General features: G+C 41.3%; 2 protein-coding genes across 4 annotated transcripts; one reads left to right on the forward strand and one right to left on the reverse strand.

The window, feature by feature from the left end:
- Positions 1 to 474: 474 nt before the first annotated feature.
- LOC311228478 (rac GTPase-activating protein 1) lies at positions 475 to 32,217 on the forward strand (the record flags this gene model as incomplete). The annotated part of the gene is made up of 13 exons (XM_084314382.1): positions 475 to 568; positions 1,975 to 2,177; positions 6,110 to 6,249; positions 8,625 to 8,697; positions 8,792 to 8,845; positions 12,586 to 12,750; positions 14,164 to 14,259; positions 14,628 to 14,826; positions 20,277 to 20,382; positions 21,747 to 21,879; positions 22,210 to 22,336; positions 31,931 to 32,033; positions 32,142 to 32,217. The coding sequence occupies 13 exons, from the start codon at positions 475 to 477 to the stop codon at positions 32,215 to 32,217; spliced, it is 1,569 nt and encodes a 522-aa protein (XP_084170508.1).
- On the reverse strand, positions 29,785 to 58,563 carry gmppaa (GDP-mannose pyrophosphorylase Aa). Of its 3 annotated transcripts, XM_084314486.1 has the most exons (13): positions 58,445 to 58,563; positions 57,727 to 57,824; positions 57,497 to 57,600; positions 55,506 to 55,698; positions 50,598 to 50,657; positions 50,367 to 50,497; positions 50,182 to 50,196; positions 49,158 to 49,292; positions 48,906 to 49,003; positions 48,766 to 48,812; positions 46,667 to 46,759; positions 35,340 to 35,508; positions 29,785 to 33,980 (listed from the first exon to the last, which is right to left on the reverse strand). In XM_084314486.1, exons 1-13 carry the CDS (start codon positions 58,482 to 58,484, stop codon positions 33,880 to 33,882), a joined length of 1,284 nt encoding a protein of 427 aa, XP_084170612.1. In that variant the 5' UTR covers positions 58,485 to 58,563; the 3' UTR covers positions 29,785 to 33,879. The 3 variants fall into 3 exon arrangements, with proteins under 3 accessions (XP_084170612.1, XP_084170613.1, XP_084170611.1); XM_084314487.1 differs by lacking the exon at positions 50,182 to 50,196; XM_084314485.1 differs by lacking the exon at positions 50,182 to 50,196 and having other exon boundaries at positions 49,158 to 49,355.
- Positions 58,564 to 72,089: the final 13,526 nt, after the last annotated feature.

The following is a 72,089-nucleotide window of genomic DNA, read 5'->3' on the forward strand; positions in this document are numbered from 1 at the left end:
ATCTTATTATTATCTAGCACACTCTCAGGAGCGAAACAGAAAGAATCATTTCATGCAAAGTATTCTGTATTTCTGTATGACAAATAATAAAGAAACTTGAACTTGAACTTGAGGTTCGTCACGTGGCTGCCACAGGCTTGTCCCTTGAGAGGATTCTCCAGCGCTGCAGCTAGACCCTACTCGCAACAACAGCAAGCCTTCTTCTTCTTCTTCTTCTTCTTCTTCTTCTTCTTCTTCTTCTTCTTCTTCTTCTTCTTCTTCTTCTCATTTTTGTTGGCGGTTGGCACAAACTTGTTGGTGCGTTAGTTACCGACCACAGGAGGCCATTTCACGTGTTCAAATACAATTAGCTTAATTGGAAAAGCAGGGGTTGCATTACGTAGTGTCTATATGGGTCCCGTGCCCTTAAACTGCAAAATAGGTTTTTTCTGAATTTCAGCGACATATAATCGACTGATTCGACTTGTAATAATAATGGGAGATGATGAAAGAGAGCTTCTGACCTTGTTGCACCAGCGTCTCACCATCATGGTCACCATGGAGGAGTACACAGAGAACACACATCGTGGTAAGTAGCACTGCAGACCCTCCCGTGTGTCATTATGGTCTGTCTGTCTCTATCCAGTCGGGAATAACTCAGACAAACATTTAGGGCCAGAGAATGAAATCGCCATTCAATGTAGATGTCATCTAACATCTCATCTCACATGTGTATTATTGACGGGTAGCTCTACAGCTTTACCAAATAGGACGGAGAATATCAAATGATTAAACAAAGTCACGCAGGGTCTATTCTAACATGAAAGCAATACTGAATTCCACATGATTTGTGGAGCAGCAGGTAAATAGTAGTTTAGGCTATCAAGTCAATAAAGGTTATTTAGCAAATTGGTTTGATTGATTGATTGAAAATGTTTAGATTGCAGAATGGGTACAGTACAGCTCAATACACACAATTGTTAAGGGGATGCAGACCAGAGAAAGACTTTCGTCTTCTCAGGGTCCCCCATTTTCAATTCATCATAACATATGACATACAGATGGACAGTACTGCTACATCTATACATTTATGACATACCAGATTTACAAATGCAGTACTGTTTGATACAAAAAGAGTCTAAAGAGTTTGACGAAGAAACTGTACATTGGAGGAGGTTGGGTAGGTGGGGTGGAGGGGGGGGTGATAGGGGGGGGTAATGCTTCTATGTATTTTCACTGCCTGTTGGAATGACTTCTGATTTATTTAAATGTATAAATCTGACTTTTGGCAACCTAGGATGGCTTAGAGTAGACAACTTGCAATGGGCCTGGTCTACAAGATACACTACACCACTAAGATACCCATGTATGTCGAAATACTTCCCAAAGGTCAGTGAATTCCACAACACCAGAGGGAGTTACACAAATCATGTTCAACCCAAATTCGGCTCAAACAAGGGACTAAACACTTTTCACAATTATGCCACAACAATGTGGAACGTCCAATAGGTTGGGTGTAATGGCTACAAAATGTAAGAGAAAGGGGGATCAAATCGCATACAAATGTATGAAAAAAGGAAATGTGGGAACATATGGCTGTGGAAACATAGGGCTGTGGGAACATGGGCACGGTCCCGAATGAACAATGGTCTATTATAGACAACCAGAAGGGGGGATAAATCGTATCCCCACCGGCAAAAAAAATATAATAATAAAGTATGACCAGCAATAGAGTTATGACCCCCCCTTGACCTGTGGTGTGGATAATACAAAAAAGTGTCTTTTGACCTGGTTTGCTTTCTGGTTAGCTCGGAACGCAGCTAAAAGTCCAACCATGGGACTCTGTAAGAACTGTAATAGCTTTGCATCCACTACACTATTGGCAAGTGTTTCATACAACTACAACTAAACTATTCCTTTTAAGGAGGTATGTCTATATATTCAGGTGGAGGGAATTTTAAATACGATTGCTACTTTTTTTTGCATTCATTCCAGAATTCACTAAAGCTATTAAAAGCTTTGAAGCCACAAGAAAGAAATGGCTGCATGCTGAACTTGACCTAAAGAAGTACAAGGAACTTCTGGTGAAATCAGATGTGGAGAAGAGCTCTCTGGAGGTGAAATTAAAACATGCCCGAAACCAAGTGGATGTCGAGATGAGGAGGCGTTTGAAGGCGGAGGGAGAGTACCAGTACTTGGTAAATTAATCTATTCCTGTGTTATTTCACTCACCATAACTTGTGCCGCGTTCACATGGCGTTAAGTTCATTGGATAAACCAGTTTCTGACTGAGAAATGTCACTTGAATGGCTCACTATCTTGGATGAACTCTCTTGACTAGTTCAGCCACACAGGCAAAACCAAAAGTGGACAGATACAATGCAGTAGAAAATAATAAATGATATGCTAAAACCTTTGGCGCATACTCCAGGAGGTATAGTTGAATAACAAGGACATGGTGTCCTCGACGTGAAACATTCTCTCATAGATATATTCTCGGATTGAACTGTTTTTTACAAAAAGTGCCATGTCTGTGAGGTGCCACTAGGGGAAGAGTGGCTAAGTAGTGCCATGTCTGTGAGGTGCCACTAGGGGAAGAGTGGCTAAGTGCGAGTGATGCCTGACTGAATGAATGAGTCTGCTAGTTAGCCAATTAGTCATGTTTTCAAAGCGCTTTACAATTTGTTCATCACATTTTACCCTCACTCGCACATTCACACACCAACGGCGGAGGCGACCATGCACAGGCCTGTACACTGCGATGATATGATCGCGAATTGCCCCTTTAATTGGCCGTTGCAATTGGTAAATATTATCTGGGGGCGGGCTTGCGAGTAGTGCTTTCAAGCCTTGCATTCGCATTTCACTCCTAAATTATCCAAGGCGTGTGATGACGCCACTCACGCGAGCTGTCAGTGCGACACAATGTCGTGGTGCTATGAAAGAATCTGTCGGCAATGAATGAACTTAGGCGATCACCGATAGCCTGAGTGAAAAAAAAGATTTGCGCGGAGTGAATCTGGGTCACGCTATATACTTGGAACTTGTAGTCTATCGTGCGATTAAAGACCATGTCCCTATCTGCGTAGTCTATACATCCAACACCAAATCCCATAATTCCTAGCGAAACGAAACTGAATATGGCCGCTTCCTTTAAATAATAATATGGCTCTTGCTCCGCAAGAACAACAGAGTGGATAATGGATTTCAGTCAATTTTATGACAACCACGTCCGATGTGGAGAGATGATAAGATGATGATGATTGACGTGATGATTGTGATGATTGATTGACGGGGACACGGAAACTTCTAACGTTCAGGATCAGCCATGCATTACGTGAGTACCCCACTATTAGGACGTGAAATACTGTCTACTTAAATTGACACCGCGGATCAATAAAGTATCAATATCAACCTATCTATCTAATAATGAGACGATATGCAAATAATATAATACTAATAATTGTCGGTTCCCCGTATATGAAATGAAATGACTGCTGGTAAAATCACTGTTTATTTCTCGTTTTGCATAGTATTACATTCCACTTCTATAAACAATCAAAGTCCTACCGTAAGAGCCTCATACGGGTCAATTAAACCTTTTTTATTAGTCTTTCCTTCGAGCTAAGTTGGACTGAACATTTCACTGTCAAAAGCGCAAATGTAAATAAGGTTGCGTTGCAACAGTTTTCAAAATAAAGGTCATATATACAAATACCTCTCAATTCTTATAAAAAAAAAGTCCCGGATATACATAAACATTAATTGGCATAGATCTCTATAAACGGCCCAACACATTGATCACTTTAGGCACACACTGAAACCAGTAACATCACAAATATGAAGCAGGTAATTACCCATACAAATAATAAACCTTTCATGAGGTTATTTACAATAATAATAATTCATTTGATTTCTAAAGCACTTTTCATTGTGAAACAAATGTATGCAGAGTTTCTTCTCCTCCTGATTAATGGTGTGTGTGTGTTGTGATGATCTCATTCAAGGAGCACTACACAAGCGCGCGCGCGCACACACACACACAGTTTGTTGTTTTTGTTCTATTAGTGATTTACACACTCTCAGTTGGTTCATTATAAAAGATACAAACCTGAAAACAAACGCACTTAAATGTTAAATAAAAGGACCACAGTAATGAGGCAGGAGGAACATATTTTTTTTAATAATGGTAAAATTGTTATTAAAAAATTTGCCCCTAAAAAATATTTTTTGCCCCTAAATTTCTCATTTAGGGGCAAGTGTGCCCCTAGTGAAAAAGCTTAGCGTACAGCCCTGATGCAAGGTGCCAACCTGCTCATCGGGATCAGCAGCAGCAGGGGTCATCAGCAGCAGGGGTGTATACCTTCCCAAAAATCACTATGAAAGTTAGTCCCCCAAGATGGTAGCCGTGGCCCAAATTTGGGGCCCTGGCTCACGGCCTATAAGTTCTGAGCTCACTCTGGGTTTTAGCCACAGGGACCTTTCAGAGAGAGATGACCTATAGTTCGGAAATACCGGATCTGTCACCTGTCATCTCTCTCTGAAAGAGAGCATCAGCGGCATTAGCCCCTTACGTGACTGCGGTTTGCAAGCCTGGGGCTTTTGTGACTGCAGTCACTTGCTCATGGGACGCGACCACTTAAGAAAATACCAACCAAGCGTGAACGCGGGCGTGGGGGTCTGTCAAAAATATATCGGATATGAATTTCAAAGATACCCAGCGTACAATATGGGTTTAACACAGCTTTACAGTGTGGTCTGGAAGCTCTGAGTTGCTAATAAACAGTTTAAATCATTGTTACTCCACGAGTGGTAATTACAGAGCGAGCCGTGTATTTCCGCCATTGGTGTCACAGCGCATGCGCACCAGGCAGCCGCGCATGCGGTGGAGCTTGTTGCGTGGTGGCGATGTCTCGCAGATAATACAAGTACAAGTCTAATTATATAATATATATATTTTATAAAAAAAAAAAAATTATATAAAAAAAAAAAAAAAAAATTATCAAAAACGATGATACCGTGATATATACCGTTACCGTCTATGCTTCAAATTATACCGTGATATACATTTTAGACCATACCGTCCACCCCTACACATAGCCATAATTTAAGATGGAGAATATGCGTTCACAACGCTATCATTGAAGTAGGTGCTGGCATTCAACGGGGTTTCCAATGTTAAATGGCTGGCACTCAAACTGTTAAAACACACACGTATGCGATGAGCGACCCACAGGAACACGCACACATGCACTGAGTCGTGAGACGCGTGTGTGTAATTTTGAGATCAGTCGCAAATCACTTCCTGTTGAAGGGATCAGATGCCGAACCACGGCTGTTTTACACATGCCTCACGGCCTCATTCACCTTATAAGGAGATGGCGGGCGTGTCTGTATGCAAATGCATTGAGCGCGAACGCGCATTTCAGTTTAAGAATTAGTGGGATTCATCATGCAAGACACCTGGGTAAGCACAGATTTGGACGTTAAGAACGGCTTGGTGGCTTTTCTTATTGTTCTCTTAACAGACAGGTAAGCAAGAATATAAGAGAAATAATAAGAGTATTGTTGAATGAGGCCCACTATTCTTTCCATAATTTTTCTTAAAACGGGTAATGGACTTATAGGACGACTATTCGATCCAGAGAATGATAATTTCCCATTTTTAGGTTGTGGTATTATTTTAGCAGTTTTCCATTCTTGTGGACATACATTTTCACTGAGACTTAAGTGTCTTAACAAATTCACTCAGGAAATGGACTGCTACTAATTTTTGTGTGTGTATATGATGTACTGATGTTGATTTAGTATAACCCTGTTATGTTGTTTTAGCACTTGCATTGCATGTATAATGTATCTGACTCCTATATATATAAAGCCCAAACTTCTAAATTCTTTTACATTGTTATTTATCTAGCACTCTGGAACTTTCCAAAGACCCAATAGATGGGACAGTAATATATATATTTGTAGTAAAGGCTCCATCTTGTCTAGTATATTACACTCTTATACAAAACATGGTACCAATTGATCTAGCATGGATCGGTACTCGGTAGTACCGATGTATTTTGGTCTGTACCCTTAAAAGTACAGAGGTCGGTGCCCAACCCTACTTGTTGTGTTTTTCTAGCAGAGGCAGATGCAGCTGATGTGCGACATACTGGTCCATGACAGCAAGTCCAGCGCATGTCTGAATGATGAGCAGAAATCTTTAATAGCCACTTTCAACCACAAGGGTGCGAGTATCTCCCAGTACAAAAGCAGCAAACGGTAATGCATCGTAGAACCTTCTAGTCCCTCCTTTTTGTTCCTGAAATGATAAAAAACCTTTTACTTGTGAGACTCTGGAGGACTGGCACGACCCATCAGGCATACACTGCAAAAATAACTTTCAAAATCATAGAAAACTTGACTTAAGAAAATTGATAATTGAATCTGGGGCAATGGTGCATAAATTGTGACTATTACACTAATTTCTCCCACCCTCAGTGAAACTATTACTGACCAAGCTGGTAGACCCAACCTCTACTATGCTCAACCACATAGTATGAGGTTGGGTGAAAATAAATGCTCGCTAATTGGGCGGGACGTAATGTAAAGACTTTGGCTTTGTTATTACACTACTGCAAAGTTGCAATATTCCGTTTGATCTTTTGTAAAGTGCAATGTTACTATGTTAATATAATCCCAGCACTGTTTGCCTATGGCTTTTCCCTCAAACGGGGGCTATGCAATCTGACACGTGATTGCATTTGCAGGTGACTGGCCAATGCAACAATTAAGTGACCAGCAGGTAACTTCAATTGTGGAAACCCGTAGGAAGGAACCCTAATTTTGGCATGGCAGGTCACTTGGAAATGCAATCACCTGTCTAAATGCGTAGCTCAGTTTGAGGAAAAGATTATAAACATTGCACTTTGGGGCGGCACGGTGGTGTAGTGGGTTAACACTGGTGGTCGCCTCACAGCAAGAAGGTCCTGGGTTCGATTCCCACTTGGGGACCCCCATGTCTGCTCCCAGCTGCCTTTGAGGGGGTGGGGGGGTCAAGCGTGAGAAGATTTCATTGGCGACCCACCAAAACAATTCATGCGTGTGTGTGTGTGTGTTCGCTGCATGACTATGTTGCAATGTGTGCTACGAATAAAAACTTCAATCCAGTTTTTTTATCTTTAAAAATGATCAACTGAATATTGCAAATTCACACCATCGACGCAACCAAGGTAGTGTAATAACAAAGCCAAGTAATTTTCAGGGTTCGTACGGGTGCTGGAAATCCTTGAAAATGCTTGCATTTCAATGTGGTGTTCAAGATTTGAAAAGTGCTTGAATTGTGTATAAAGTGCTGGAAAGTTATTGAAATTGTAATTGCACTGTATATACTTTCATAATAAATCGCTATCTGACTGAATAGTTAGGTTTTTAGAAATAAAATCTATAAAAAGAAAAATTTCGGCGATCGCCTTTCACAAAAAAAAATAAAAAAAGGGGGGGGGGGGGGGTCCTCTCTCGAGGCCCGCCCCGCCAATGGCACCCCCCGCCCCTCCTGAAAGCGTACTTTAATCCCAGTAACATTAGCGAGCTAACGTTAGCAAGCTTCTTATTTAATTTTTTAAGACGTTAGTGAGCTAGCGTTGCCACAGACGGCTATGTTTATTGTTCATGTTGACAACGACAAGCAACACAGTATATTAAATGGCTGCTTTTTTATATTATATTAAGGTGAGTTAATAAATTCACTGCTCCGCTCTGATAAACTGACTCTTCGGTCAGAGCGTCCAGTCTGCACAACTCGAGTGCGCTCACTCTGACACACTGAAAGCCAATTTACCTTCAAACAAGTTTCGTTAAGCTAACGCCATTATGCATCGGAGCTGTGGTTTTGCTGTGATCAACATGGCTAACAAGCAAATCAATTCTTTATTTTAAGGAATGTTCTGTAGGATATGTCGGCAACATAAGAAGCCAGGCAGCTACTAGGGGTAGCTGTTTGTGTGAAATAACAAGAGAGGAGGAGACTAGAACGTGTGTCAACTAACTGTGCGTCTGTATTGCAACCAATAACATGGGCATCATATAGCTTGATAGCTTGCTGGGACGTACCAACTGAACACACCACTGTGGAGGGTTGTATAAAAATCCTAGGTTGATTTGATTTTGTATACATTTTAAGGCTCAATGAGCTGATTGACTGTCTACCTCAAAGACTGTTCTCTTATTTTGCACATTTTCAGTAAATATTTGATTTGAAATTGAAGTTTTATCTGGTGATTATTTGAGTGATTGTTTCATATTGGCTCAGCCAGGTTATATAGGATGCCATGTCTACATAATTTTGGTTGTTTATAGCACAATAACATCTGATTTAATGTGATGGAAGAAGTAAAATTATAATTTTGAGTAATATTTAATTTACCACAGCCACATAAGATGCTGGAAAAGCTTGAAAAGGCTTAAAGTGCTTGAATTTTGCTTTGGAAAAGGTGTAAGAACCCTGAATTTTACATTACGTATTTACATCATGTCACGCTCAATTTGTGAGCATTTGTTCTCTGGTCTAATGGTATTTTCACCCAACCATGGGCATACCAGCTATTACTGGCTACAACGCATTTAATGTGAACTTTTAGTCTTTCTTTTTCTTTTAGGTTGATGGTCATTGACGAGTCATCTTTCCTGTCCCACTCTGACATCAGCTACGATAGAACTGATGATGACCTGGTATGATGATAATCTCATTTAAGATGGATGTTTTGAGACTTTGTTTGAGGACCTGGACACAACCTTACTGATGTTTGACTTTGTTTTGTTTTAGGACCTGGACACAACCATACTTAAACCCCGGAAGCCCAGAGTCAGGGAAAAAAGGGTGAGCGTCACTGTGCCTCAGGAATCAATAGTTGAGGACCTCTCTTTAATGAAAAAGTGAAATGAAAAGTCTCCCTTGCTCTTTCAAAAGAAAAATAGTTTTGCACAAAATGGGACATTTGAACATTGACCCCAAATCGATTAATAAAGTACAAGGGTAGCAACATACAAGTTTATTGACCCAGGATCTGAACAGAGTTCCAATGTTTATGCTTGCACATCATGGTACCAAAGCACCTCAAAGGCACTAAAAACAAGATTACAAACATCACAAAACAAACTGGTCAGACTACTCTTAAAACCCACCTCACCCCTGCCCACTTTGACAACCTAGGATGGCTTAAATTAGAGTAGATGACAGTACAGAGTACAGCAACTTGCAATGGGCCTGGTCTACAAGATACACTACACCACTAAGGTACCCATGTACATGTCGAAATACTTCCCAAAGGTCAGTGAATGATTTGTGCCCTTCCTGATGACTTGTCGTACAGAACTTGTAAGTCGCTTTGGATAAAAGCGTCGGCTAAATGTAAATGTACAACGACCACAACACCAGAGGGAGTTCCACAAATTATGTTCAACCCAGATTCGGCTCAAACAAGGGACTAAACACGTTTCGCAATTATGCCACAACAATGTGGAACGCCCTACAGCCGTAAAATAATGTGAATCACTACCCACCTTCAAAACCGCTCTAAAAGAGCACCTACGGGAGGCTGCCATTCGAAACTGGCCCCGGAAAATGTCCGAACATTCATTCAGTTTGACAGTTATTAAAAGTTAATGAGTTGGAATATATTATCCATTTATGTCATCAGAAGATGACAAGTAATGTGGTTCATTACACTGAAGGAAAAAATTTATCTACATAATTGTATTGAGCTGTAACTAACAAGAATTTAGTGTCCTCCGATGACATTGCTACAGGACATAATTTCAGACTCATTAAAGGTGTACTATAGTGTCGGGAGAGGAATTGACACACACACACACACGCACAACTTTTGTTTCCATTTGACATGGAAATTGACCAACACACTTCTCTCTCACTTTCTCTCTTTCTAACACACAAATGAGACATGGCCTTCACTCGTATCTCTACGTTATTATCCATATCTCTGTACTTCATATCTATAATTCATGTTATGTACATCAATGCTCCACTTACCGGTAGTTGTGTCTACTCTCCTGTATAAATACGATGTTGGCAGAGATCTGGGCCTCTTGCTGTAACCTAGGTCTCTCCATGTTGCAACATGTCATTCAGTAAACTCTACCCTATTCTGTTGTCTGCCTCCGTGAATAATCTGGTCAAATTATTCCACATTTGTTTAAGTCGGTTGAAATATCAGTAATGCTTAAATTTAACCAATATTATGTTGACCCACTCTTAGAGATCGTCGATGGGACCAGGTGCTGTCGGTGGGAGGCGAGGGAGAATGGCAAACGGCTCTGCAGAGCCCCTAGAAAGAAAAGCTGTGGATAAGGTGAACCGTTTCCCCTACCCTGCCTGAAGCCATGACTAGTTCAATACTTGTAGACTTCTAATTTCCAGTTGAATATTTGTACTTGGGTTGGAAGAGAAGAGAAAGATTTATCAGGTGAGAATATGATACAGGAGGCTTTCCCATGCACCACAAGCTTCTCATAGAATGTATAGAATAGAAATACTTTTATTATCCCATGGGAAATTTGACACTGCAAATCACTCAACATTTAAACATTTAGACAGAACAGGTCACGAATTAGAATAATAAAACGAATCAAATCAGTTGCCTAGGATAAGAGTAGAGTAAAATGGAATAAAATATACAGTAAAAATATACTGAGGTCTACAGTAGGTGTAATATTGCACAGTGCTGTTTCAAACTAAGTCCAGGAAGATGGTAACTGCCACTCTGTGCTCAGTGATGCAGTGAGGCACAGTGATGCATTGTATAGTCTGTTGGAATGAAGGACTTCCTGTGCCGTTCAGTGCTGCATTTGGGTAGTGTGAGCCTAGCACTGAACAGGCTCCTCCTGTCAGCCAAGTCTGTGTATAGTGGGTGGGAGGGGTTTTCCCTGATGGCCTGGAGCTTAGCAAGGCTCCTCCTCTCCGCCACCCTCGCTAGGGAGTCCAGCTCCACCCCAACCACGCTACTGGCCTTCCTGACCATCTTATCCAGCCTGTTTGTGTCCCCTGCTCTCAGTCCGCTGCCCCAGCAGGTCACAGCGTACAAGAAGGCGCCCGCCACCACCGACTCATAGAACATCCTCAACATCCTTGTACAGACATTGAAGGATCTCAGCCTTGTAGAAATGTATGTAGAAACTGTTGTAATTCAGTTTAATTTCAATTCCATTGTGGTGGTGTACAGAGCCAAAATTGTGTCAATGTCTCCTTTTGTCTGGAATGATGTTTTACTTTTCAGTTTACCCAGTTCATTCAGGAAGTCGAGACGACAATCATGAAGGCATCTGTCGCAGCGCCAGAGAGTAGAGGTCAACTTCACATGGTGATCGGCTTTACCCAGGAGACCCAAGCGAACGCACCAAGGACACAGACACACGATAATTTAGGTTTTGATGGGGGTGAGAGTGAGAGGTGTTTTAAACCCTGTTTACTTCCTTCCCCAAGGAAATATCAAGACATGAATTTGACCAGTACAATGATTATAGCATACAGTAGCAACCTTGCCTCAACACTTTGTGACACCAGAGTCTCTTTTGATACAGACCAAACATCATTGTGGATGCCTAATGAAGACGTAATGGAGCTTGATGAGCCAACAGCGATGGAGATGACCCCAGAGGTCATACTCACCCCGCATTTCACTTCTATCGCTGAGAAACCTCGCAGGCATGATTTCCAATCCAAGACGGTAATAATCGCCTCAAAAAGGAGGACCGGAAACTTGTGAATCTTGAGTTGATTATTTTATGACTTCTAAAAATAATTGAGATGCACTGAAAATATTTGGATTACCGGTAGATTCAAATTGTCAATATACAGCACAATATATAATAAAATAAAAATAAGTTTGGCATCCAACCAGATTGCAACTGTAACTGTAAAGTTCAATAGTAATGTACAGGTGATTTAAACTGGATATAGAGACTATGGTAGTAAGTCATACTGGCCAGCACTGTAACTAGTAAGAATAGGTAAGGGATATGTACAGATATAGAATCTACAGACTTGTAAAAAGGATTATATACAGGTATGTACAGACGGATGTGGATAGATATCTAAGAATAAATATATGTATGCGGTATATGCAGCCTTAGGGATGTCCGATATTATCGGCCTACCGATATTGGCATTAAAATATGATATCGGAAATCTGTTTTCAAAATAAAAAATTATTTAACCTTTATTTACCCAGGCAAGCAAGAACAAATTCTGATTTTATTTATTGTCAAAAGTATGCATAATGTTGTGTTAATTCCACGACAAGAGATATGTAATGTTAATTACCTGACATTTTTCTGTTTTTTGGGGGGGGAAACCCTGCATATATCGGAAATTAAGAGTTATATCGGTGTATCGGTAAAAAAAAGCCAATATCGAACATCCCGCCTTATTGTACATTGTTATCATACAGAGTTATATGGGTAGACTATAGTACGAGGTATGTAGTTAATTAGGGTCCCAATAATGGTAAAGTCTTGAATACAGATGTTCCCCGTTTTTCTGTACATCTCATCAAATGTGTAATTCCAATCTCTGAATAAAACACAGTGAATCTTTTTTCTTAGGTGATCCGACCAGAGAAATGTGTGCCATGTGGTAAGAGGATCCGTTTTGGGAAGATGGTTCTGAAGTGTAGAGACTGCCGTGTGACTGCTCATCCAGAATGCAAACAGAAATGCCTTGAAGGATGCGGTCTGTCCTCCGCCTCGGGCGCTGCTCAGCGACACGTGGTACCTCACTCTGCTATCACATTACAGACTGGGTTCCCACAAAACATTCCCATTACGGACGGGGTTCCCACAAAACATTCCCATGACTTTTCCATAACGTCATACCAAATTTCTGTTTCTGTGTAATTAATGAACAACCATTAATTTGACCGCTGTGACATTGTAGACTTGTCTAGCTTTATGGCTAAGAGGTTGAAATCATGCCCAAACTACTGGAAACCACTACCGTCTCTGATGACCTATTTTCACCTTGTACTGTAACTCCTGTAATTTAGATTTCCAAAATGTATTGATTGATTGATTGAAAAGTTTATTAACAGATTGCAGAATGGGTACAGTACAGCTCAATACATACAATTGTTAAGGGGATGCAGACCAGAGAGACTTTCGTCTTGTTTACATCAGGGTCCCCCATTTTCAATTCATCATACTGGGTATGGGTATAAAGGCGTGAAAACATAGACGGGTGACAAATGGAGGGGGAAATGTATGGAGAAACATAACTAATAAGGATTCTTCCATACAGGTGTACTGCATACAATGAAGTAATTAACATGCTATCATGCTCTGTGTGGCATGTCTAAAAATGCTAAGGGGGCCCAGTTGGATCAAGATGGCAAGAGGAAAATCTAAGTGTCTTTGATTCTTCGTTATTGGGGCATGGACCGTAGGAGCTTCAGTCACAAAAGAACATTTCTATCCTGATCCTCTTCCGGGATGACAACACTACCATCCACGGGCGTGAGGAGTCACTGAATGGTTTTGATGAGTATGAAGATGATGTGAATCATATGCTGTGGCCTTCGCGGTCACCAGATAAAAACACCAAATAAGTGAATATATTTTGGGAAAATAAGTATTCCATCTAGGGAGGCACGGATCAGATCTTTTCAGGACCAATATCGATACCTGGGCTTAGGGTATCGGCCTATACATTGTTCCCATCCATTTCAGTATAGACTTGGACCATTATTTTGGAGTCATTGACAAAGATATAATTATTTAGATAATAATACATTTTAATGTGTCAAAGGTGCAGCAAATCAAGTGAATTTGTCTTTTTTAAATGTTGTTCTTGGTATCAGATTTTATCAGAAATTCTCATATCATTATCCCATACCAGTATTTGTATCTGTGCATCCCTAGGTCCATCCTTCCAGTAGCATTCCAGAGACTTGTAGAATCTATGCCAAGGCACATTGACGCTGTTCTGGCAACTTGTGGGAACGCCTTACTAAGACACTTTACTTTATTTTCTTTAGTAACTTTTCCAGGATTGTATTTATGGTGGGAACCCTGTATAGAATCATGAATAGTGCCCTGGCCACTGATAACCAAAATGGAATCTGTTGCCAAATTAATGTATTGCCAAATTAGCATCTAGGGTGAAAAGTCCATCTTTAAAATTTTCAGGACACTTTGGAGAACTTTGCTCCAATGACCCATCCAAGAGTCCCTCCTTTGATAGTGCAGTGTGTCAGTGAAATCGAGAGGAGGGGACTGAAAGAGGTAAGCTCAAGTTCAATTATTTGTCACGTATAAAGTACATGTACATTACAGTGAAATTCTTGGTTCTGTATAAGCCCCTGAGGATGTGCTTCATACAGTAAAAAAATTAAGTAAAAGAGGAATAAAGTCCCAACACTATACAATGTACAAACTAAAGTACAATGAAGTAAAAATGCAGACACTGGGGTACAAAAATGCACACACAAAAAAAGGCTAAATGCTAAAATTAGATATGGATGTAGTGCAAATCTTTTTTGTAATAAATGGATAAAATATGGTGGTGTTTAAAGTGAGTGTGTACATTCTTAAGTGTTTTTCACAAGGCAGTCTCCTCCTCCTGCTCCTCAAACCTCTCTCTAATGTTCCAGAGAGGAATCTACCGTGTTCCAGGCGGTGAGCGGTTGGTGAAGGAGCTGAGGGAGAAGTACGTCCAAAGGAAAGAGCCTTTAATGCTCCATAAGGTGGATGAAATCCATGTGGTCTGCGGGCTGCTCAAGGATTTTCTGAGAAAGCTCAAGGAGCCTCTTGTCACCTTCAAGCTCCACAAAACCTTTTTGGAGGCCACAGGTATATATTCCCAGTTCCCACCAAACAAGATTATATTATTATCCACCAATTGGGTATTGAAGAGATCCCCCCCACACACGCACACACACACACACACACTATACAGTTTCTATAGGTAGTATTGCAATTCCCCCAACTTTAACAATCAGTAATAATCTTTGATTGCAAGGTTATTGTACATGTATCTATGATCTGAGCCACGAGCCATTACTAGATTTAGTGGAGCAAACATACCCACAGCATCAACTGAAGTTGTGAAGATGAGGGCTGTAAACATGAAGCAATGTAAGACACAATATTTAAAGATGCTAACTTGGAGCCACTCTAAACAAACCCTTAATTTCTCACAAAACAAAAGCCTTGTCTTGTTTAGCCAAAGTGATCATTCTAAATACACAATCTTGGAACTAAGAGATAATCGTTTTTGTGCATGGATTACTAGATTTCAACTACAATAAATACAAGGTAGGTAAAGACTTGGTCTACAAACTATACTTTTCTGATGGCACAATATTGATGTAATTTAAGTAATGATGTACTGTAATTAAAAAATACTTTTTAAATGCATAGGTTTAGGTAAAGTGGGAGTGGAGGTAAAGTTCGGACCGTGGTTTTTTCAAAGAAAATAAATTATGGCATAACAACAGATTGGCCTCTGGTACATTTCATTTAGCTGACACTTTTATCCAAAGAGACTTACAAATTGTGAACGATGTTGGTAGCGCAGGGTTGATAAAAGTACAAGAACCTCTGATAAGAGGCGGCTGGGTGACGCAGCGGACATTGCGCTCGTCACCAACACGAGACACCGGGTTCGAATCCGGATGTCGGCGTTGCCTCCGGCTTGGGCCGGCCGTCATACTAACTCAATTGGCAGAGTTAGCGGGTGGGAAGTCGAAGGGTGGTAGTCTGGTCGTTGTGAACAGCGACTCCTACAGGTCGGTCAGGGCGCCGGCACAGCAAAGTCAGGAAAATGGCGGGGGCAGTGTGAGCCTCCTACACGTTACTCCTCACCAAATCGGAGTCCGCGCTGTCAGGTGAAAAGATGTGACAGGCTGCCTCCACACGTATCGGAGGGGACATGTGATGGGCTTCTATCCTCCCTACAACCGTCCAGTGGGGGGCATATGCGAGCAATGATCAGGACAGGGGAGGGAGAATTGGCACGAGAGGTAAATTGGGATGGGGAGAAAAATCACAGAAAAAGTAGATCAAAAAAAGAACCTCTGATAAGCAGATGGTCATAAGAAGTTTTTGCAGCTTTAATTAATCTAGAAAATGCATTAGCTGCTCAAGAATGAATTTGAGCATATGTAGACACTCCCTTTAATCTTCAAACACAAAGTGCCGGGGGCTTTGGAATTAATTCATGTAACCTCTACAAATTGGGACATTTTTATTTCCCTTCTATAATATGACAATTCCCTGATGACTGAGACAATAAAAACTGTACTTTTCCCTGCCCCACTATTGTCTCCTTAACACATTCAGTGCCAGGGATTAGACTGGTCCCATTGTAGCATTGCCACACTTTAAAGATAGGAGTGTGTCACCTTGTTTGTAGAGCTATATATATATATATTCTATATTATAGCTATGGATACAATACTATGGCCCATTTGACATCAACTATCTATCATTCAATATGTGAAAAAGAATACATTTTTTCATCCATACGTTCCCATGTTATACCGTGGTGAATATAAGTAATTTTAGAGTGGTCTGGGGTAATTCCCAAAAGGCTGAGTTATAACCTTATACGTGAATTCTACTATAAGCGTTGCCGTTTTTTGCCTGGACACTCTATTATTCCCAAATCAAATGTATATAATAGGTATTATGTTTCATCATGAATGCATGAAAGGGGGGGGTTCTGATTATTTGATCGCCAGTAACTGCATTCGTATTGAACACTAAAAACACTGATCAGTTGGATCGGTATAAAAACATTGCACGATCAAGCCAGAATTGACATCGGATAGTCCTTACCTGTGATCGGGAGTATTCCAAAAATAATATTCCAATTGTTTGATGGCCATCTGATGTCCATTTGGTCCACGACATAACCCACCACAACATGGATCGGGGTCATTTGACGCGCTTCAATGCAACCGGGAGAACCGCTCGACTCGATATAAAACTACTTTTTACGTTTTTTTGGCACTGAAAGTGTTGAAGCAAATTAATTTCAACTTGCTACATGATCTTGTCCAAAGGGTAAATGACAGATTTGTGAACAAACAGGATGTACATAAGTGCCTATAATTATCTCAAGTTAAAGGGATAGTTCAGATTTCTTTACATACTTGACTCGTATGACATATTTGCCAGTCGTGTGATTCATGCATAGCCATTAGCTTACATACCGAGACCCGTGGTTCAAGTTCTGTCAGTTTTATGAGTAAGCCAGGCAGCTTCAGACAGGCAGCCAAGGGGGTCCAGAAACAAAAAGGTTTTAATCCACACCACAATGTGCAAACGCAACAAAATACTGCAGTATTTCCAATGCTTGATTCTTCTCTCGGGCCGATGCAATGTCTTAGCCCCAGTGTGTAGAAATACACTGGCTTCTTCAAGAAACAAAATAGTTCTGAGACATTACATTGTTCTGAGAGAAGAAGAAACATGGAACATGGTCAGAACTTCGATAATGGGTCTCAGTTAGGGTTGAGTACCGATTCACGTTTGATCAATCGGTACTAAATTTCTATACCTTTTTTATGTTGAGTATAAGAGTGCAATATGCTAGACAAGAGGGAGCCTTTCCCACAAATGTATATATTACTGTCCCATCTCTTGGGTGTCTTTTCAGACCAGACGAGGTCAGAGGAGTTAGATCATATTTACTGGGGATAGCCAGATAATGTTGATATTTAAACATTTAAAAACATAATACTGTACATGATCAAGCGATTTATTTTGTATAGTGTGTTACAACAATAAATAATGTTGAAATTAAGAGGTTTGGACAAATTTTTTATAACTGAAATACATGTTTTGTTATTACAGAGTTTAGTACTGAAGGTACTATTCTCAGTAAGTCAGCTAATGCATCGATTTTTACCCTATGTAAAAAAAAGAAATGTATATATATCCTAACTAGGGGTGGGCAATATGACTATATTAAATAAATATCGGGTACAGTTCATTAACGATACACTTTTTAAATGTATCGTGGACATCGTGATGTTTTGCACAAACCCTCATCCATACAGTATATAATGTGTGTGTATTTTTGGCTAAAGTGGATAGAAAACACAGTACTGTGCAAAAGTCTTAGGCACCCAAGAGTTTTTATATAAATTGTCTTAGATGTTAATAATTATTTTTCCTGTATTGGTGTGTCAGTAGACTACTCTTTTAAAAATGTTAACTTTTCATTTAATTATTTTTGAAAGCATCTTCATCGTTTAATGCAGACATATGTTGCAGGGACTATTACAGTATAATCATCATACTTGCGTGACCGTATCCATCAATGGGTTAAATCAAGCATTTTTAAGTGCTTTAGAGGAAATGTCAAAATATTGCAATATATATCGTGTATCGTGATAGAGCCAAAAAATATCGTGATATCATTTAGAGGCCGTATCGCCCAGCCCTAATCCTAACTATCCCTTTTTATTATTATTTTACCAGGTAGTCACTTGAGATCAAATATCTCTTTTTCGAGCAAGACCTGGCCAATTCTTTTTTATATACCTATATAATAAATGGAAATGTATGGTTGAAGCATGCACACGTTCAAACGCACACACACTAAGCATTGGAGGCTTTTAACCAGGGCCGGACTGCCTGTTCCTTAATGACAAGCAAGCAGTGCAAGAATGCGGAAGCATTCTACCGTAGTGGCGTGCGGTAATGCGCCTTCCATTTTCCTTCGCCCAGCGCCCAGGTGCGTGCACCGGCGGCGGCGTGCTCGCTCAGGTGCGTGCGTGCGCCGGCGTGCTCGCGCGAGGTGCCCGCGCATGCGCATGAGATCCCGCCTTGGTTCGACACGAGCGGAGCTCAATATATATAAGTCACCGCCCCTTATTCAGTATCCAGAAATAGCTCAATTGGCAAGACTGCATGGCTGTGGATCCTACGGCTCGTTTGCTGGCGAGTTCGAATCCCATCAAATATTTTTTTTTAACGTGATTTTTTTTTTTACGTGTATTCTTTCGCCGGTTAAGGTTAGGCATGGTTAAGGTTAAGGTTAGGCATTGTTTCGGAGTTGGTTAAGGTTAGAACGGTTCAGTTTAGGCGCTGTTAAGGAGCTGGTTATGGTTAGAGTTTGTCAAAGAGAATGGCAATATTCTTTCTATGGTTAAGGTTAGGCATGGTTAAGGTTAAGGTTAGGCATTGTTTCGGAGTTGGTTAAGGTTAGAACGGTTAAGTTTAGGCGCTGTTAAGGAGCTGGTTAAGGTTAGAGTTTGTCAAAGAGAATGGCAATAGACAGCCTATTTCCGTGCGACAGCTCCCAAAGCGGGCCTGAAAAGAAAGGCGCTTTACCGTAGTGGCGTGCGGTGACTAATGCTTCCGCATTTTTGCACTGCTTGCTTGTCATTATGCTACACGCGGCCGGACTGGGGAAATCATTCAGGCCAGGAAATATAGTGCAAAATATAGCCCCGTCAGGCCACTTTTTAAGCAGGGGGTCCCACACCAGGAAATGTCTTGTTACAAAGACTTCATTTCCTGCACCAGTGCAGGGATTTTTTTATTTGTACCCTTTAAATGCCAGTGTTTGTGATGGCATCACAAATTATTGTTAAAAAACAGGCTATGTATGATTAGCAACAACACTGATTTTGATGGATTTTCAGTTTTTTCAGTTTTTTTGTAATGTCAGATTGAAAATAATACAATCTTTTATTCAACTTCAGCCCTGATCATAACGCCACATATTCATTTTATAATTCTAACCCTTTAAATGCCAGTGTGTGTGATGGCATATATTTGCAATATATCAAATGCAAAGTAGATTTCTCTGGGGGGGATTATTACAGGCTAGCATGTGCCAATGATTAGCAACAACAGTTTTTTGTAAGGGTCCCGCCTCCACCAATCACATGCGGCTCCCTTTTGTGTGTGTGTGTGTGAGAGCAAGAGAGAGAGAGAGATAGTTCTCCACTTGTGAGTTGCAGTGATCTCCTGGTTGTTCCCCACCTAGGTTATCTAATTATTGCGCTGCTGCAACTGTCCTGGCCTGCTTCTAAGTTCAGTGGCCTGACTGCATAAAAATACAATCTTTTTTTTGGGTTTTTTTATTAAATTTTTTTTACCATCTGGCGACCCCCCCCCCCATAGCTGGTTTTGTATTGTATTTATTTTCTATGGTATTAATGTGAACCTTAGAGCACCATAGCTGGTGTTGTATTGTATGTATTTTCTATGGCATGCCCATACTGTAAGACTGTGGTGCTTTACCGCTCGCTCATCACACTACTGTGTTGCTTCCATTCCAGAGATCCCTGATGAAGAGACCAGTGCAGCGGTCATGTCTCGAGCCATAGGGGAGTTGCCGAAGGCTAATAGAGACACATTAGCGTTCCTCATGCTTCATCTACAGAAGTAAGACCTTCCATTTCAGGTTGGACCAATTGTTATCCGTTTGAAGGAACTGTGTTTAAGGCCTATGTTTATCAACAATGGCTTCTTCTTCAGCACTGAAATATGAATTTGAATGCTACTATGTGCTTCAGATATACATCCGAGATTAGATTATGGTAGAAATCTGAAAATATGCAAGTTTTTCCAGTTAAGATTAGAGCAAGCACAGTTTATAAGATGCAAGAAATGATTCATTGTCTTTTGTCCAAATATCACTTGTGGTGATTTAGTTTGAAATGCAGAAAATAGCTGCGTTTGTTTTGAAATGCAGTGTCTTAAGTATTTGATGGGAGTTGGTTGGCGTCATCATGCCAGGTTATTTGCTGACTGCCTTGACGGCAAATATCAATGACATTTTCAATGATTTTTATGTCTGAAGTTGTAAAATATGATGTGAATGCAGAAATTGGTAATTATTAGGGTCTGGTACTGTTTCTAACCAATACCGGTAAAAGTACAAGTTCCTGGAATTCAAGTTTCTTTAATAGTTGTCATACAGAAGTACAGAATACTTTTATACAAAATGCTTCTTACTGTTACGCTCCAGAGACTGTGCTAGACAAGATAAGTATGAAATAAAATAGTATAGCATGTAAAAATAGAGGTCACAGTGTTCAGTATAGACATATGTTCGATGCAGAATAGAAGTAACTGAGTTACCATACAATATACTATGCAATGTACTAATATACAATACTATATAGTGCAAAGCAGAAATGGGATGAGGTACAATTTAGGTACAATTTACAGTAAGGTGTACGAGTTGTAGTGCAAATCCTTTACCAATAAATATAAAGTGTGTTTAGGTGATCTAAAGTGTGGAGAGTGGGTGCTGCAGTGTGTTGTTTGTTTAAAGTGAGTGTGTGCTGTGTGCATTTGATGGTTGTTGCATAGTGTTTATTGTTCGTTGAGCAGCCTGATGGCCTGGGGATAGAAGCTTCTTCTGAGTCTTTCTGTGCTCGCCTTCGGTACCAAACTAATCAATTTTAACATTGTTATTTATTGTTGTAACACACTACACAAAATAAATGGAATAATTGTTTTTAAATGTTTAAATATCAACATCTATTATCTGGCCAACCTCAGTAAATATGATCAAACTCCTCTGACCTCGTCTGGTCTTTCCAAATACCCAAGAGACAGGACTGTGATACAGTATATATATTTGTGGAAAAGGCTCCCTCTCTCTAGTGTATTACTCTTATACTAAATATGCAAAGGTACCGAAATGTGGTACAGATTGACCTAGCATGAATTGGTACTAGAGTTCAGTACCCAACCCTAATAATTATACATATTGGTACATATCATTTAAAACTTTCTAGGGTCATGCAAAGCCCCATTTGTCAAATGGACCAGTCAAATTTGGCTCGGGTGTTTGGACCTACCATAGTTGGATATGGGATGGCGGATCCCTCTCCACTGGCTATCCTGACGGACACTAACACTCAACCAAAGGTTGGCATCACTTTCATTTTAGTAGGGACAATTTCGTAAGCCAATTACATGTGTGTAGGCCTATGTTTATCAACAATGGCTTCTTCTTCAGCACTGAAATATGAATTTGAATGCTACTTTGTGCTTCAGATATACATCCGAGATTAGGTTAAGGTAGAAATCAGAAAATATGCTGTTTTTCCATTTTAGATTGGAGCAAGCGCAGTTTATAAGATGCAAGAGATGATTCCCTTTTTTATTTTATTTTCAAATATCACTTGTGGTGATTTAGTTTTAAATGCAGTGTCTTAAGTATTTGATGGGAGTTGGTTGGTGTCATCATCATTCCAGGTTATTTGTCGCATGCTGTCCTTCCCAGCAGAGTACTGGAAGCGCCTCCTCACGGTGTCGAGGGAGAAAGTCTCTTCCACATCCTCAATCACCACTGCTAACATGAATACTTACAAAACATACACAGGTAAGCACACATCCCGGGAACTCAGCCTCGCAAATCTCATCCCATGTTAAACATGAAAATGTGATACCTAGAGATGAGCTTAAAACACCCAGTGGGTTTTCCATGGAGCCAACTGGACACTATTGTATTTATGGGCGTGAACAGTGGTACAGTGATGATTCAGATCGTTCTACAAATAATTTCAGAACCAAAACAAGGCCTCAGCAATGGTTCCTTCCTGAAGATGACTACCACCACCAAGTTTCAAGTTTGTTTTTATTTGTCACATATAACATACTTCATAGTACATATATATGTATTTCACAGTGAAATGCTTGGTTCTGTATGAGCCCCTGAGAATGTGCTTCATACAGTAAAAAAAAGTAAAGGAGGAATAACACTATACAAACTAAAGTACAACCTAAGTACAGTGAAAGACAATGAGGTAAATGCAGACTTTTTAATAAATATAATGTAGTGTTAAAGTGAGTTAAGGTGAGTGTTTGTTTAAAGTGAGTGTGTGCATGTGGATGTGTGTGCAATGAGTGTAGATGGACGGGTTGATGATGTTGGTCATTGAACATCCTGATGGCCTTGGGATAGAAGCTCCTTCTGAGTCTCTCTGTACTGGCCATGAGACTCCGGTAGCGCTTGCCTGACCACAACAGTGCAAAGAGGCAGTTGTTTGGTTGACTAGAGTCTTTGGTTATTCTCTTAGCCTTGGCCTTGCAACGCTTGGTATAAATGTTGAGGTTGGAGGTTGTGTTTTCGCCCCTGTCCGTCTGTCTGTGTCAAGTAATGGCCGGATTACCATGAAATCTGCTGTGCACATGTCTGACTCCAAGAGGAAGGAACCTATTGATATTGGTGACCTATCCTCTGGTGCCACCCATCAGGCAAAACGTTATTTTTTATTTATTAGAATGTCCTGACCTGAATTTTTTTGTATTTATTGGTTTAAAATAGAGACAGTGCATATTAAGGAACATTTGACTGTAAATATGCCAGTTTAGCCAAGTTGGCTAATTTTCAACTGTAGTCTCTGGGGCAGGTGACATGAGCACAACAATAATTAAAACATAGTACAATAATTAAAACACAGTAGGAATCAGTATAGGTTACAATACACTAAAATACATACAAATAAATACATTAAAATACAACCCCTCAGTTAAAAAAACATAGTACAGTAATTAAAACACAGTAGGAATCAGTATAGGTTACAATACACTAAAATACATACAAATAAATACATTAAAATACAACCCCTCAGTTAAAATGGTCGCACACTTGACATCTCTCAACCATGATTTTAAGTTAGTTTTAAATGAGATGTAACTTTGATATTCCCTGAGCCGTGTTGGCAGACTGTTCCAGGTGTGGGCTGCTCTCACGGAAAAGGCTGTCTGACTAAAAGCAGACCTCCTGTTTGGGACTACACAGTCCCCTCGGACTACAGACCTGGTATACCTATCAGCAGGTGCTTTCTGTTTTATGAAAGTACAGAGGGGGGGGGAGGAGCCAAGCCATGTAGGATTTTATAGGTAAGGCAGGCATCTTTGAATTTGACAAGATTGTCCCAGCTCAGTAGGTTCTGGTTTGCTATAACAATGGTGGTGGCTGTTTGTTTTCCTGTCCAGAACTTTCACAGCCTGATGGTAAACTACCTGTACAGATCGTAATGTTGTACAGGAGGCTTGTGTCCAGCTAGTCAGAGAGTATGTTAAGTGTGACATAATAATGGCATTAAAATACAGTGCTGCTGCTTTTGTTGACGGAGAGTTTCTGATGTGACGGAAGTTTGATAAGTGAAACTTTGCATTGTTTACTACCGATTTGATTTGTTTTTTAAATGTAAGGTTGGAGTCTATTTTTATCCCAAGGTATTTATATTCGGATACAACTGTCAACCTTTCTCCTCTGACATAGACATCAGGTGAGACAGTATTCATCAGCCTCTTTGTAAAAAAACATGCAAACAGTCTTTTTGGTGTTTAAATGCAGACATGAGTTAGTCAACCATTCAGTGACCGATGTCAACACCGCTGTTAACTTGTTTGCAGCTTGCTGCTTGGTTTCTGCATGGACATAAATGACCGTATCATCTGCATACATCTGGATGTCAGACTTATTGCATACAGCTGGAAGATCATTAATGTATAAACTAAACGACAGCGGTCCCAATATAGATCCTTGGGGGCCACCAAAACCACAGCTAAGGGCAGAGGATAGCTCACCATTTGCCCTTACTCTCTGAGTTCTACCTTCAAGATAAGACTTCATGTATGTGATGGTATTAGGGGAGAAGTTGTACCGAGAAAGCTTGGTGAGCAGGACACCATGATCCAGTGTCGAAGGCTTTCTTTAGATCTAAAAATGCGGCTGCAACAACTCTCCCCTTATCAAGCTTAGATTTAATACTCTCCAGGAGGAAGCAGATTGCAGTCTCTGTTGAGTGTTTTGCCCTAAAACCAAACTGCATGGGGTGCAGTCCAACAGAGCTGGTGCTAAGATGACTTGTTAGTTGTTCTGCTATGTGTTTCTCTGCTATTTTGGAAATAACAGGTAAAATGCTAATTGGCCTATAGTTAGCTACCTCAGAGGATTGACCTGCTTTGTAGATGGGGGTTATTATAGCTTCCTTCCATGCTCCTGGGAAAACGCCTTCACTATAGGATCTATTTATGATTGTTGATATTGGTCGAGATAAGCATTCATTAAACGTTTTTAGTAGCATAGTGTTTAGACCATACACATCCTTGGCTTTGGAGTTCTTCAAGGAATTTATAATTGTTGTCACTTTTGTTACAGTGATTTCACACAGCTCAAAGACAGGCTGATTTTGATCCACTGGAGACATGGTCAGATTAGTAGGAGAGCTCTGTTGCAGAGTCTGCACCGACTCTACAAAATAGGAATTAAAACTTGTTGCAATTTGAGGTCCATCCTGTGTAATATTGCATGTTCTGATACAACGCAAATATTGTCTTGCTTTACTCTTGTCAGTTTGGTCTAAACAATGGCATTGTTGATATTTACAAAAAGACTATTTCTAAATGTAACCTATTTCATATCTATATGCCACAGAGCATTCATAGCAGTATTTCATATTAAGATATTAAAGTTCAAGTTTTTTTTATTATATGTTTAGATATATCTCACCTGATGAATTTCTTGGTTGAAATATTTTCAATTCAACCGCCTATAGAGCAAAGCGGCGTCTGTTCGCCTCTTTCAGCTGACTTTGTATGTATTCACGTGTTCACATATTTAATTATTTACATGTGGATATTAATAGGCCTAACTGTCTGACTGCAAGATCAAATTAAATTTGTATCAAGTCAAATGTTGAGTATGAAAGTAAAAAGTTGGGATTAGGTTTTGGCAAAGGTCTGCACTCATGAAGTGCATTCTTCACGTTTGAGCCTGTAATACATATGACCTATATTTATTCTAAGTTGATAGAAACAGCCATCACATTGTTGCCATGTGATGGCTGTTTCTATCTGAAATGTTATTTAGGTGCAGGGGAAAATTACAGGTACTCGTTGCCATTTGGCTATGACATGAAGTCTTCAGATTATCATGCTTTCATTATACCATTGAGTACTCAATTCTTATTGGCTGGAGGGGTGTTGATTAATTTCAGATATACTGCATGACTGGACCCTCATCAGTTCAAAATTAATGCATTTTGTGCAACTACAACTCTCTCACATCAGCTGTTTAGCTGGTCAAGCTGATATCAAACTTTAATTTATGAATGTAAACCTATTCTGTAGTTTTTTTTTTTTAAATACTGAACATTTCAGTTTAAATACTTTACATTTGTGTAAAAAAATGTATCTCTAGGGGAGCTCCAGTAGCTCACCGCGTACCTCGAACGCTATTTCGGCGTCGGGGACAACCGTGCGCGTCACGGATCTGGGGTAGCGAGTTCGACTCCCGGACTAGCCGTATTTTCTCAGAGTGTCTTTCCCCCGATCTATACCCCCATTCAACCTGTTTCTGTCGGTCATGCTTGACCAGAAAAAAGCGATAAACGCTAAAAGAACCAGCTGACTGGTCAAAGTTTAAATTTTTTTTTTTTTGTATCTCAATATGCTGTAAAGTTGTTTGATGCGTACAATAAATATGTACCCTATCATATGTTAAACTACACTGTAGGTTATGTTTCTAGGCCCTGCGAAAACCAAATAAGAGATCCTTTACATTATTTTACTACTGATGACGTACAGTAACAAGGGGTGTTTCCTACTTTAAGATTGCAACCCCTTCCCCTTGTAGCTCCGTTCTGGGGTGCCACTAACCAGTCGAGGGCACTCAGACTAAGATAAGGGAATTGGGATTGGGCCTTAAGCCCTGCATTGTGCACCTCATTGTGACTCATTATCCCTCACTTCAGCAATTAGCTGTGCTTTTTGGAGCCAGGAACACTGCCTGCGTAATGTGCTGTCCCATTTCTCTTGGGTGTGGGGTAGCCAGGCAGAAAATAATAAGTAATTAATTAATAACAAATTGTGTGGGCAACACCCACAAACATGGCTTGTTCAGTACATGGTGAAAGAATAGCACTTGTTTTTCAGATGTGTACATAATGTAAATATCTGTAGATGACAGCAGACATCTACTCTGACAGATCTATAGATCTTAAATGAGGAGACAGCCGGTGTGTGTCTTCACTCGGGCCCTGCGAGGGATGGAGCCATGGTCATCGGCCGAGGTGTTAATATCAACCGATAACTGATCAGCTAGGGAGGGGAGAAACCGTTGCTATGGGGAAGAGATACGTTAGAGTGTGTCAGAGGTGACTGAGAGAGAGAGCCGTTGCTATGGCTAATAGCCATTGCTAAGGAAATACACTTTTATAGCTGGGGGTTCTTCCGGGTTGAGTCAGACTAGGAAACGAAGCTGACGCGTAGACACGTTGACGGGCTGCAATAGCTGGAGGGTGGTGGAGGGGCCTCCTCCACCCTCCTAGGCCATGAGGTAGCTAGCTTCGGCTAACAGGGAAGGCTTTTGGCTAACCACTAGGCCTCAACCCTTTGATTGATTGAAAACTGTATTAACAGATTGCAGAATGGGTACAGTACAGTTAAATACATACAGTTGTTAAGAGGATGCAGACCTGAGACTTTCGTCTTGTTTCCATCAGGGTCCCCCATTTTCAATTCATCATATGACACACACGACATACAGATAGACAGTACTGCTACATCTATACATTTATGACATACCAGATTTGCAAATACAGTACTGTTTGTGATACTAAAAAAATCCAGAAAAAGAGTGTATATACATTTGACATATAAACTGTGCATTGGAGGAGGTTGGGTAGGTGGGGTGGGGCTGTACATTGGAGGGGGGGGGGGTTGGGTAGGGGGGGGGACACACTGTACATTGGAATACTGACATACATATTTGACATAGAAACTGTACATTGGAGGAGGTTGGGTAGGTGGGGTTGGGTGGGGCTGTACATTGGAGGTGGGGGGGGGGGGGGGGGGGGTTGGTAGGGGGGGGGGGCACTGTACATTGGAATACTGACAAAGCCATGCTTGGTCTTTATTGTACAACTGGGTTAGGACATTTGTAGGGGCCAGTTTCGAATTGCAGTCTCCCGTAGGTGTTCTTTGAGAGTTTTTGAAGGTGGGTATAAAGGCAATCATACGAACCGCAGTTGCCTTGAGGTTCCAGGTAATGCGTTGTTAGTCCGACACGCTCCGAATTGCAATCCAAAAAGAAAAGATGACGCTGGTCCAATGTACTTTCAAAACAAACGGGATTTATTGGGAAGCGAGTCACAACAGCCCCAATAGCTGCCTACCACTATAAAACAAACAAAAAGGGTTATGTACATGAACTTAAACTGTCAATCAAATGCGAATTGAGTGCGGTCAAAAACTATATGGTACCGCTCCACCTGGGCCTGCATGAACTCTAAATTACCTGCCATGTTATAGGAGTGGTTAGGGGGAACGTGGGAAAAGGGGGGAGTTGACCAGGTAAGTCTCCATCTTGGAATTCATTGACAAATATTAATAAACACAAAGCACGAATACCATAATAAACTACATTTCTAAGGGGGCAATAAAGTTACAATTTATCATAGGATTTGGCTCCTACAGTGGGTAGTAATTCATTCCTTTACAGCTTTGGGTAGGGCATTCCACATTGATGTGGCATAATTGCGAAACGTGTTTAGTCCCTTGTTTGAGCCGAATCTGGGTTTTACATGATTTGTGGAGCTCCCTCTGGTGTTGTGATCGTGGTATTCACTGACCTTTGGGAAGTATTTTGACATGTACATGGGTACCTACCTTAGTGGTGTAGTGTATCTTGTAGACCAGGTCCATTGCAAGTTGCTGTACTCTGTCGTCTACTCTAAGCCATCCTAGGTTGGCAAAGTGTGCAGGGGTGAGGTGGGTTCTAGGAGTCAGGTCAAGCAGTAGTCTGTTTGTTTTGAGATGTTTGTAATTTGGTTTTTAGTGCCTTTGAGGTGCTTTGGTACCATGAGGTGCAAGCATAGTCGTAGTACCCCATGAATGAGTGCTCCTGCCAGAGTCTTCAGGGTATTCTTGTTTACCAGAGAGGAGATCCGGTACAAGAATCGAGTTCGTTGGTTGACCTTTTTTTTATTACATTGGATGCCATTTTGTCACAGGAAAGATTAGCCTCTAGGATGGAACCCAGGTAGGTAATTTCATCTTTCCTTGTGACAATATTGTCACCCACTGTAACTGAGAAGCAGTCTGTCTTGCTGAGTTTGTTATTTGAACCAAAGAGAATGGACTGTTTTGCCCATGTGTAATGATAGTTTGTTGTCGGCGAGCAATATGCAGATTTTGCCTAGTTCCGAGCTGAGGGTTTTTTCAACCTGTAACGTTTTCTTGTCAGAGACCAGCAGGGCTGCGTCGTCCGCAAACAGGAACAAGTTGCAGTCACAAGCTCATCGAACTGATCAGGAAAGAACAGTAGAATTAAGGAATTCAATAGACCAGTGGTTCTCAAACTGTGCTACGCGTACCGCTGGTGGTACTTGAAAAATAAAAAATAAAATGTTTGCAGCCAGGCCACTGAACTTATAAGCAGGCCAGGCCAGTGTTTCTAGTTGCGACGGCGCGATAGTTAGATAACCTAAGTGGGGAGCAACCAGCCCAGGAGATCACTGACAGAGTAATGCAGTCTAAACGGTCATAAATCTTTTATTCAACTTCAGCCCTGATCATAACTTATTTTTAGATTTTTTTGTAATGTCCGATAAAAAATGAAATACTCCCACTTTTCTGAAAAGAGTTGTTGTTAAATCTGACATTACAAAAAATCCATCAGTGTTGTTGCTAATCATTGACACATGCCTAGCCTGTAATAATCCCCCCCAGAAAAATTTACTTTGCATTTGATATATTGAAAATATTAACAATAATTTGTGATGCCATCACACAAACTGGCATTTAAAGGGTTACAATTAGAAAATTTATTGAATGTTATCACAAACACTGGAATTTAAAGGGTACATTTTCAAAAATGCCTGCACCAGAATGCAGGAAATTAAGTCTTTGTAACAATAATTCCTGGTGGGGGACCCCTGGGGCTATATTTCACACTATATTTCCCAGCCTGAATTATTTCCCCAGTCTGGCCCTGCTTATGTGAGTTGTCAATGGACAACAACATGGTGTGTGTGTGAGAGAGAGAACGAAGGACAATTGCTTGCTGTGAGAGGGAGGGAATTAAGTACATTTGCTGAAATACAGTTCTTAATTTTCTCACTTGCTATGTGAGAATGTTAGTTAATGCCCCTTGCATTGTATGAGTTGTGTGGAAGAGTTGGCTAGTTCTAGTGCTACCCCTTTGTACATTGTGGCTGACAAAAGTTAACAATAAATAATGGTATTAGGTAGGGCTGTCTTAAATACTTCGAAGCTTCGTTCGATGGCACGAGCTTCTAACATAAAGAAATAATCGAAGTTTTAAAAAATAAAATAAAAAAAAGTATTTTTTGCCTCAAATCTTGCGCCTCCATTCCAATGAAACTAAAGTAAGCGGCGCCTTCCCGCCTCCATTCCAATGAAACGAAAGTAAGCGGCGCCTCGACTCCACCTCTCTACAACAAGCACGTGGAGATTATCTGTGTTGAAAACAACAAGGACATGTGCAGCAGACATGTCGACGAAGAAGTCATCAGACGTGTGGTTACACTTTAAAGTATGCAAAGACAATGCCCAAAAAGCCGAGTGCCAGATATGCCAGAAGAAAATGGCATATCACAACTCTACAACAACTTTGTCAAATCACCTAAAAAACGTAAGTATCGTTGTACACGACGGCGACGCCACACAAAACATTAATAAGGCTATGCCTATGCTGCTAATTTAATTGTAATCATCTGCTTTTGTAGGTGCATTGTCTGATATAATTATAAATTAAATATAATAATTGTTTGCTTGATAGACGAAGGTTGAAACATAATTATGTCATGTCGTTGGCTGTGAGAGCAGCCCCACTGCACCCAGGCAGCGCAGCCGAGTGAAACCTTGTTGGTTGCGTCAGTCACGAAAGGGGCTACTTAATTAATCCAATCCACTTTATTTATAGAGCACATTTAAAAACAACAGTTTACCAAAGTGCTGTCCAAGTCCCACAACATAAGATAAAAAAGAAAATATGAATTTCTTTTCTCTTTTTTTTTTTCTCCGAAGCTTCGAATTAAAATCGAAGCTCGGCCCCGAAGCTTCGATTGCCAAAAAAAGCTTCGAAGGTCAGCCCTAGTATTAGGAATACATTTGCCTCCTGCGTGAACTGTGCATAGCTGAATAGACTGTATTTTAACGTCTGTCATATGGTGGTGCTTGGAGATCCAGCTACGTTCTCAGGTGGTACTTGGTGTAAAAAGTTTGAGAATCACTGCAATAGACCTTTCAAAGACCTTTCAGAACTGTTTTCCATTGTGAGGATATGTTGATGGAATAAACAATGTTTGAAGGAAAGGTATCACGTTTACAGGGTGTCGTTTTCTTCTGACTCGGATGCATTACCGGGGAGATAGTGTATCAGCCAGTATGATGAGTAAGAGAATAAACACAATGCAGACTTCACGGAACAACAGAGATTACTGGCTGAGAACCCGATTTTCCAACAATGGGAAGAAGGATATGCTGGAAAATAAATAATTTTAAATTACATTTAGACTATTTTCTTATTGTTTATAACATGTTCCACAGATAAGTTATATATAGAATTGTTGAAAACATGCATAATGTCCCCCTTAAAGGTGCTGGTCAGTAACATGGGTCTCCCAGTCCCTCCGCTATAACACAAAATACATTTTCAAAGATTTGTTCTGATAAAAATAAGAATAACTAGCAAATGTGTGTTTTGAAACGAGTAAAATCTGCCAGTGCAGTAAGCAAATCTGGCTTGGCAAAAATATCTAGGGTTCTCACCTGATTGGATAAAGTGGGAACGGGATAGCAGAGAATAAAAGTGTTTACTGCAGAGCGGATGGACTGGGAGACCCACGTTGCAGAAACGAATACCACTTACAGCACCAGGCAGAAATGCTGTGAAAATGGTCTCAACGAAGCCTGTGCCCTTTTTTCTTTTTCTTTAAAGATCCGCTGTTTGCGCCGGTGACCTCCCCAGAGCTGAGCGTGTACTACAAGGCTCACGGCAGAGGTTATGAGGGCCCGGGGCCCGGCAACGCAGTCCACCACACGTAAGATGCCAAGCAACCTCGACGGGGTTGTTATTATACATGGGAACAACAGCGGTTTACTTTTTCCACAATACATGTTCCTGTTAATCATTTGACATTTCCCTGCAGTATCAAGGCAAAGGCAGACCCGGGGAAGGTTCTTCCAAGGTTCTTCACTTCCCCCACCCACAACGCCACTCCTTGAGTCCTTGCTTTGAATTTGTGTGTGAGCTTTTATTGCTGTATTTGTGACCAGTTTGAGTTTCGGACGTGTTTTTCTCTGGGGGGGGGGCCATTTTAAGGTTTGGGGGAGTACGTTTAGGGTTAGATTTGGGATTAAGGTTGGGCATGTTGTGGTTGGGAGATTAATATAGTTAATGGAATGTAGCCAATTGTCCTTACTTTTTTTAAATAGTTTCCTTTTGAGTAAAATAAATAATTATATTTTGGATGTAAAGGTTTTCACTTTGTGAATAAATTGTTTGCCAGTAACTAAAGTATGGAATGATAGTCAATTGTCCTTACAAGTGTTTCCCTTTATCCATTTTCTTTCTGTATGTTATGAGTAAAATAAAGAATACTGATATTTTGAATGTAAAGGTTTTCACTTTTATTTAAGTAAGCAGTGTTTTGTTAATAAATAAGTTTGCCAGTAAATGTTATGATCCAATAGATTAGCCTCCCACCAAATAGATAATAAAAAAATATATTTCTTTAGCACTCAATAATAAAAGCACATTTTGTAAGCATATCGAAAGCATATATCGAATAAACTAATCATGAATGAAGAAAAGAGAAATTGGATAGTTTTGACTTATGGTCAATATGTTGCAGCTCTACTTTAGGAATTTGGAAACTAAAAGCACTGCACTGCAGATGGTAAATTAAATAGCTTATCATGGGTAGATGGAGGAAAATATGAATGCATGCTTGAAGGCCAAATAATTTAATTGAACACTGCTGTAAACACAATGGAAACTTTCCTGATTGGTTGAACTGTCTACTGGAGGCTGCTAAAACTCACTAGACTGTTAAATATATTTAAAAGCGTGACCATCTACAAAACTAGTTTTAATGTATTAATTCCGAACAAATTATATTACAGGGGCATCTTCAGGTCAACTGTTAAATACATTCAATATAGAAATTCTATAAAGTTGGAGCGGCTGGGTGGTGCAGTGGACATTGCGCTCGTCACCAACTCAAGAGACACTGGGTTCGACTCCGGCTGTCGGCATTGCCTCCGGCTTGGGCCAGCCGTCATACTAACTCAATTGGCAGAGTCAGCGGGTGGAAGTCGATGGGTGGTAATCTGGACGTTGTGGACAGCGACTCCTACAGGTCGGTTGGGGGACGCCTGCACAGCAGAGACAGGAAATGGCGGGGGCAGTGTGAGCCTCCCACACGTTACACCTCGCCAATGAGAGTCCGTGCTGGCAGGTGAAAAGATGTGACAGGCTGCCTCCTCGTGTACCGGAGGGGACGCGTGATGCAAGGCTTCTATCCTCCCTACAACCGGCCAGTGGGGGGCATATGCGAGCAACATTCAAGACCGGGGAGGGAAGAATTGGCACAATGGAATTGGGATGGGAGAAAAGAGTGGATAAAAAAAAATACAAATTCTATAAAGTTCTAGGATGCTTTCAAGGTGACCCTACATGTATGATTAGCCTCCCTAAGTACATCAATGATGCTTACAATAGCCGATGTGTACGGCTACACCAAACGATATAAAAATCCATCTTTCAATCTGTAAATAAATGTCCCATATCTCCTCATTTTGACATCTTATATACAGTAACTCAGAGGTAGTGCCAAATCCTTCATCTACTGACACTAAGTGAATGGAGCGTTTAGGAGATTTTAATTAGAGAATAATTTGGTTTTTGAAGCTTCGGTTGAGGTCTTTGTGCGGGAGGACAATCGAGTTGAGGATAATCACCTCGGACGGGATGGTAACATTACAACCTGGGGAAACAAAGGCAGACAAACGTGAGAACGTTATGCAAAGTGGTGTAGAATGTGATAAATGCTATGTAAGGAACTACATTTAAATGAAGCCAAACAGGCCATTTCACTTCTAACATTCAATGGACAAGTTAATTATGACTGTTGCAAACCTGGGCCACATTTTTGGGGGTTAATTTTCCCTGTTTAACTCATTCCGGGCCAACAGCGCCCTCTGCTGATGGCCCTTTCCGTGCCAACGCTTTATCCAATGGAGAATAGGACTTATTTGCGAGTGCATAAAACATATCCAATATAATAGCAATAGATCTAAATAACAGTGATCGTCAATGAGTTGCTTCCAGTCGACATGCACGAAACGGATAATTTTTTCATACATACATTTCCATTTTATACCGTGATGAATATCTATATACTATTTCTAGGGCGTTCGGTCATCTCAATAAACTCCAGCAAATCGAGCTTAAATGTATTTCCTTAGAAAGCGTGCCATTTGTCGCTTGATTTATGAATCGTTTTCAAATAAACTAGATTATCGATAGTATGTGTCCTCATGCACGAAGAGAAGCGGGGTCTGAAAAATCGCTTCTCCGTACTTTGGTCGGCGCGAACCTCACACACACTCCGATGGCGGAGAAAGGAACATCTGATTACCCCAAGATTCGTAACAAAGGCCTTACCTCACATCTGATGTCATGCAAAAAGATTAATCAAATTCCTGATCGCCATTCCAAATATCGATCGCGTCCATTGATCCAACGTTATAGTCCAAAACACATAATCCAAGCTGCCCCCCTGACTCGACCAAGCTGCAATAGTATCCAGCTGCATGCTCGAGAAGGGAAACCCCGACCAGAGTTTTTTTTCTGATGCCCATACCCAGCCAATCCAATCCAATGATGTGCAATATCATCCGGGAGACGATAGGCAGCATTTGCCCTTTTGCGAGCTCAGACCCATTCCTAACGATAACATCAGGTTGGATGGATGAAAATGTATGGATATGGCTAATAAAATAAATAACGATTAAAACCTGACTATACTCGTGATTGGCACGGAAGCAATGGCGAGTTAACCCGACTATACTCGTGGTTGGCACTGAATGGGTTAATTTTGCAGTAGTAGTTGGTATTGTGACTATATATATATAGACCATATAGTTTGTCTGTAAAGATCTTGCACCAAAACAATAGCTACTAATATAAACAAGGTTTTCAATACTTATGTTTTTCAGTAGGAAATACTTTGAATTATAAAAAAACATTTACTTTGCACTGAGATGTAGTTAACTATATTTATCCCAGGTCTGCTGTGATTTAGTGTTTAAAATGTTAAAGGGTCAGAGCAGAGCATGCTTACCAAGAATGGTAATTGATGGGGTCAGCTTGCCATCTCTGAAGAGGGTCTCGCTGTCAATCTTTGCATAGGGGTCATTGGGGTTGGGGTCACTTGGAGTTCCTTCAACTCTTGACCACTTGCCAATGGTGCTGTCCCATCCCACAATGCAGTTCAAAACACAGCTGTGATCCTGATGTGGGGATGGAGAACAAATGCATCAATGGTAGATGAGTTTCAGTTTGCCCATCATCCTCGGAGACGTGTTGATGCTATGTTAACAATGTTACATCTGATCTATGATGCTATGTTAATAATGTTACATGTTAGGGCGGTCAGGTGGCGTAGCGGAGATTGCGTTAGTCACCAACGCCGGAGATGCTGGATTCGCGTGTTCGAATCCAGCTCCCGGCGTTGTCACCAGCTTGGCTGGCCGTTCACACTAATACAATTGGCAGTATTAGAGGGTGGGAAAGCTGGCGGGTGGGTCCTGGGCGTTGTGGACAGCGACCCCTACAGTTCGGTCGGGGCGCCTGCTCAGCGAGGGTAGGATCTGGAGAGAGGTAGTGCGGCCTCCCACACGTTACATTCTCCCAGTGAGAATCTGCGCGGCCAGGCTGGCTGCCGGCAGGCTGCACATGCGTCGGAGGAAAGCATGCGACAGTCTCCGGCCTCTCGGACCAACAGTAGGGGAAAGTGCGCAACAACCAGGAAGGGTGGGATGGGAGAAAATCGGAAAAAGGAGGGGGGAAAAGATAATAATAATGTTAACAATGTTACATTGGATCTGAACACTTTGAATCAGCCAATGGCCAAGGAAAATGGCCAAAGGAAAACTCCAACATTTTGGGAAATTAGCTTATTTAACATCTTCCCTGGAGTTAGACAAGAAGATACATACCTTTTTTGTCTCTGTGCGTGCATTTAGCTTTGGGAACAGTCGCTCCGTTAGCGTAGCTTAGCTTCATCACTGGAAGTGAGGGAGGACAGTAGCCCGACGTTCCCTACAGGTTTGTTGATATTCTCATTCCTTCAAAGGATCCGAACCGATTGAAGTTTATGGATACCATGACTTAAAATCCAATTACCTTGACGATTAAAAGCCTCCCCAATTTAGAAAACAGTAATCCAATGGCTGGTATTGATAATATAATACTAACTGCTGCACGCTCAGAGCTAACCGGAGCTAACACAGAACAGGATGGTAAAGCAAATATAATGACTTCCTTTCTGGGGTTTTCAAAATAAAAGTGCGATGTTTATAGCAGCGGAAAATGTTTATTTTGTACATTATCTAACGTTAACACGAACCTAAACTAACTAACTAAACTAACTTGTTTGTTTTTTTAGTAATGCTTTTCACAAAGCTCATTAACATTTTGACTGCCACTCACGGCTAATCTCGGGTTTACGATAGTTACGTTGAAAGCCACTCACGAGATTTCTCAGATTTTTTTTTTTAGCGATCTGAAATCATATTGCATCACGCGAGCCTACTCTAGCCTACCCAAGGGCCGCCGGCGATCAGATGTGAAAAAAGCGCCCCCTATCGTCTCCCAGATGGTAAATGGACTTTTGGAATGGACTCAATGAAAATGGATGGGGGGAAAAAAATATTCCAGTCCACATTTTCCAGTCCACTGATGCAGCCGGGGTTACCAGAGTTCATTCTGGATCCTCTGAGCCCCGCTGATCATGAGTTCTAGTGTATACACGTTAGATCTATACACTTATCGATTTTTTTGAATGGTGATCAGGAATTGGAATATACCATTTGGATACCATCTGATGTCAGGTAAGGAATCTGTTATCAGTGTTAGGATAATCAGACTCGTTTTCGAGGAGATAAGCTTTTTTCTGATATGTGCTCTATCGGTTTCACTGTAAAATCCATGAGGAAATGAAAACAGCTATTATCAGCGCGCGCCTCGAACATGCGTGCGTGCACGTATACTATTGATCATCTAGCGTTTATTTGAAAACGATTCATAAATAGGCCGACAAATATCAACGTTCTGGAATATTCCAGTAAAAGGCGATTATCACAGAATGGGCTGTTTTTCACCTGAAAACGGGCGCTTTTCAAAATGCTCTTGTGGTGGAATTCTCTGTTCAAAACTGTCCAATTATTATGGAAATCTGCTATGTTAAAGTGTTGGGCAGATTCACCATTAGGATAATCTCTGGTCAGGGCCGATACTGGGGGTCTGTCTTTCTGGGGAACCACAGGTGGGCAAACAGGAAACCTTTTAGATTTAAATACAGGCTTAAAATGACCAAACTTCCCCCTTGCCGGTAAACATTCGAACAAAAGGCTTTATGGAGCCCCCAGCCAAATGGTTGGGAGTAGCTGGGGGAGGATGAGGCAAGCGTCCGAGATTCTATTTCAACCATTGATAAAATCTCCCTTGAATAGATTTACATACAGTTGTCACAATACAGTGGGGGCAATAGGCCGTTTGGTTATTTAGGACATCTAGCAAAAGCTCATTCTCTAAACAGACTTCCCGGCCTGGTGCCAACCCCCAGCTGTTGTCTAGATTCAAAAACCGGTTTTCCCAACATTGAGGTGACTAGCCAGCCCTATAATGGGGGGGGGAAACTCCTCTGGTTCACAAAGAACATGGAGGAAAATACTTTGACAGAAACAGAGTTAAAGTAATATTAGACATTTATACTGTACCAGACAATAACAGAATAATATAGATCGGTTTAAACCTGTCAGTCTAAGATTAAGTAGAAAGTTTATGGCCAGTTGGACACTGAATTAGATAACAAGGTGGGTTAGAATAAGGGCAGACTAACTTCAAAAATATGCAGTAACTAACTATAGGATCAGTCATAACTGTAAAACCATAACATAGAATATAGATTCTCTTGTAGCTGGTTAAAGAGGAAATATGTTTGTACTTCAGAATGAGATGAAACAATGTGGTCTCTAGGTTAAAGAGTCTTGGTAAATCATGGGGGGAACATATTATTAATGAAAGCTAAATATAAACGGTTTATAGCTATTGAATTAAATCCAGAAAGACTGTTTTGAAGACTTAAATCCCCAGTATATTAAGACTATTTTTACCTAGTTTTAAAACAGTCAAACGAGAACTATTGGGCTTAAGGGCCACCTCTTTTTCAAATACTCTGGGAAGGCTCGCGATTGGGTGGAAATCCTATGCGTGAGGTCACTTGGTGACGTCACGCCCAGGGTTTCTGGCTCATGGATAAAATAGGGAGGTGGGAGGACACACAAGGACGGAACCAACACAGGGACACACCTCCCACCTCTTCACACAGCGGAGCGGCAGCAGGAACAGAGGAGAACAAGGAGAACAAGCTTTTGGAACGAGAACAGAATCCTCTTTGTTATCAACAGAGAACAAAGACAACTCAACAATTACCATTCTTTAATCTACTTTTTAGTCTAGTCTGGATCGCAGACTGCATAGTGTCTAGTGATCCGACTATAGCATTCGTTATTTTACACTTTTAACTTTGAATTAAAACCAGATTTGAGACAACTTCTCCTCTTTTTCTCCTGCACAGCCGCCGTGAAACAAGACCAGAGTTATGGTCTTTTGAAAGTACCTGGGCCCTGTTTCTTGTACGTGGTTCAACTAAGTCGATCAAGATGTCATTATCCAGCTTCAGTTAACCCGATGTTTGAAGCCGGGATTTTCCTGTTCCAAGAAGGTGGATTCAGTCTCGTTAACTCAAGCCAGACTTGATTCTCAGGATCAGTGCGCGCGCCCGCCTCAGCTGAGAAGACAGCAGGTGTCGATCGCAGAAATCCTGATTCTCTAGCGGCATTGATTGATTAATTGATTTAAAACTTTATTAACATATTGCAGTACGGCTCAATCGCCTCGCCGACAAGTTAAATGCGTTATCTATAGGCTAATTTTAAGTCCCTCATTACCTCAATCAATCAATTATATTTCTTTAAACTTGCCTGCTGGATTGAATAATCAAATGAGATCTTGCTAGCGAAAATAATTAGTTAACTGTTATACAGAATTACGATACGGCTCTCTTACCCATTGATTGATGTATAGTCAATCTTTAACTTATCTCCAATGTGGTCTAACGGGTTGTTCTTTTGACTTTCACACAGACGACCGGGGTTCAAGACCCTAGTCGTCTCCTTCTTTTTGCAATATAGGAATAATTCAATTTGGTGCACGTTGAGAGCTATATAAAGAATGACATCCTCAATGCATGTAGATTTATAATATTTTAACTTAAAACCAGGCTACTTTGGCGTATAATCATTAATATTATATTCAAAAAAATCATATTGGAAAGACCGGGTTTTGAACCCCGGTCGCTGGGTTGGCAGGCTTGAGCACTACCGCTGGACCACTGTGCCAGATGGGATAAATTCATTGTTTATACATTAATGAACGAGAGACCCGTGTTTAGAATATCCTTTGTTATGAATGAAGTTTATCTCTTTATCCTCATTCATTAATGTGACGTCAACGGCTCATTCAATTTCTCAAATCCGTCAAACAGCGCATCTCATCAGACATCTTAATCCCAGTTAAAATTAAAATAACCACATAATGTGTACATCGCACGAGCGAGCGCCACCGTCGCCACGGTATATATAACGTGCATTATTTAGGACAAAGTGAATTTAGTATCAGCATTTTGGGTCTATTTTACATTTCAAAAGCCCCCTCTGGAAGAATGGAGCACAAGAACGTAATTCAGAATGGTATAATGCAGATCGTAGACTGTGGGAATAGTTTCAGGAAACGGGCCGTCACTTCTTTGCGGGGGCGTGGCGATGGTTCAGGCTAAGTTGAACTTGAACTCTGCTTTCGACCAGGCTCAAACTTTTGGATATGTTGTCATGGTGATTTGGAAAATCCACGTACATGAAACCGGAAAGTCCGGCTAACCCAGTTATCCAGTTAAAGTTATCCGGCTAACTCAGTTATCCAGGTACAAGAAACAGGGCCCAGGGCTTTTAGGACGGGCAATTCACAACGCAGAGTATTGGTTCTGATGTCATCAGAACAGAACATAGACCCTAGGTGACTTCACTCTCAAACGGAAATGAAGCGATAAAAAACCAATCTGCCTTGACAACACTGACTGGAAAATGATTCTTTGATAAGCGACGGGCAGATTAGACACATAGCCATAATTTAAAACATAGATTAGGCGATATTAACGTTAACATTGGCGCCGATTCAAGCACTAAGTCGTGCGCCCCCTGGTGGCACTGAAAGTGTTAAAGTACTTTCTGATAAAGAGAACCCAGCAGATCTGTCTACAGTCGGACATACCAATACTGGAGCCCCACAAGGATGTGTATTGTCACCAGTGCTTTATATACACTACACATTGTTTTAAAAAAAAGGCCTCGAGCTAAATCAGACATCCCTGCCAGGTTTCTAAAGTGAGATCATGCATTTTTCCAACTGGTGTGACAAGAACTACCTAGGCTACGTTTCATTGGTAGTTTAACAAGCCCTCGCTTATTTCTCCTCTGCACCTTCCCTTCTTCATTAAGTACCATCCCACTACTATGAAGAGTGAACTTTGCGAGATCAACCCTTCGAGGGCAGAAGGAGCAAGTCATCAGCGATGTTCACTGAGAAGTGCATTTTAGCCAGAATGCTTTGATTTTTTTTTGTTTCCTGTGCGAGAACCGATGACTGTATGAACAAATGTGTGGGCATTATAGTGTGTACAGTTAAGTATTCTTAGCTATCTCAAATAGTTGATTATTGTATTTACTGCTTGTCTTGTGTGTACTAGTCCAAGTCTCTATTCCTTACTTGTAACATTATATATTATGATGATAAGTGATATTTATTCATTACATTTATATAGTGCTTTTCTAGACACAAAGCGTTCTGCACAATGTAGGGTGGAAATTGCCTCCTTCACCACCACTGGTAGCACCCAACCTTGGGTTACGCAGGCTCAATGGCTGCCATACACTGGCACCAGGCAGCGTCTCTACAATTCGTAGCCGCATTTCTGCAGACCCCTCTCTGATTGGTTGAACTCCATTTTTGCAGACCCCTCCCATTTCTGCAGACCCCTCTCTGATTGGTTGAGCGAAGCCCCTCTCTGATTGGCCCCCCGCATGAGCCGAGACAAGCTCCTCTAGCCAGGAGTCGAAACTCCGTTAACTCCAGAGAGAGAGGCTGAACGCAATTTATACGCATGGAAGTATTGATTACGCCATAACGAATCATTAAAAGATATATACCGTTAACTGGAATATGTTGTGTGTGCCTTTACACATGTTGGATAGGATTATGTAATTGGTTTGTATAGCGTCGCGTATAACGTTATTTCGCGTGACTTCACGGTTTATTCACATTTCACAATTCATCGTCTTGTTTACATCAGGGTCCCCCATGTTCAATTCATGATAACATATATGACATACAGGTAGACAGATGGACAGTACTGCTACATCTAGACATTTATGACATACCAGATTTTGAACTTGTGGTAGGCCTAGACATTTTCAATTCATCGTCTTGTTTACATCAGGGTCCCCCATGTTCAATTCATGATAACATATATGACATACAGGTAGACAGATAGACAGTACTGCTACATCTAGACATTTATGACATACCAGATTTACAAATACAGTACTGTTTGTGATACAAAAAGAGTCCAGAAAAGAAAGGCTATACATTTGACGTAGAAACTGTACATTGGAGGAGGTTGGGTGGGTGGGGGGGACTATACATTGCTTCTTCTAAGTGTCTATGCTTTTTTTTGTCAGTATTTACTGGCTTTCAAAAAAATAACATCTTGTTGCTTGTGTGTTGAAGGACTTTTACCGAAGGGTTACACATATCATGTCTGCACGTACAGACGTGCGGTGAACCCATCCTGGACCTGCGTTGACCATACCTCTTTTGAGGCCACTGTGCGAATGACTCACCAGTCTGAGGAGGAGATCCTGGTGTGGGCAAGGTCGATGCAGGTCACCTGGAGAGTGGCCCATACATATATGTCATATATGTTATCATGAATTGAACATGGGGGACCCTGATGTAAACAAGACGATGAATTGAAAATGTCTAGGCCTACCACAAGTTCAAAATCTGGTATGTCATAAATGTCTAGATGTAGCAGTACTGTCCATCTGTCTACCTGTATGTCATATATGTTATCATGAATTGAACATGGGGGACCCTGATGTAAACAAGACGATGAATTGAAAATGTCTAGGCCTACCACAAGTTCAAAATCTGGTATGTCATAAATGTCTAAATGTAGCAGTACTGTCCATCTGTCTACCTGTATGTCATATATGTTATCATGAATTGAACATGGGGGACCCTGATGTAAACAAGATGATGAATTGAAAATGTCTAGGCTAATAAACAACTTGTGACAAATAACTCTTGACTTGACTTGACCACCAGCCTCTCTCTCTTAAGGCATTAACTGGGTTAATTAATCTAAATGTTATATTGTAACTGTCTAGTTATTGATTGATTGAATTGATTGAAAACTTTATTAACAGATTGCAGAATGGGTATACAGTACACAGTACAGCTCAATACATACAATTGTTAAGGGAATGCAGACCCCAGAGAAAGACTTTCGTCTTGTTTACATCAGGGTCCCCCATTTTCAATTCATCGTAACATATGACATACAGATAGACAACTGGGTTAATCTAAATGTTACATTGTACAGTAAGTGGGGAGTGTAAACAAGTTGACCGCTGGCTGTGTTGTGAAATGTGAATAAACCGTGAAGTCACGCGAAATAACGTTATACGCGACGCTATACAAACCAATTACATAATCCTATCCAACATGTGTAAAGGCACACACAACATATTCCAGTTAACGGTATATTTTTTTAATGATTCGTTATGGCGTAATCAATACTTCCATGCGTATAAATTGCGTTCAGCCTCTCTCTCTGGAGTTAACGGAGTTTCGACTCCTGGCTAGAGGAGCTTGTCTCGGCTCATGCGGGGGGCCAATCAGAGAGGGGCTTCGCTCAACCAATCAGAGAGGGGTCTGCAGAAATGGGAGGGGTCTGCAAAAATAGAGTTCAACCAATCAGAGAGGGGTCTGCAGAAATGCAGCTACGAATTGTAGAGACGCCACCAGGCACACATCACACTACAGTACACAATGGCTGAACGGCTCAGGAGACAGGGTTTGATATCATTATCAGCCAATTAAGGGAAGGGATGATTAGGTGAGGGGCTCACTTTGATGTCAGAGACCTGATTGGGAATTTGGCCAGGAATGTTGGGGAACCCCCTACTCTTTCCGTCCTTTAACGGCCGAGATTCAGGAAGGTATCGGTCAGATATGGTAGGTATTGTCTCTGTGTATACTAGTCCTTTGTACTGCTTACTTGTAACGTTATGATGCAAGTATTATGTTGCACAGTCACAATGTAAGTTTTTTTGTTGGACGCTAGGAAGAATAGTTACTGCAATGCTGTAGCTAATTGGAGATCCTAATAAACTAAACTGAACAAACTGCATATGAGTAAGTAAACAAACAAACATAATTATAACAAACCTAGACAAAGATTTAACTATTTTCTGACTCATTACTTCACCTTTAACCCTAGACATTTAGATTCCCTAGTTGTCTGCATAGGGCAGAGGGAGGGCCACTCGCGTGACGTGTGGTGCTACGTATTACCAGGGCAGAGGGAGGGCCACTCGCGTGACGTGTGGTGCTACGTATTACCAGGGCAGAGGGACAGGGAGGGCATGTTAAACGACTGATGAAACAAAACACTAGACATCAAAGCATGCGATAGGTTTCAACAGGGATGGTATCAGCCCCACTCAACTACGCAGGGGGTATCTAGATAGAATAGAATAGAAATACTTTTATTATCCCGTGGGAAATTTGACACTGCAAAACATTTAGACAGGACAGGTCACAAATTAGAATAATAACACAAATCAAATCAAGTTGCCTAGGATAAGAGTAAAATAGGATCAAATGAAATGAAATAAAATATACAGAAATAAATACAGTAAGAATATACTGAGCATGGGGTAAACAATTTGGTCAATATAATTATAATTTAAATCTAACTAAATGAAATATGAAATATATATTCCAGTATTCAGTGTCGCAAGGTGCAGTATGCTTCAGGTAGTGTATTGTCCTCCTTGGGTTCCTATAAGTCCTAGATCAATGTCTGGCAGCCGTCGCTGCCCCCTGTTGTGGAGCCTGGAGGCCACTAGTCGCGGCCTCCTGCCACTATTGAGCTGCCGCTCTGTGCTCAGTGATGCAGTGAGGCACAGTGATGCATTATATAGTCTGATGGCTGTTGGAATGAAGGACTTCCTGTGCCGTTCAGTGCTGCATTTGGTTAGTGTGAGCACTGAACATGCTCCTCCTGTCAGCCAAGTCTGTGTATAGTGGGTGGGTGGGGTTTTCCCTGATGGCCTGGAGCTTAGCGAGGCTCCTCCTCTCCGCCACCCTCGCTAGAGAGTCCAGCTCCACCCCAACCACGCTGCTGGCCTTTCTGACCAGCTTATCCAGCCTGGTTGTGTCCACTGCTCTCAGTCCGCTGCCCCAGCAGGTCACAGCGTACAAGAAGGCGCCCGCCACCACCGACTCATAGAACATCCTCAACATCCTTGTACAGACATTGAAGGATCTCAGCCTTCTGAGGAAGTAGAGTCGGCTCTGGCCCTTCTTGTATAGTGCTTCTGCGTGTTTTGACCTGTTCAGTTTTTTGTCGATGTGCACACCGAGGTATTTGTACACCTCAACCATGTCCACATCAACTCCCCTGATGGAAACGGGGGTCACAGGTGCACTCCTCCTCCTCCCCAGCTCCACAACCAGTTCCTTGGTCTTCCATTTAGCTGCAGGTGGTTTTTAATCGCACCATGTGACAAAGTCCACTACCAGTTCCCGGTATTCCCTCGTCACAGTCCTTTATACATCCCACTATCGCAGAGTCATCAGAAAACTTCTGAAGGTGGCAGGACTCTGACCGATAGTGGAAGTCGTTGGTGTAGACAGTGAAGAGGAAGGGAGAGAGGACTGTCCCCTGCGGGGCCCCGGTGTTGCTGACCAGTCTGTCTGACACACAGCTCCGTAGGCGCACGTACTGTGGTCTTTCCGTCAGATAGTCCACAACCCAGGACACCAGGGGGGCCTCTACTTGCATCGCCTCCAACTTCTCACCCAGTAGCCCAGGCCTTATGGTATCAAAAGCACTGGAGAAGTCAAAGAACATGATTCTCACAGTGCTCCCCGGCTTGTCTAGGTGAGTGTAGGCTCGGTTCACACGGGGCCGTCAGGTTTGCCGAGGGGGGGATGTAAACGGCCATCATGATAACGTGGGGGATTTCTCTTGGCAAATAGTATGGTCTGAGTCTACCTATGAATATGAATGGGTGTTGAAATCGACAAAACGTGTGGAATGTGATGTATGTGCAACATCAAAGTACAATTACGGTGCAACAACGGTTTAACTTTTTTAAGGAAATGTACAACTTTTAATGTCCCTTTAAGCCTTTTAAAGCCTTTTCTACCAGACTGTCGTACACTGCAGTGTTCTCACCCTCTGCCTTGCCTTGTATGTAGTTTTGGATCTATGCGTAGTCAGGACCAGCACAAACTGAAGAGAACACGTCAGCTGCAGGTGGTGGTTTATTTATATTTTTTACCCAGGGACAATGCACATTAACCCTTTCACTGCCACACTACCAAAACGGTTAAACCTTTCACTGCGACAACACACAGAAGGTTAACCCTTTCACTGCCACACGACAGCCGACCGTCGGTTGTGTGATAGTAAAGGGTTAACCTTTTGTTGTGTGGCAATGAAAGGGTTAATGAACATCATCAGTTTCCACATCAATGTAAATGTGCCAGATTTTTTGCTAATTAGCTAGTTTCCATCTGTAGTCCCTGCCTACCATGCATGTCTGTATGGTGTGTGGGAGGAAACTGGAGTACCCAGAGGAAACCCATGCAAACATGATTGTAAACTCCACAGAGAAAGGCCCCCTGCTGGGGTTCGAATCAAGGACCTTCTTGCGGTGAGGGTTGTTCCTCATGTTTGTTTTTAGATGTTAAATATTTGTTACCTTCTTTTTTAAATATGGGTTTTAAAACCGATGCTGCTGCCAATATAATTTCCCTCTCGGGGACATCAAGGATGAACTTGACTAAAGGATTAATTAAGTGTACATAAGTGTTAGCATTAAACAGCGCACCAGTCAATAGCAAAATGATGACACATGGCTAATTCAAATTATCAATAGCCACACCTGGCTAATCCCGTTTGCTCATGCGGTGGAGAACGAGTCTGTGGCTCGAGAGGTGAAAGAGTTGTGGCTGAGACGAGAGAGAGCTCACCTGTAGAGTGGCTCCGTGGAGGATGACTGACTCCCGGACTCTCACTCCCGCTCCGATCGTCACCCCGGAGCCTATGGACACGTTGGGACCCAGCTGTGGAGGCAGAGATGGAACAGTGACGATCATCATGCATGCCAGATTCACCACACTCAAATCATCCAGGTTGGAGAGAGACGAACCAATGACTATAGGGGTGCATGATTCGATTCGATTTAAAATAAATTCTTGATTCAAATGTACTGCATTTATATAGCGCTTTTTATCCAAAGCGCTTTGCAATTTGTTCCTCACATTCACCCGTTCACTCGCACATTCACACACCGATGGCGGAGGCGACCGTGCAAGGTGCCAACCTGCTCATTGGGAGCAGTTGGGGGTTAAGTGTCTTGTTTCAAGGACACTTCGACGTACTGCCGGGAGGAGTTGTAATCGAACTGGGAACCTTCCCATTACCAGACGACTGCTCTAACTCCTGAGCCACTGTCGCCCCCCGTCAATACTAGGGACGTCACAGTGAGGTAATTTTCCCAACTGGTTAGTAAACTTGTGACAACACCGGTTACACCAGTACACCGGACATTTTACAAGGGATGTGTGTTGCATTTAATTTCGCATTCAAAACAGATACAAAAATGTTTAAGTATGTATTATTTAAGCAGCAGCTATTCATCCTGTGGTCCAATAATTGACATGGTGACAACAAAAATATATACATTCACACAATATATTGACAAAACACATTATAAAACAACAAATAACACTTAAACAAAACAAAAACACTGCAATTAGACAGGCTCTGACTGAATCGGTATGATCAAATTAATAGATACATATCATTTGACATAGCCCATGTAACCTTACTCCCCAATGATGATGTCACAACGAGTGCCGTCCTTCGGATGAGACGCTAAACCGAGGTCCTGACTGAATTTGGTCGTTAAAGAACCCAGGACGCCTATCGTAAAGAGTAGGGGGTTCCCTGACGTTCCTGGCCAAATTCCCAAATCAGGTCTCTGACATCAAGGCCACCTAATCATCCCTTCACCTTATTTGGCTGGTATCAATCCCTGTCTCCTGAGCCGTTCAGCCATTGTGTAGTGTGATGTGTGCCTGGTACCAGTGTATGGTAGCCATTGAGCCTGCGTAGCCCAAGGTTGGGTGCTGCCAGTGGTGGTGAAAGAGGCCATTTCCACCCTACATTGTGAGGAGCGCTTTGAGTGTCTATAAAAGCACTATATAGTTGCAATTCATTATTATTATTATCATCAAACATTTGAACACCCGCAGAAAACCTCAACGGAACATTCAAATGCAAGAAGAAAATAAAAAATTATATTCAGTAGTTCGGAGAGATTAGCGAGAGTGAGTTTACCTGCCCAGCAGAAATAGAGCAAGCTCTGCATCACTTTTCAAGCCCATGTTTTCTACAGAGGCACAGCAGCTTCAAGCTGAATTAAAATAATAATAATAAATAATGTTTCCCAGCCTCTGATCAGCAGGGGGTTTTGCAGTGTGTACTTTTTTGATGAGGACCGTGATAATGGTCTTAGCTTTCTGACCCAGAGAACGCTTGGCAGGCCAAAAACATTTGATTGGTTATTGATGCAGGGAGCTACTGTTTTCGTTATGTTATTTGCAACTCTCCCAAATCCAAAAACTCTGCTCAAATTAAAATGTGTGATGTCCTCAAGTATAAAGTCTGAGGCTGTTCCATAGACAATGAATTGGGAAGGATTCTGTAGAGGACACTGTGAGCACCCAGGGAATGTCCTGAGTTCATAGCTACATTCTCTGTTTCAGAACAGAGACCATTACTATAGAAGAAAGCTCATTTGGATATAAAAAAAATCAGTCTAATTCATTATCAATGGAGCAGCTCCAGGCTTTATACTTGATCACAAGCTTGATTCACACTTCTCTGGTTTCTGGCTTTGGGAGAGAGTAGCTCATGTTCACAAGTATTGATTGAATTGTTTTAGGCCATGGAAATAAAAAAAATATTATTCGAGAGGCGTTCCCCTTCAAGGTTACGCCGTCTTTCCAAACATTAGGTGGACTTGGGGGTGTCGAGTACAGTAGAGTGAGGAAGGCATCCTTACCACAGCAGTGGGGTCGATGTTGGCTGTAGGATGAATGTAAACATTACCTAGAAGAGCACAAAGAAGTGCAGCGTGAATATACTTTGTCAACAACAATAACTTGGGGAAAAAACAAGTAAATAAAGGGTTAAATAGTGTACCACTTATTCTGGGTCCTCCCTCCTCATTGGCCGCCAGTCTTTCCGGGTGGGTTGTATGGTACTGGTTGAGGTACAATCGACTGGCATAAATTGCAGACCTGTTAAAGGGGTAAGATCCAGAATGACGAATGAAGGAGCCACAGTGCACGGCTATCATGCTCTATGCCATTGGTTCTCAAACGTTTCAATGTCAAGGAACCCAAATAGATATACACAAGTCAATCTCAATAATAATATCAGTGAGCCCCTCACCCTGCAGATTTAATCTGGCTCCAGAAGCTGGAGGTCTTGTATACGTAGAGCTTGCCCTGTCCCGCCAGGGCCGTGAAGATGTCCTGCTCCAGCCGGATGGCCTCCGCCCGGTGCCAGCCGTTAGTGGGCTCCTCTCTAGAAGGAACAGGCCAACATACAGTACCTGGCTTCCCAAAACACACCCTGGAAGTTCTGGAACTGAAATAATCTTTACTCATTAACGTGCTATGGAGGGAAGATTATCTTGGTGCCAAGAGGCTAGATAAGCCCAGTGCAGGGCAGCCTTGAGACATAATTCAATGCCACACACTCCAGATTTCAGAATTAAACGAACAGTGTTCAGTTCAAATGTGTCATTATTAATACGTTGATTCAGGTGAGCCAGTGGGGGGGGGGGGGGGGGGGGGGGGGGAGTTACAGCGATCGAAATCCAGAATGGAGGAATGTTCATCTCAATCACCATCTATGCTTCATTACATCCCAGCGAATGCAGTATGAGAGCCCAGAGATCAAAGAGTGTTAAAAATGGACAAAAAGAATATTAGAAAGGAAATGTGCCCACAATGGAAGTTTGTCCAAAAAGGAAACAATGTGGTTGGAGGTGAAGTGCTGTGTGTGGCTTGCAATACGTTACAATTCATAATCTCTTGATTTATATCTATATTTGACGTCCCCCTTCTCATCAATATTCATATGAAATACACCATTGTGTAAAGATGTAAAAGGTGAAAAGAAATCCACATGTTGGCTATTATTGTGTTCTTAGCTCTATATAAAGGCTGCTGTTTAAAAGAGATACTTCAAAGGTTGAATTTCAGTTGGTTAAGTTTCTACGCCAGGCACTTCATGAGTCACATCATGGGGAAGTTTCTATTGTGCTTCAGTTTCCCCGAAACAGAACTACTCCTTTTAAACGGAAATCTATGCCACTTTTACCACCGCTAGGCTAAGGTCGATCTCAAAAGACACATCTAAAAGTGAGCACTCTACAACCACACCGTGCAGCCTAGTTGTACCAACTTACCCATCGTACGGATATCTGAGGATGAGAGGGGGGGGGGGGGGGAATCAGGTAACAGAAATGACAGCAGGATTGGGAAGGAAAAGGGGAAGAAAAGACAAAATGAAGAAAAGCCAAAAGAGAGGAATGAATGGTCTTCACATGCAGTCCCAGGTACAGAACCCCAGGGGTTTCCTCCTCCCACTCACAACAGTATGTCCTGCTGATTCTTCTGGAAGACAACGCCGATGTGCTGGAAGACGTCGGGGGTGAAGAGGTATATCCCGCAATTGATTATGTCGCTCACGAATGTGCTCGGCTTCTCCACATAATGCAAGACCTGGAGCGGTAGTGAAGGAAAGAGGGATTAATACACCCCGCTGAGACTGGTGGGGGGGCGGGGGGGGGGGGGGGGTTGGGGGAATAATGCATTAATATACCTCGTTCGTTTGCTTGTTTTCAACGATACACCCGTAGTTCATGGACTGCTTTCTGTTCGCCTAAAACGACAACGACAATGTGATTTAGGATTATGTGACATTTTAACATTCAATAAAACTCACCAACATTTAATTATCCGGCTTGCAATTAAATGAAGTTAAATGAATCAATCAATACATCCTAATAATATGAACACTATTCAAAATATCTAAACTGAAAACTTTATAAAACAGTGCTTTATTGTAGGGCTGTGCAATATACTGATGTCATTTATCGTCTATTTGTGTATACCGTATATTGTGGGGGGGGGGGGGTTATTGAGGGTCATCGTTTGAACATGGACAGGTTTATTGTTAATAACTGGAAGGATTGGGGGCTAAAAACAAAGAGTCTTCTCCAGTCTGAGGGATTCTTAAAAAGAAAAAAGGCTGTATAGCCTGGAGGGGGGATTTTGCTCTACTGGTCAGGCCTGAAATACAGCTGTCCGACATTGAAGCTGGCTGCTATACTGGAGAACCCCTCCCACCCCCTCGATGGCGAGCTAGCCAAAATGCACATTTAGTCATAGACTCATACACTCACTCATTGGTCGGATGGGTGTAATTTCAGATTATACTGCATGGCTGGAGCCTCCTCACAGTTAAAAATGTATGTATCTGACAAGAACAAGTTACAGGTTGAAAAAACCCTCAGCTCGGAACTCTGCAGAATCTGCACCTGGCTCGCTGATAAACTATCATTACACCTGGGTAAAACAGAGTCCATTCTCTTCGGTTCAAATAAACTCAGCAAGACCGACGGCTTCTCAGTTACAGTAGGTGACAATATTGTCACAAGGAAAGATGAAATTACATACCTGGGCTCCATCCTAGAGGCAAATCTTTCCTGTGACAAAATGGCATCCAATGTAATAAAAAAAAGTCAACCAACGAACTAGATTCTTGTACCGGATCTCCTCTCTGGTAAACAAGAATACCCTGAAGACTCTGGCAGGTGCACTCATTCAAGGGTACTACGACTATGCTTGCACCTCATGGTACCAAAGCACCTCAAAGGCGCTAAAAACAAAATTACAAACATCTCAAAACAAACTGGTCAGACTACTGCTTGACCTTACTTCAAGAACCCACCTCACCCCTGCCCACTTTGACAACCTAGGATGGCTTAGAGTAGACGACAGAGTACAGCAACTTGCAATGGGCCTGGTCTACAATATACACTACACCACTAAGGTACCCATGTACATGTCAAAATACTTCCCAAAGGTCAGTGAATACCACGACCACAACACCAGAGGGAGCTGCACAAATCATGTTAAACCCAGATTCGGCTCAAACAAGGGACTTTTTTGCAATTATTATGCAATTATGCTATATCAATGTGGAACGCCCTACCCACAGCTGTAAAGGAATGTGAATCACTACCCACCTTCAAAACCACTCACAAAGAGCACATACGGGAGACTGCAATTCGTAACTGGCCCCTGTAAATGTCCAAACCCAACCCCCTCCAATGTACAATTCCCCCACCCTGCCTACCCCCCCCCCCCCCCCCAACCACCTCCAATGTACAGTTACCCCACCACGCCCCACCCCACCTCCTCCAATGTACAGTTTCTTCCCCCTCAAATGTATATACTCTCTTTTTTGACTATTTTTGTACTCATAAACAGTACTGTATATTTGTAGATCTGGTATGTCATAAATGTCTGGATGCAACAGTACTACTACTGTCTATCTGTATGTCATGTATGTCATTTATGGTATGATGAATTTAAAATGGGGGACCCTGATGTAAACAAGACGAAAGTCTTTCTCTGGTCTGCATCCCCTTCACAATTGTGTGTATTGAGCTGTACTGTATTGTACCCATTCTGCAATCTGTTAATACAATTTTCAATCAATCAATCAATGTACTTTGAATGTAAAACTATTCTATTGGACAAATATCTTGCTCTTTCATCAAGATTGAGCTAGCAAAATACTCTGGTGTTTGGAGAGGCAGTATTTATTTAGTTCAACATAATCACTAAGTGTTACAGCGTAGCAGCATGCTGCTTGGGTAAACAAAACAGTCTCTTGCTAAAAGCAACAGTCGGTTAAGATCTGTTGCCGATTTTGTTTAAAAGCAGTGAGCGATGTGAGGGCAGTGAGTTTAAGGGTGTTTCGTAATGTAACAAATTAGCACATGGCTAATTTGCAGTGAAAGGGTTTTTGATTTGGAAACAATGAGATGTCTGGCTAGCAAGCCAGCCTTGTTGTCAAACACACTGTCAGATCATATTGACAGTTTGTCAACCATAGGCAACGTTAATTAACAGAAAGGCTTACTAGCATAAAGATAGCTTTCTGGGTCATTGCCACAGGGACCAGTCAAGTGACAGGTGGTTGTCAAGCAGTTGCTAAGGTAACACAGAGAGACTAATGAAAGTCAGCAGTGAGCAAAGCATAAATAACGTATTATTTATATTTTAATATAGAAAATATGAGTAATGGCACATAATCTTTGTCTAGTGGCCATGGTATAAGCGGGATAATACAAGAACACACTTTGCAGAGGCCATAATTAGCTGCGCCATTCATTATTTTTTAGATAACCGCATACCTCGTTGTGTATTATCCATTACATACACAATACGATAACATGAATAGATGATCAATTACACACATAGTATATATATGAATCGTGACACCGTTTTGTTAGTCATTGATTATTCATTGAGGTCATTAAATCATTAATGGAAAGAAAATATGGCATATTATTTTCACAAAATAATTTCTTGAACATTGGTGTTGTTGAAAATCATAGCTTGTTTGATAACAGAAGGTATGTTGATGTAACATTATTACCCAAATTGTTAGAGCTGCTGTTGTTACGATACAGCTGATAACTGATCACTAAAGCCCTTTGATCTCTATCCCTCTGAAATTTTGCATCATACTCCGATTGGCCCATCAATTACTTCTAGCTGCTCCGATTGGCCCATCAGTCACATCTAGCTGAGTGAGAGGACTCACGGGATGAGATGAGGAGTCCTAACAGTCAAACATCTATATAGTGTCACTCTAGGGAACAGAAAGCTGCATCTGAAGCTAAACTGATTATATCCATGACATTAATAGTCCAAAATAAGAAATGTATGACTGAATTAAAACATCACTGTACTGTATCTTTAAGAACATCCATTATATTATCCAACATGCCCTTTCCCATACCTAACCAGATATTGTGATATGCAGTATATCAATACCTCAATGTTCTTCTGTATAATAGGGATGTGTATTTTGGCAATATGGCCCAGTTCTACTTTATTGATCAGACATTATTATTATTATTAGGGCTGTCAGTTTATCGCGTTAATTAGATTAATTAATTACACAGCAAATTATCGCGTTATGAAAATTAACTCAAAATTAATTACAATTTTATTTTTTATTTTTTTTATCGTTTTTTTTTTTTTTTTAATCTCATTAATTCCATAAGAACGTAGAATACACATTTACAGACTTTTATTTAATATGGTCCATTTGCATGTTCTTGGTATCCGATTCTAGGGACATCTATGGATCTCAGGGAATGTATTCCCAGTGTCAGAAATACTGTGTCTGTTACTAGGCTTGAGTAAATTGTAATGAACCAAATGAGAATATCAATACATTTTTTTGTATCTTTGACTGTGAATAACACCATGCTAAAATTGACCAGACCAGAAAAATCTAAGCAAATTAATAGGAAAATGATTAAACAGAAGGTTTTGTAGATACAGTACTGAATTCTGCCATCCGGACACATGCAATTTGAAATATGATTATAGAATATAGAATATCAGGCATAAAATGGTTATGCGATTAAAATGCGATTAATTAGTTAATTAATTACAAATCCTGTAATTAGATTAAAAAAAAATCGCCTGACAGCACTAATTATTATTATTATTATTACTTGACTGCTTTTTTTTTTTTTTTTTTTTTTTTTTTTTTTTTAAAGTCTTTATTTCGAACATGCAATGAATACAACAAACAATAACAAAAAAAAGAAAAACAACTCAATCTGCATGTTCGAAAAGGAGTAGGAAGAAGTATACACTTATTTAATCCTACCCCTTTTCCACTACTCAAATGAGTGTACTATTCTAAACATAAAAAAAAGAAAAGAAAAGAAAAGAAAAAAAAAATATATATATATATATGCAAAACAAAAAACAAAAACTATATATGTATAAAATAAAATAAAATAGAAACAAAATAAAAATGTAAACACCTGTGAATATCAAGTCCCTTCTTCATCCCTGTACCTTGTGAACATAATTTCCTTATACATCAGTTTGAATTGTCTCATGTTTGGACATTGCTTTAACACCACATTAAGACTGTTCCACAGTTTCACTCCACATATTGAGATGCAGTGTTTTCTCATGGAAGTGCGTACGTTTAGCACCTTTAAATTGTGTTCTCCCCTCAGATTATAACCCCCCTCCCTATCAAAGAACAATTCTTGAATGTTTCTTGGAAGTGCATGACTTTTTGCTTTATACATTAATTGTGCCGTTTTTAATTCCACAAGATCATTTAACTTCAATGTCTTTGACTCCAGAAACAATATGTTAGTGTGATCACGATAACCTGCAATGTGAACTATCCTTATGGCCCTTTTTTGGAGTATAAAAAGTGGTTGTAGTGTAGACTTATAATTGTTTCCCCAGACTTCAGCACAGTAATTTAAATATGGTAAAACTAGTGAACAGTAGAGAATATAGAGTGATTTTCTATCCAGGATGTGCTTTACTTTACTCATGACTGAAATGCTTCGTGAGAGTTTAGATTGGACATGTTTTATGTGACACATAACACATAGTGCCCCATTGCTTGCATAACAACTCAAATTGTCAGTTGGCAAGCTTCACTTACTGTAGTCCCCAGGATGACCAGGCTGCTTGGGTCTCCGTGCTCCTTCTGGAAGCTGAGCATCTCCGGCAGTGGAAACTCAGAGCAGACGTCAGCGTTGAGCACGAAGAAAGCCTCTGGACCGCCTGTGAGAATCTGATCTCTGAAATGATAGATACCCCCTCCAGTGCCCAAGGCAGAGTACTCCTGCAAATACCTGTAATAATAGTAAGAGGATCAAGAAGTACATCAACAAAGCTGCCTATTACTCATAGTAATATTATATATAGACTAATATATAGTCAATCATATATAGATATATTTCACTCAGGAAATTACATTTGATCATTTCCTTAGTGAAAATATGATCATTATTTTCTCCACACAGGTGACCCCTGTATTAACTCATTGGACGCCAGAGATCGCCGTGGGCGTATGGCCGTGTGTGCCAGCGCTGTAATGAAATGGGGGTACATGCCCGTGTTTGTAGTGCTAAAACTATATTAAATATTATAGCTATGGATCTAATGATATAGTCGATTGTCATTGAGTTTCTTCCGGTCAATATGCAAAAAACTGTAAATTTTTTCTTCAATACATTCCCGTTTTTTACCGTGGTGATTGTGAGTATAGTTTTAGAGTGATCCTGTGTAATCCCAGGAAACTCAGCCATACAGCGTTTTACTGCATTTCACTATAAATCGTGCCATTCCTCGCCTGGATCAATACTCAATCTGAAATCACCGCTAGATTATCGGTATTATGTTTCATCATGGATGCATGAAAGGGGGAGGGGGGGGGGGAAGCCGCCCCTCCGTGCTTTGATCACAACCAACGGAACACGCCACACACACACACACCACAGACACACGCTCCGATCGTGGGGAAAGAATTATCGGATCAATGCAAGATTGATAACATATAGCCCTTACCTTGTCTATGATGTACTGCAAAAAGAATAATCCAATTATCTGATCGCCATTCCAAGTACTGATCGCGAGAATGTTTCCAACGTAATCCAGCATTGAAAATGAACGGGGGGACGTGACCCTCGTAGATGCATCCGTTATAACCGATTGTCCTGCCTGAGTATTTAGACCCCGCCCGCACGCCGCAGCTCGGCCAGACACAAAGCCACATCGTTTCAAATGGAGTGCAATAGCGGCCGCAAGGTGTTAGGCGGTGGTACTGGACTTTTGTGATCTCAGACCCATCCCCAGTGATAACACACAGCTGCCTGCATGTTTATGAATGGAAATAGCAAATGAAAGAAATACATAGCGCATAACCACATAGCGCGCTCAGCCGCGACACGGCCGACCCGGGTTCGACTCCCGAACCCGTCGTTATTTGCCGAATGTCTTCCCCCCACTCTGTCTCCCATTCCTCCTCTGTCTCTCTCTACTGGACTGCCCAGTAGCAATAAAGCGATAAAAAAAAAAAACGCCAAAAAATAAATCTTAAAAAAATTAAATAATAACGATCCAATAACGAGTATACTCGTTGTTGGCAGTATTCGATTGGCGGGCTATAACGAGTCAACTCGTCTTTGGCGGGCAATGAGTTAAGGTTGGAAAATTCCTCTGACCCCAGCGTTTAAAAAGGTGCTGTAAGTGGTATTTTGTTCATTAAAATAAAAACTAGTAATAGTTCTACATTCTGACAGCCATCACTAATATAGTGTGCTTGGTCAGTGAGGTGGGTCTCCCAGTCCCTCCGCTCTGCAGTAAACACAAATTAATTGTTATGGTAAGTGCCTTTGGTCTTCTGAAAGGCGCTATATAAATGTAAGATTATTATTATGGTATCTCGTTCCCACTTTATCCAATCAGGAGAGAGTGTGTCGGTTGTGTCAAAATAATGACCAAATATTACCAGCCTAGTCGTTTATTGGATGTTTCAAGGGAACCCGGTTTCCTATCAGGGGACCTCATTTGAGGTGTCGATCCCATGGTTGGTAAAAGTGCGATAGTCAAACCAAATCTCCATTCTCTGTTTAACTAGTCTTTCTTTACCTTATAGGAATTTTGAATTCCTGTTGTGAATTCAACAGGAATCTGGTCAGTTCTTCATTTGGCTGATAAAAGCCGATGAGCAAGATCTCTTTCATATTTGGTACCTTGGAAAGCAAGATATTAAATATCAGACATGCATATTATTCTGCATCACAAGAATCACTGTGCACAACTGGGACCACCTCAGCACAATGTTGATTAGACAGTTTTTTTATGTAATTAACACCAACCTTCGCACAGGCTTCAATGTGATGTTGTAGCATTGGCACACCAGCTACTGGAAATAGGGGTTTGGGTACTTCAAATGACAGCGGTCTAAACCTTGTACCTGCGAGACAGTTAATTGTAAACTCACACATGTCGTACAATACTTATCATATATCAGTATGAGTAACGTCAGCAGCTAAATGCAAATAATAGTATTGTTGATTGATTGAATTGATTGAAAACTTTATTAACAGATTGCAGAATGGGTACAGTACAGTACAGCTCAATACATACAATTGTTAAGGGGATGCAGACCAGAGAAAGACTTTGGTCTTGTTTACATCAGGGTCCCCCATTTTCAATTCATCATAACATATATGACACACACAACATACAGATACAGTACTGCTACATCTATACATTTATGACATACCAGATTTGCAAATACAGTACTGTTTGTGATACAAAAAGAGTCCAGAAAAGTGTGTATACATTTGACGTAGAAACTGTACACTGTACACTGTACATTGCAGAAGTTGTTGTGATAACTTCTCTCGTGTTGTAAGCACTGTTGTATGTTGTGTTATGCCGAGAAAATATTGATTGTGTTTGCCACGTCAGATGAATGAAAACAAGTCCAACTAGAAATCCAAGTATAGGCGATTCACTTAATCAAGCGCACAGCACACCTACACATCATCATCATCTCAAAAACGATATCAATGACATAATTATGCTCACCTTTCTGGGGCCCTCCAATTAAAATAACTGCCTTTAACATCTTGAAAATCGTGTATGTTTTCCAACAACAACAGCCAACTAATCTCCTGTCAAAGCAGCAACAGTAGTACCCATAGATATCTATGGTAGTACCGGTATAATATCCACTTTCTTCTTCCGGTTGATTCCTATTGGTCACCGCAACGCTTCCTGTATTTTGAGCTCTTAGGAGAGCGCGACGAGTTTTCACACATGCGCTCTCCCCGCCCCCTCCCTCCCACTCACGAGCTCCATGTAACGCGGAAGTGCAGTACAGCGCGGAACGGATTTCTTGACGGGGATCTTGTGCGAGATGATAGCACGTTGAAAATTCGTGAAAGAAAAATATAGGATTTTGTATTGGACTTCTGTTACACGTTATGTGCTATATACTGTATGTAGTTAACCAGGTGTTCCCCGTTGTTAGTACACAGCGTTATTATCATTCATCGTCCGTTATTCCAATCCATAATAATACCAATCCGTATTTTACCATGCTCCCTAAACACGAAGACCATATTGATTGATTGATTGAAAACTTTATTAACAGATTGCAGAATGGGTACAATACAGTACAGCTCAATACACACAATTTTGATTGCCTAAGGCTAAATTCATGATATACCATAGGTTGCCAGCTCTATTTGTCTATGGAGAAGTTCCCCTTCTTTGCAGGGCTATAACTTTTTAAATTCTATTGCTAAATTGCCATTATTAGGGCCCATTCAATGTCCTATATGTATTGTTCAGGGTGTATGAACGTTAAACTTTTTCATTCACATATTCATACTAAAATATGATCTAAAGCAGTGGTCACCAACCCGTCGATCTTGATCGACTGGTCGATCTTGATCGACTGGTCGATCTTTGAGACTGTCCCTGTAGATCTTTCCATGAACATTTTTAATTAAAAAAAAAAAACGTTTTTTTTTTTTTTTTATCTTACCCTGAGAGTCCACATTACAGTTCTACTTTTGTTTTGATGTGAAAAGTGATGCTGCACTTAGCACTGACTGAGAAAGTACACATACAGTTCTACTTTTGTTTTGATGTGAAAATGATGCTGCACTTAGCACTGACTGCACTTAGCACTGACTGCACTTAGCACTGTCTGAGAAAGTACACATTACAGTTCTACTTTTGTTTTGATGTGAAAAGTGATGCTGCACTTAGCACTGACTGAGAAAGTACACATTACAGTTCTACTTTATAAAATGCTAATTGTAAATATGTTTGTCAATGTTAATAATATGAGAAAGTCCACATTACATTACTGAGAAAGTACATAATAGTTCTACTTTGACGTTTTAATGTTGGACCAAAGCATTGCATGTAATTAGAATACAGGCAAATAAAAGTAATTTAGTTTAAAGTACAATCTTGGCTGTCTTTTTCTCTCAACGCTTCAATAGGTAGATCTTGCCTTCACCAAAAAAAAAAAAAAGTGATCTTGGGCTTAAAAAGGTTGGTGACCACTGATCTAAAGTATAAGTATGTTTTCATCTCTTTCTGCAGCTTTCTCCAGAACGTGATTTATAGCCCCAAATGCATTATATTGATGATCAAATACAGTTTGATAGCAATCGGCGCGATATAAAAAAATCCAACTGGACGGACTTCTGGAAGTTACTACACGTCATCTGATGTTGACCGGATGGGCGAGGGGGCGTTTATAATTCCGTGGGCAGCGTTATACCATTCATCTAATGTGGGTCAAATGTTCATCATAGCAGTTAGTGTCGAACACGGAAATATTACACGCTAAAACTCACCCCAGTCTCCGCGGGCCGTTGGGCGATCAGCGTGGGGTAGACAGTTTTCCATTATGGGATGTAAAAATATCCGGTCCATTTCCAGCTTGTATAATAGTATATACGTCCAAATCATGTTGTTTATCGAGTTATTGGCAACGGATCGCTATGTATTGTGACGAGCTAGAGTGCCGGAACCTATACCAAGTGCCCGGAAGTAATATGGGTAAACAGCACATCGTCCAAGTAACTTCCTGTTTGGCGATTGCGCCGATCGGCCACCAGATGGCGCTCTTGAACCACTAGAGGGTTCAGTGGGGCTTTTTGGTGGGTCTCAGGCCAGCGGATGGGAAATATGAATCCGATCACAGATTTTTGAAATATTGATATCAAAGACGAGTTACGGCGTCTTCGGCAACTTGAGCATGACGGGGAAGGACGCCTAAACTCGTCTTCTGGCAGTTAAAGTAATTAAGGGGATGCAGACCAGAGAAAGACTTTCGTCTTGTTTACATCAGGGTCCCCCATTTTCAATTCATCAGGACATATATGACATACATAAATGAATGAATGAATGAAAACTTTATTTAACAGATGACATACAGATAGACAGTACTGCTACATCTATACATTTATGACATACCAGATTTTCAAATACAGTACTGTTTGTGATACAAAAAGAGTCAAGAAAAGGGAGTATATACATTTGACGTAGAAACTGTACATTGGAGGAGGTTGTGTGGGGGGGGTTGGGTACATTGGGATATTGACAACCATATTGGGTCATTTACATTGGAGGTGGTTGGGGGGAGGGGGAGAAACACTGTATAAACAAGCAAAACTGTACATTGGGGGGGGGGGGGGGGGACACTGTACAAACAAGCAAAATTGTACATTGGAATATTGACAAAACCATACTAGGTAAATTACTGTACATTGGAGGGGGTTGGGTTAGGACATTTACAGGGGTCAGTTTCAAATTGCAGTCTCCCGTAGGTGTCCCTTGAGAGTGGTTTTGAAAGTGGGTAGTGATTCACATTCCTTTACAGCTTTGGGTAGGGCGTTCCACATTGATGTGGCATAATTGCGAACCGTGTTTAGTCCCTTGTTTGAGCCGAATCTGGGTTTAACATGATTTGTGGAGCTCCCTCTGGTGTTGTGATCATGGTATTCACTGACCTTTGGGAAGTATTTTGACATGTTGGGTACCTTGGTCGTGTAGTGTATCTTGTAGACCAGGCCCATTGCAAGTTGCTGTACTCTGTCGTCTACTCTAAGCCATCCTAGGTTGTCAAAGTGGGCAGGGGTGAGGTGGGTTCTAGGAGTAAGGTCAAGCAGTAGTCTGACCAGTTTGTTTTGAGATGTTTGTAATTTTGTTTTTAGCGCCTTTGAGGTGCTTTGGTACCATGAGGTGCAAGCATAGTCGTAGTACCCTTGAATGAGTGCTCCTGCCAGAGTCTTCAGGGTATTCTTGTTTACCAGAGAGGAGATCCGGTACAAGAATCCGGTACATACAGGTAGTGCATTGGGCTACTGAGCTAAATATGGCACAGAACTTAAAAGGGATAGTTCGGATCTTTCAACATTAACTAAGTGGTGTGAAATAAATGATGCTTGTCAGTAGTGTAACCGGTGATAAGCATTAGGGACAAATGATCTCACTGCATTGGCAAATTTATTTTCGTGTTAAGAAAATACTATTTTAAGATTACTATACAATTGATTGATTGATTGAAAACTTTATTAAACAGATTGCAGAATGGGTACAATACAGTACAGCTCAATACACACAATTGTTAAGGGGATGCAGACCAGAAAAAGACTTTCGTCTTGTTTACATCAGGGTCCCCCATTTTCAATTAATCATAACATTTATGACATACACGTCACGATATAGGCCTACAGTACTGTTACATCCAGACATTTATGACATACAAGATATACAAATATACAGTACTGTTTAAGAGACAGAGTTTCTAAAAGAGAATAATACATTTGAGGGGGAAGAAACTGTACATTGGATGCGGGTAGGTGGACATTTACCAGGGCCAGTTTCGAATTGCAGCCTCCCGTAGGTGCTCTTTGAGAGCGGTTTTGAAGGTGGGTAGGGATAGAGATTCACATTATTTTACGGCTGTGGGTAGGGCGTTCCACATTGTTGTGGCATAATTGCTAAATGTGTTTAGTCCCTTGTTTGAGCCGAATCTGGGTTGAACATGATTTGTGGAACTCCCTCTGGTGTTGTGGTTGTGGTATTCACTGACGTTTGGGAAGTATTTCAACATGTACATGGGTATCTTAGTGGTCTAGTGTATCTTGTAGACCAGGCCCATTGCAAGTAGTTGTACTCTGTTGTCTACTAAGCCATCCTAGGTTGTCAAAATGGGAAGGGGTGAGGTGTTTTTAGGAGTAAGGTCAAGCAGTAGTCTGACCAGTTTGTTTTGTGATGTTTGTAATCTTATTTTTAGTGCCTTTGAGGTGCTTTGGTACCATGAGGTGCAAGCATAGTCGTAGTACCCTTGAATGAGTGCTCCTGTTAGTCTTCAGGGTATTCTTGTTTACCAGAGAGGAGATCCGGTACAAGAATCTTGTTTGTTGGTTGACTTTTTTGATTACATTGGTTGCCATTTTGTCACAGGAAAGATTTGCCTCTAGGATGGAACCCAGGGCCCTCATTCATCAACGTGACGTAGAAAATGTTCTATTTCCACACGTAAGCACAGAATTTAGAATGAGTGCACGCACAAAATAAACGGGATTCATCACACGTGCGTACGCAGGTTCTACGCACACCTGTCATGATAAATATCACCTTGGCCCTGCGCCGAGGCTCGTGCACACTTTCACGTATTTGCATACTAAAGCCGCCCCGATTAACCATATACGGTAATGGACACCCCCATGAAATGTGGAAGAATGGACTAAACCGAGGGAAGCGTGTTATGAGACAGGCTGACAGACGTGTACACGTACGGTGATGTCGGATATGATATCTATTAACCATTGCTGCCTGGGCAGCGCAAACACTAATAAAGACCGTGCTGGAATATGACTGCCTTTTTCCGTTTTGTTTGATTAATACCCAGGGATTAAAGTTCTCCTCAATTTTATTCCAAATCGCGACGGATTTTCCATCAATCTTCTACCTGCTGCATTATGATTTCTAGAGGCATACAATCTATTTTGATGTCAGTATTGGGTAGCCTATATAAACAATAATACGAGAGCATATACAAGAACAATGAATCTTCCTGCCATGTTGTAGCCTATACGCCATGTGTAGCCTGCCTATATGTGATCAATACAAACTTGAACTTGAATTCCATCATGTCTGTGTGCGGGTCACTGCGGGAACTCACAAGGCTGTTGTCACAATGTAAATAAGAACGTGCACTGAAAGGTTACAGTATGTAGTTGGTTGATTATTTGTATGACAGTCAGTAAACCCTTGCAAAAAGTATCCGTTTTATTTAATGAATTGAAAACATGCAGCATGCCTTTCCTCCCGGCATGCAGCAACAACATGTATCAGGCAAATGCGCATCGCAACATTGACTGAGTGGAATCCCTTTCTATTCACATAACTGCATTTGTGATGGAGCTTTGACAGCTACAGTAACAGTCTATTGCTCGATCCATCTCCAATATCACGATGGACCGTGCCGGTGGCAAAGACCCGAGGGTGGAGAGGACTTGAATGAATTCCATCATCATATTTATATGTTGTGTCTGTCCACTATGTTTGTTATTGCAAGGGTTTTGTAATACACATACACCCTGGTGTCATTGCAATGCGTTTTTTTATTCTTTCTTATACAGTAAAAAGGGGGAAGAACACTATATTGTGGGTGTTCATATGACTTGTATTCTGCTTACAGCTTCGAAATTCCACTTGTTTCGTTTAACGTAAAGCCTTTTAAATATAATCAAAACGTTCCCGTGTTTCTGCGGTCTGTGTGCAAAATAATAACGAGTTGAGCTACGCGGAGCGCAGTCAGTCAGTACACCCCGTATATTCCGATAACGCTATATAAACCATGCTGCATTCATTCTGAGAGAAAGATCTGTTATTCCAAATGCTATTTATAGGGTTCTGACCATAATTACACTACTGTTGCTATTTTACAATGAACTATAATGAATTACGGTTCATACAGAACATGCCAGTGTTGAAACTAATGCACAGAAGCTCATTTCCTTGTTGTAATAATATATTCTACCAACGGGCGCCAGGTACGCATGGTCCGAGCTGTGCGTAAATATAAGCACAAAGTCAAGTTCAAGTTGAAATTGATGAATCCCACACTCTGCTTAGAAATGGTCGTACGCGCAGCTTAAGCACATATCTGTGCGTAAGGCACGTTGATGAATAGAAAATGTTCTATTTCCACACGTAAGCACAGAATTTAGAATGAGTGCACGCACAAAATAAACGGGATTTACCACACGTGCGTACGCAGGTTCTACGCACACCTGTCATGATAAATATCACCTTGGCCCTGCGCCGAGGCTCGTGCACACTTTCACGTATTTGCATACCAAAACCGCCCCGATTAACCATATACGGTAATGGACACCCCCATGAAATGTGGAAGAATGGACTAAACCGAGGGAAGCGTGTTATGAGACAGGCTGACAGACGTGTACACGTACGGTGATGTCGGATATGATATCTATTAACCATTGCTGCCTGGGCAGCGCAAACACTAATAAAGACCGTGCTGGAATATGACTGCCTTTTTCCGTTTTGTTTGATTAATACCCAGGGATTAAAGTTCTCCTCAATTTTATTCCAAATCGCGACAGATTTTCCGTCAATTTTCTACCTGCTGCATATGATTTCTAGAGGCATACAATCTATTTTGATGTCAGTATTGGGTAGCCTATATAAACAATAATACGAGAGCATATACAAGAACAATGAATCTCACTGCCAATGATGTAGCCTATACGCCATGTGTAGCCTGCCTATATGTGATCAATACAAACATGAACTTGAATTCCATCATGTCTGTGTGCGGGTCACTGCGGGAACTCACAAGGCTGTTGTCACAATGTAAATAAGAACGTGCACTGAAAAGTTACAGTATGTAGTTGGTTGATTATTTGTATGACAGTCAGTAAACCCTTGCAAAAAGTATCCGTTTTATTTAATGAATTGAAAACATTCAGCATCGCCTTCCTCCCGGCATGCAGCAACAACATGTATCAGGCAAATGCGCATCGCAACATTGACTGAGTGGAATCCCTTTCTATTCACATAACTGCATTTGTGATGGAGCTTTGACAGCTACAGTAACAGTCTATTGCTCGATCCATCTCCAATATCACGATGGACCGCGCCGGTGGCAAAGACCCGAGGGTGGAGAGGATCTTGAATTAATTCCATCATCATATTTATATGTTGTGTGTCTGTCCACTATGTTTGTTACTTTGTTATCCCCCCCCCCTATCTATGTAAAGCGACCTTGGGTCTCTTGAAAGGCGCTATATAAAATGAAGCTATTATTATTATTGTTATTATTATTATCATCACATCTGTGCGGGAGCTCACAAATAGACTGTTAGTCTCAGTGAAGTTTCAACGGAGGTCATCTATTCTAACCAACAAATTGAAGTAGAAAGCATTTCGTGACCAATCTTATTTGGAAACATGACACACAAAATAATTTGCTTTTTATTTGAAACAATATTTAATCGCGTTTGGAGGTTGGTGTTTTGCGTCTGCCCCCCCGTGCCAAACAAGCAGGCCAACCTCTTGTTCGCGTGTGAGCCCGTTATAATTACACTACTGTCGCTATTTTACAATGAACTATAATGAATTACGGGTCATACAGAAGTTGAACACTAATGCACGGAAGCTTATTTCCGCCTTGAAACTAATGCAGAACTGAGGAGCGCTTATGCCGTAGTAACGATGTTCTACCACTGGGCGTCAGCTACGCATGCTCCGAGCTGTGCGTAAATATAAGCACAAAGTCAAGTTCAAGTTGAAATTGATGAATCCCACTCTTTGCTTAGAAATGGTCGTACGCACAGCTTAAGCACATATCTGTGCGTAAGTCACGTTGGTGAATGAGGGCCCAGGTATGTAATTTAATCTTTCCTTGTGACAATATTGTCACCCACTTAGCCCCTTTCGTGACTGTGATGCACGCCAACAAGGTTTGGCCAAGTGAATCCACAGTCCCTTGCTCCCCCATAGGAAACCACCCTATTTTAACTCTGAATAACTGGTCCGACGCGAAATGTTCGTTATACAAGTATTGCAGAGAAATCTCAAAGGTACTCACAGTTGCACAAGGGTCTTGGACAGAGAACGGCAATGGTTTGAAAGCTCAGCGTTGCTAATAAACATTTTAAATCATTTTTATAAATGTATAAACAGCGAAGAGCTCATCTGACCAGTCTCAAGACTCAATACAAGATGAAATTACTAGTAAATATGGTGTTTTTGCTGTATAGGGGTCACTTGCTCAGCCTGGTGTACTTCTGGATGGTGCGGTTTAAATGTGGGATTTCTTACATTAGCTTTCGTATCGAAGTTACGTACTACAATTGTACTGTGTACTGTAGGCCTACTAGAATTGTATTGTTATGAAGTTGTGGCCCGGCTTATTTTATGCCTAGATATGAGGTAGCTACTTCTATCCATTTCATCTACTGTCATGTAATAAATGTCTTTATGATATGTGCAAGCAATATGACTAATGTTAAACAAGGTGTGCAACTTCATTTCCCATGGTTTTTAAGTATGGTTTTGAAGGCTTCATACACTGGCCAGAGACTGCAGATAAAACTTAGCCAAGCTTTGCAAACTAACTAACTAACCTTATTGTCATGCACTTGTCCTAATATAACTAACCTACACTGTAGCACTCAACACTTTGATGAACATTGTTACTCAGCTGATAGATTTGTGCCCTCCCTGATGACTTGTCGTACAGAACTTGTAAGTCGCTTTGGATAAAAGCGTCAACTAAATGACTAAATGTAAATGTAAATTTACATTATAATCAAATAAATGTAATGTTTACAAACACACGGTATTAAAGGCTTTCTACAAGCCTATACCAGGGCCCTGTTCCTTGTAAGTGGCTAACTGAGTTAGCCAGATAATTTGCAGGATAATTTGACATAAGTCAGGCTTTTCGGTTCCACAAAGTGCGTTTGGCTAAATCACTATGGCAACAGATCCATCAATAAAAAAAATGGCAGCTCCCTTCATCAGAGATCCCATTGACGAAGGAGCAATCTTAGTCAGATTAGTGTTTCATAGGGAGAGAGTTCTTCGATATCGCCAAGATCCATTAGCACATACCCTTCGGATATCCACCCAAGCCCTGGTCTTCTCGGCAGCAGAGTACTGTGCCCCAGTCTGGAGCAGAAGCCTGCACGTTAAAAAAGTTGATGCGGCTACTAACAACGCCCTCCGGATCATCACTGGATGCCTGAAGGCTACACCCGTCTTCCTGCTGCCAGTCCTTGCAGGAATCGCACCAGCTGGCCTACGACGAGAGGCTGCCACTCTCGCCCTAGCAAGGAAGGCAGTGAAGCATGACTGGCACATCCTACACAACACCACAACAACAACAGCACCTATGAGCAGACTCAAGTCCCGCCACCCCTACAACAAGGTGGCACAAGAGATGCTCCGTTCCACCACTGAGGACCTATCCAGAAATGGATGGCTGGCGGCAGCCTGGAAGAGAGAGTGGGAGAGTGCTGGGCCAACCCGTATCCACCACCACATCTGGGATCCAGGAGATGGCGCCACAGGAGACGATCTTCCACGCCGGCAATGGGTTCTGCTGAACCGTTTAAGATCTGGGGTTGGTCGCTTTAAAGCATCATTAAAGAAGTGGGGCCTGGCAGACAGCGCTGCATGTGAGTGTGGAGACCCTGAGCAGACTGTTGACCACATCCTGACCATCTGCCCCCTATACAAACCACCCTCGGAAGCCAGCCTCTTTGATGTGGGACCAGAGTTAAGGGCATGGCTACAAGATACGGAGTTGGACCTCTGACGTTACACGAAAGAAGAAGAATGAGTTCCTATACGAGCACTATAGATTCGGCCAACAAGGAATTATTTACTTACAAGACCTTCTTGGGCCATACATTGTGTATAGCACACGCCGCAGCCGAGCTTCATGTCTCCCAGACTGTCTGCATCGCCTTGCGCTTCTTTGCCAGTGATACAATTTTGTACACTGTAGGAGAACATCAGCAAAGCCACTGCATGGCGGCCCATGCTGTTCACAAAGTGTATTTGGCCTTGAAGAAACTCATGGATGTCTTCATTACATTCCCTGGCCATGTCCAAGTAAATGTAATAAAAGAGAACTTCTATGGAATTGCAGGTAATTGAGTTATTCAATATTTCACCATTTAATGAAAATGCATTCCTATCACAATTCATTATGGAGCTTATTATTATTATGCAGAGTTTCTCAATGTCATTGGCGCAGTGGACTGCACGCAGATCCCAATCAAATCGCCCTCTGGCCCAAACGAGGGAGATTTTGTGAATCGAAAAGGCTTTCACAGCATTAATGTGCAGGTAGGCCTACTTATGACATAATTTTCCTCAAACTACATTGCTATAAAAACAATAATATGTCTTTGACAATAGGGGTCATGGAACTTGCAATTGCCTGCTGTAGGCTACCCATGTACTGTACAATACCCATGACTTGACCGCAATTCATCTTAGATGATATGTGACTCCACCTGCCTCATCACCAATGTTGAGGCCAAGTGGCCGGGCTCCGTCCACAACTCCAGAATATTCAGAGATTCGACACTGTGCCACAGCTTCAAGCAAGGTATAGCAAATCTCATGTCATTTAGAAATAGCTTATTTTATGTAGAGGTGATCTAACATTGTACATATTATATACTAGGTCACATTACGATGGACTCCTAATTGGAGACAGGGGTTATGCCCGCAAGCCCTACCACATGACCCCCTATCCAGAGCCAGCACAGGGCCTCAAGCCTGTTTCAACGGGGCTCTTGCTCGGACGAGAGTCCGGATCGAAATGACCTTCGGCCAACTGAAGGCCAGATTCACACACTGCGGGGGCTGCGGGTGGCACCAGACAGGGCATGTGACATAACTGTGGCCTGTGCAGTGCTCCACAATGTGGCAACACTGAGGAAGGAGAGGGTCCCAGTCATGGACCATCCTGAGGATGACCTACAGCCAGTCCACTTGGACGAGCAGACCGGACGGGCTGCAAGGGACAGAATTGCCCACCATCATTTTAGTTAGGTGTTGAGTTAATTTTGGTTAATGTTGGACTCATTTTATGTTTTTCTCTTTTTATGTTTGCATGTTTCATTTCTATGCTTAATGGGTATATGCTTTGCCACCCTCTTTGCTTTTAAGTTACCCATTCATAGAGGAACATGTACAAGAATAATTTAAGAGACCCATGTTTGCATGTTTCATTTCTATGGTTAATGGGTATATGCTTTGCCACCCTCTTTGCTTTTAAGTTACCCATTCATAGAGGAACATGTACAAGAATAATAAGAAGAGATCCATGTTGTAGAATAAAGCCTTTATTTGCACTCTATTGGTCAGCCTGTAAATGAAGGTGCACAAGAAATAAGAATTTCAGTTCAGTTACAATTCATGCCAAAGCATGGCGGCTGAGTGGCACAGTGGGCAAGGCGCTCGCCACTAACGCAGGAGATGCTGCTATCGAGCCCAGCTCTCAGCATTGCTACCGGCTTGGCCGGCCGTCATACTAACACAATTGGCAGTGTTAGGGGTGGGAAAGCTGGTGGGTGGGGATTGGACGTTGTGGACAGCGACTCCTACAGGTCGGTTGGGTGACGCCGGTACGGTGGAAACAGGAAGTAGCGGGGGCAGCGTGAGCCTCCCACGCGTTACTCCTCGCCACTGAGAGTTCGAGCTGCTGCGGTGAAAAGATGCGACAGGCTGCCTCCTCGTGTACCGGAGGGGACACGTGATGCAAGGCTTCTATCCTCACTACAGCCGACCAGTGGGAGGCATAGTCTAGCAATGTTCAAGACAGGGGAGGGAAGAATTGGAAAAATACGAAATTGGGATGGGAGAAAAATAGAAAATGGGGAGACAAAGTGGATAAAAAAAAATTCATGCCAAAGCTCACAAATACTTTAGTCTTTAGGCAAAGCTTTACATGGTTATGAATGAATGAATGAATGAATGAATGAATGAATGAATGAATGAATGAATGAATGAATGAATGAATGAATGAATGAATGAATGAAAACTTTATATAACAGATTGCAGAATGGGTACAATACAGTATGGCTCAATATACACAATTGTTAAGGGGATGCAGACCAGAGAAAGACGTTTGTCTTGTTTACATCAAGGTCCCTCATTTTCAATTCATAGTGAATTGTAAGTTACACTTACATCCAGCTGCCGATCAAGCAAAGCAAGCTCCTTGTGGATCTTCCTCATTTTGAGCTGGCGGTAAGCAATCTCTGACCGCAAGTACCGCTTGTACAGAGTCTGCACATCTTCACGGTCGTTCTGGGGAAAAAAAGAAAAGAAAACCATTCATAACTTTGTTATATTATCGTACTTGGCCATCGCGTCCCGCTCTTAAGCCTATCGAGATATACCTCATCTGTACCTACTGTACTCCACTAACGAAAAAACAAATACGCCCACACCTGCCGGGTCCCGCCCCTATGGAGGCGTAGCCTATAAGACACTAGGCATGGTCACCAAACACTCTTCCTCTATTTCGTTTCCATCATAACGGTCGCAGTGCGCCTTATGTAACTAGTTGTTATGAAAAGATTAGAGAAATTGCGTAATGTTGAAAGCTTACCGGAGGTTTGCTTACCCATGGAATCTTCGGGGCATGTTTCAGTGACACGTCGGGCCTATGTTGATGTTTCCTCGTCTGATGGCAGCAGACCATTTTTGACCTGCGTTATTGACACTGTTATTGTCTTGTCTTTTAAAATGTTTTTTTTGTCATACGATTTGTGTCAAAATAAAGTATTCAATTCAATTCAATTCAAAAAACCAAGGAGCATAACATAAGGCGAATACTGCACGTACTAGATACAGACAAAGAGGACATCACACCTAAGGCGATACTATCCCTGGATGCTATGAAAGCATTTGACAGGTTGGAATGGTCGTTTCTATGGGCAGTATTGGAAAGGATGGGGTTAGGAAAAGGTTTCATTGATATGATTAAAGTACTATACAAGGACCCATCGGCCAGGATTACAACAGGCACATTCATCTCCGATATCTTTCCGGTATCACGCTCAGCCAGACAAGGTTGCCCTCTTAGTCCCGGACTATTCGATCTATCATTAGAACCTTTAGCACAATTTATAAGACAATCCCAACACATAGAACCAATAGTAATCAAGGGCACACATCATAAAATTAGTTTATATGCGGACGACGTAATATTGTTCATGCAAAACCCCAACAACACATTGCCGCTTATACTCAAGTTGATAGAGAACTTTGGTGATTTATCGGGATTTAAAATAAATTGGCCTAAGTCGGCTTTTCTTCCTCTTAACACCAGTGCAAAAAAAGAGACAACCCTCCCAGGTGCGATACCCATGGTCAAACATTTCAGATGCTTGGGTGTGGAAATATTTCCCACCATAAGACAAACGGTGAAGCACAATTACACAAAAATACAGAACAAAATCAAGGACGACCTGGACAGGTGGGCAAAACTTAAAAACTCAGTACAGGCAAGGGTATCAATAGTTAAGATGGATGTATTACCAAGAATCAATTTCTTCAGCTCAATGCTTCCGTTACCTCCTCCAGAGGGCTACTGGAAAAGATTACAAACCTCCACATACAAATTTATTTGGAATAACAAACC

The sequence above is a fragment of the Notolepis coatsorum genome, assembly GCF_963971535.1.
Source record: "Notolepis coatsorum genome assembly, chromosome: 5".
Taxonomy (NCBI): domain Eukaryota; kingdom Metazoa; phylum Chordata; class Actinopteri; order Aulopiformes; family Paralepididae; genus Notolepis; species Notolepis coatsorum.

Excerpts from the sequence above, each read along its gene's own strand:
- gmppaa (XM_084314485.1), bottom strand. The coding sequence starts at position 58,484 with ATGTTAAAGGCAGTTATTTTAATTGGAGGGCCCCAGAAAG. Across the intron at positions 57,825-58,444 it reads AATTGGAGGGCCCCAGAAAG|GTACAAGGTTTAGACCGCTG; the intron begins GTGAGCATAATT and ends ACTGTCTCGCAG. Across the intron at positions 57,601-57,726 it reads ACATTGAAGCCTGTGCGAAG|GTACCAAATATGAAAGAGAT; the intron begins GTTGGTGTTAAT and ends TTGCTTTCCAAG.